The 72,089-nt window shown below is 35.7% G+C and overlaps 8 non-coding genes across 8 annotated transcripts; 2 read left to right on the top strand and 6 right to left on the bottom strand.

Annotated features, from left to right (window-relative positions):
• Positions 1 to 27,654: 27,654 nt before the first annotated feature.
• Positions 27,655 to 27,726, top strand: TRNAE-UUC (transfer RNA glutamic acid (anticodon UUC)). Its single transcript has one exon. It is a non-coding gene; the product is annotated as a tRNA-Glu (tRNA).
• Positions 27,727 to 28,602: 876 nt separating this feature from the next.
• On the bottom strand, positions 28,603 to 28,674 carry TRNAD-GUC (transfer RNA aspartic acid (anticodon GUC)). Its single transcript has one exon. It is a non-coding gene; the product is annotated as a tRNA-Asp (tRNA).
• A 633-nt stretch (positions 28,675 to 29,307) lies between these two features.
• TRNAD-GUC (transfer RNA aspartic acid (anticodon GUC)) lies at positions 29,308 to 29,379 on the bottom strand. Its single transcript has one exon. It is a non-coding gene; the product is annotated as a tRNA-Asp (tRNA).
• Positions 29,380 to 29,550: 171 nt separating this feature from the next.
• TRNAD-GUC (transfer RNA aspartic acid (anticodon GUC)) lies at positions 29,551 to 29,622 on the bottom strand. The gene has a single exon. It is a non-coding gene; the product is annotated as a tRNA-Asp (tRNA).
• A 2,380-nt stretch (positions 29,623 to 32,002) lies between these two features.
• TRNAD-GUC (transfer RNA aspartic acid (anticodon GUC)) lies at positions 32,003 to 32,074 on the bottom strand. Its single transcript has one exon. It is a non-coding gene; the product is annotated as a tRNA-Asp (tRNA).
• A 411-nt stretch (positions 32,075 to 32,485) lies between these two features.
• Positions 32,486 to 32,557, bottom strand: TRNAD-GUC (transfer RNA aspartic acid (anticodon GUC)). The gene has a single exon. It is a non-coding gene; the product is annotated as a tRNA-Asp (tRNA).
• Positions 32,558 to 44,318: 11,761 nt separating this feature from the next.
• On the bottom strand, positions 44,319 to 44,390 carry TRNAD-GUC (transfer RNA aspartic acid (anticodon GUC)). The gene has a single exon. It is a non-coding gene; the product is annotated as a tRNA-Asp (tRNA).
• Positions 44,391 to 58,264: 13,874 nt separating this feature from the next.
• TRNAD-GUC (transfer RNA aspartic acid (anticodon GUC)) lies at positions 58,265 to 58,336 on the top strand. The gene has a single exon. It is a non-coding gene; the product is annotated as a tRNA-Asp (tRNA).
• The last annotated feature ends 13,753 nt before the right edge of the window (positions 58,337 to 72,089 follow it).

The raw sequence follows: 72,089 nt of genomic DNA, 5'->3' as shown, positions 1-72,089 counted from the left end.
TTCGCATTTGAATATCGTAATGGCCTATGACAAACATTGCACGTCTTTGTATAGGTTTTAATATAACGGTAACTCCCTATACACGGTATTTCGAACAGATTAGTATACACCACAGTATGGAGGGTATATAAAGTTTGGCATTCATTTTGTAAAACCTTGAAATACCGAAGATTGCCTATGTAGATACACGTCTTCCTATAGGCCCCATATAACGTTATGTCCCTATATTTGGTATTTTAACGATTTTAGGGACATTGTTTACAGAAATTATATCAAATGTGGTATTTGAAGTTCCTAGGTATTTGTTCCAGGTATTTGTATATCCCTCATATTCTGGTTCCTGGTTTTATACCCTCCACCTTTGTCATTCTGTTTGTAACATCCATAAATATTCGTCGCAGACCCCATAAAGTATATATATTCATGATCAGCATAAAATTGTAAGTCGATGTCCGTCTGTCTGTTTGTCTGTTGAAATCACGATACAGCCCACATTATTTGACGTTGATCATTTTGGTATAGCCGCCATATAACGGTACCTCCCGATATTCGGTATTTCGACTATTTTAGTGACATTATTCACCGGAATTGTTTCAAATTTGGTATTTGAAGTTCGTAACGGATAATACAGCCTAAGACAAAAAATTGTCAGTGGAGGTCCACTTCTTCGTATAGCCCCCATATAAGGGCACCTCTTGATATTCGTTATTTTAATTATTTTTGCGACATTATTCCCCGGAATTGTTTCAAATTTGATATTAGAAGTTCGTAATGAATACTACTGTCAGAAAATTGGCTATGCAGGTCCCCGTCTTCGTATAGTCCCCATATAACAGTACCTCCCGAATTTCGGTATTTTGATGATTTTAGCGACATTATTCACCGGAATTGTTTCAAATTTGGTGTTTGAAGTTTGTAATGAAAACTAGAGTCTATGACTGAAAATTGTCTGTGCAGGTCCACGTTTTGGTATTGCCCCCATATAGTGGTACCTCCCTAAACACGGCAATGTAATTTTTTCATTGGAGAAAAACCCGCTTACCCGGTCATTCGAACCGAAAGTTCAGATACAAAATCCAGGTTTAATCCGGTCCTTTAAAATGGTTATAATTTGAAAGCTTATGGAAATATCTATAACAAGTGGTCGTATGTGGTTTGAACCGGTTTCGAGCAATCCACAAACGTCTGTATTTTTCTACTGGGACATTTTTAAAAACACCTAGAAAATCGAAAATGTGCTAATATCTCTCGTAGTTCCAAAGATATTAGTGATAAAAATCATAAAATTGAGATTTTCTCCACCTATAGCTTTTTAAAGTAGCCAGCCTTTGTTCAAGTCTTAAGATTTCCTCCTCTGGGGTATGTACCAATTTGTGGACCTGAATCGAAGATCTTTCGCAAGGAGAGAACCACAAATGTCAAATTTCATTTAATTTGGTTGGAAATTGTGGCAGAAACCTTAAAAATGCCGAAAATCTGGAGGCCGTACCAATCAGCGGAACTGATGCAAATTGTTTTTTACAAGGGGAGAACTAACCTAAAATATTGAGTTTTAGCTGATTTGGTTGGAAATTGTGGCAGAAACCTTCAAAAGAAAGAACAAACGGAGACCGCTGATTTGGTTAAAAATTGTGGCAGAAACCTTCAAAATACTGAAAATCGGGAGGTACCGTTACATGGGTGGTATTAGTGGACCTGTAGCGAATAATTTTTGCAGGAGGAAAACAGACCAACCAAATACCCTAAATATTGAGTTTTAGCAGATTTGACAGGCAATTGTGGTAGAAGCTTTCAAAATTCTTAAAATCTGGAAGTATAGTTATATGGGGGCTCTGTCTAAACGTGAACCAATATAGCCCATTGTCAACACCAATAATATAAACCTTTGGACCAAATTTCAAAATAAAAAGTCGGCCTGGGCCGACTATATGATACCTACACCCCTATGCGTATTTAGTAGAGCTCTCATAACAAAAAAGTTTATAGTGGGAATTTATGTGAAGTAGATCACACTATCACTACTTCACACACTATATCCAACTCTGAATCGATTTTCAACAAATTTGGCGGAGGGTTTTGTACCTCTAGTACCAAATAACATTAATCGGATAATAAATCCGATTTGCATTTTGGTCAGGAGGACGGACCAGCCCAGTTTTCTTGAAAATAAAATATATATATTTATTAAACAGAGAATTTACGAGGTGCCTTGCACTTCCTTCCAGCAAATACTCCCCCGAAACGTCTTTTCTAAATTCCATTTACAATTCTCCAAGGAGTGTGTCGCAAGAGCCACAATGTAATATATTTGAACAAATTTACATATTATAATGTCAATAAATTTCCATCATTTATCTTGTTTTTTTTTCTTTCTTCTCTGATCTGCTCTGCTGAGGTATGAAGAGAAGACATGATTACATTTTGCCTGCCTTCGCCAACTAACACGCCTGCAATAAACCCATAACTCCATACCCGAAACAAACCAAAAAAAAAACTAAACAAGAAAAACATCCTTCCATTGTGGACGTAGGAAATGTTGTTCATTCGTTCATATGTTCAGCTGTCATTTCGAGATGGGGTTTGACTGCTCTAACCCCAACAACAAAACCAAAATGCCAACACCAACAACACAACAACGTCGTCGTCGTCGTAACAAAACATCAGAAAGAGAGAAAACAAGTTGACATGACATGACATTACAAGCACAAAGTAATCATTTAGCAGAAAAAAATTATATATTTTCGAATGCAAAAACCCGTAGCCAATATAGGAAGCAAGAAACGCATAACACGCATGTATGTGTGTTTGTGTGTGAAAGCATTTCTTTTTTTTTAACACACACATACATACAGCACAAGTCATAGTTCAGTTGAAATTTACACTTTTCAAGAATCAAACGGAGCACGAAATAAGAAGAATAAAAAACGGAAATGAAATCAAGAAACCCTACAAGCGAACAGAAAAAAAACGAGAAGAAGCAAAGCAAAAGCAGAAAACCTAAACAAGAAAATGTTATGCAAAAATTGCACTATCATCATTTATCATTTGCGAATAGCAAACGAAACGTACTAACACCAACAGACGTACGCGATTAGGTGATAAAGGGTTCTGGAATAAGGATACAAAATTGATTTGTATATCCTCCACCATACATAGTATGAAGAGTATATTAAGTTCGCCATATTCTAGAAAGAATATATTCTTAAACAGCATACAATTCTGAGACGAATTAGCATTGTTCCGCCGTTCGTCCCTTGTAACCATGCTAGAGTCAGAACAAATTAAGATAGGAGGCTAAAATTTTGCACAGATCAGTCTTTTTTCCGCACTTAGGTCAAGTACGAAGATAGTCTATATCGGTCCACAATATCGTATAGCCCCCATGTAACGGTACCCCTATATTCGGCATTTTGATGATTTTAGCCACATCTTTCAATGGAATTATCTGAAATTCTACACAAGGAGTTCCTTATGGGTACTTTATTTTCTGGAAGAGAATTGCCTATATGGGACCACGATATTGTATAGCCCCCACACAACTGTACCCCTGGTATTTTGTATGTGGATGATTTTAGCGACACTTTTTAAATGATTTTTTTTACCTGACCTGAATTTATGGCCCGATCATAAAAAAATTTAATATGGGGTTAAGATTATGGTCAGAACATGAGCCTTTTGTTAGAGTTTGCTAGGGGTTAAAATGCACCGACAACTGAAAATTTTCGGAATTTTGCAACTTTTCGACAGCTCAGAAAAAAAACAATTCGAATGGAAATTGGATAATATTTATATGGTTAAATCGACCATAACTTTTGTGTGAAAAATTCCAAAACTTCCATTGATATGCGAATACAGGGTGAGATAAAAAACTGCAACAAAGTCAAGCGCCATAATTTTTATTTTTTTTTTAAATTTTATTGAATGAAATAGCATCAAATTTTAGAATAAGTTTAGATTTGTTCGAATTGATCATCTTTGCCACAAATTATGGCCTTAAAACGACCAATGAAAACGTCACACGCTGCCCGAATGTTGCTCTGCGGTATTTTGGCTCATTCTCGGCGAGGCGCTTGCTTGAGATGATCGACACTTTGATATTTTTAGTGTCAACCTTGATTTCCAAAATACTCCAGACACAATAGTTCAAAGGATTGGTATCCAGAAATTTTGGTGGCCATTGTGCACTGGAAATAAAGGAACCTCATTTTGTAATCATTCTTGGGTGGCGCGTGCTGAGTGCGATGGCGCTGAGTCCTGTTGGAGTGTCCAAGGTCTGCGGCCAACATGTTTGCGTGACCAAGGCTTTAATACACCCTCCAGAATATTTTCGAGATAATATTCGACATTTATTCTGATGCCACGGTCGATTAATACGAGCGGAGAACGAACATCGGCTGTTATGGCGGCCCACACCATCACCATGGCCGGCGCTTGAGTTCTGGTGGCCAACCGAAGGTGCACATTTTCAGCTGACCTCTTTGGCAAGTAATCACGAACATTTTGTTTGTTTACAAACTACTGGACAACGAATGTTTTCTAATCGGAGAAACCCAAATTCGGCAGTTCACCACTTTCGGCCAAGCGAAGCAACTCTTTAGCTCTTTTTAGTCTATTTTTTCTGTTGCGGTGTAAGTTCTTGCACTTTTTGAAATTTCAATGGCTTTACAACGAGCTCATTTTTCAATACTAGCGGAATGGAATATTGCGATATGTTCAGCTCACGAGCCATTTTTCAGGCACTGCGGCGATCAAGTCGCTTCTTTACTATTCGAACCATTTCTTCTGATGTTGCTGTTTTCTTCCGTCCACTTCCTTGACGTCGGGCTACGCGACGTAACGAGCGATGGTACGAGACACAAAAGATTTATTCACATTTAAATGCTGTTGTGCTCTAACGATAGCCACTTCTGGTTTTCCAGCCAAATATAAAGAAATCACACTATCACGCTTGAATTCTATCACGAATAACTTTTTTCTGGCAAATTCTCACCAAAATGCTTTTGTACGCTTGTAAACAATATAATAAGCTGTCACTGGAATAATTTTAACAGCTGTCGGAAGAGTGGCTTAGAAATGACAGAAGTCTGAAGTTGGTTGCTGTTTTTCATCATTTACTGACCCAAAGGGTTTTAAATCTACAGCAACTTTTCCGTAAATTGCCATGGTCGGCCCTGCTCGGCTGTAGTCTTTGCTTGCTTCTTTTATACCCTCCACCAAATTTTAATTTTGTCTTTCCCTTTCTAACACCTCTAAATATTTTTCTTAGACCCCAAAAATTATATGCATTCATGATCAGCATAAACTTCTAAGTCGATTTAGCGATGACCGTCCGTCTGTCCGCCGGTCTGTGCCTCTCTGTTGAAATCACAATACAGCCCACATTATTAGTGTTGATATTGAAAATTACATATCGGCCCACATTTTGTATAGCCCCATATTACGGTGTCTCCTGATAATCGATATTTCTAAATCAATGTATATGCAGGTCCAAGTTTTCCTATAGCTCACTCATAACGGCCATATTTTTTAATTGATTTTTGTAAAATTTGGTATTTCTAGTTCTCAATTGGTTAAACAACCGGTGTCACAGCATTGTCCATATTGCTACACGGTTTCCATATAACGATACGGATTCTGGACACGGATTGTAGTCACATTCGTCAATATAGGTTCCATTTTTGGTGTGGTCCCCCTACAACGGATCCAACCACTTTATTGTTATTTTGAAAACCTTAACTGCATTCTTGAACCGAGCTTACTGGTATTCGCAGATTTGAGTATAACACGTTTGAATCCATGGAGGGTGGTGAATAAATTTCGGCACTGCAGAACCTATTTTTTACTTGTTATGTATTTAAGGCACAAAGAAATATCTGAAAATTCGCACTAGAAAACACGGAATGTGCTGAAAAAGTCAATTCAGGATTTCAAGTTTCAAAGCTCTACAATAAGAATACGGAAAGCATCAAGAATGTGACATTCAGAAATTTGACAACGTTTATATTTTGTTTGAATGGAAAGGAAAATAGCAATATCTCTGTCTAATTTATAGGAAATTCAGTTTGAGATATAGCTCCTTTGTATAAGTCCCATCCGATTACAAATTTTAACGGCTCTAAACTCGTAATACGTAATACAATTATAGTTGGCATATACTACATATGCATTGTAGAGTAGGGTGTCAAGTAGTCGATACCTCCATACGTTTAACCTTTCTAAATTTAAGATCCATAAAACGTTTTCCACCAGAATTGGGTACCGTTGGGTCACTGCCTTATTATTGCCGATCTCAAAGTACTCTTTTAGATACATCACAATTTCAAGTGTCCAAACATAAATTTTCAATGCCTGAGCAACCTATTTATCGTATTACCATTGTTATAACCCTATATCTAACATACATGCAGTTAATATCAGAGTTTTTTATAAGAGGCATGATGGTGTTTTATGTTACTTTTGTTTTGTTTCTTGTTAAAGATAGCTTAGATATTTATAACGTGTGACTACTTTTTTTATAATTTTATTGCAGCCAACTTTATGGGGTCGGTATGGAAGCTACGAGCATAAATCCTAGAAACTATATTGCTATGTAAATATATACAGCAATGCAGAGTCACAGATATAGCCCCCAAAAGTGTTCCATTATCTCAGGAACATTTCTGTTACGATCCTTCACACATTCAGTGGGTATTGTGACAGGAACGGTAAAAATGCTTCCTGAAAAATATTCTTTAAAAGATCCACATTTATTGGGTCCTTAAAAAATCTTTTTTAAATATCCACTCTTGGAAGGTCCTTGAAAAATACCCTTTAAAAGATCCACGTTTATTGGGTCCTTAAAAAATATCCTTTAAAAGATCCACGTTTATTGGGTCCTTTAAAAATATTCTTTAAAAATCCACGTTTATTGCTTGTAAGGTCCTTGAAAAAAATATTCTTTAAAAGATCCACGTTTATTGGGTCCTTAAAAATATTCTTTAAAATATCCAAATTTATTGGGTCCTTAAAAAATATTCTTTAAAAATCTACGTTTATTGCTTTGAAGGTCCTTGAAAAAAATATCCTTTAAAAGTTCCAAATTTATTGGGTCGTTAAAAATATTCTTTTAAAATCCACGTTTATTGCTTGGGAGGTCCTTGAAAAAATATCCTTTAAAAGATCCACATTTATTGGACACATATTCTTTAATAAAAAACCCACACGTTTTTTGCTTAGAAGGTCCTTGGCAAAATATTCCTTAAAAATCCACGTTTATTGCTTGTAAGAACCTTGTGAAAAATATTCTTTAAAAAAAAATTCCACGTTTATTGCTTGAAAGGTCCTTTGGAAAAATATTCTTTAAAAAGTTCCGGAAGTTGCCACTTTTCTTTATCAAATTTTACACCAAATTCAGTGTTAATTTTTAAAAAATAATGGGACAAAAAAAGCAAAGCACATACTATGCCTTTGATGGCTTAGAGAACAGTCTAAACATTATTATCACACATTCAGTGGATATTGTGGCATGAACAGTAAAAAAATGCTTCCTGAAAACTCGAAAGTTGCAGCTTTCGAATATTACAAAAAATTCAGTTTTAATTTTTGAAAAAAAAAAAAACAAAATAAGACAAAAAAATATAAAGAACATACTATGCCTTTGACGACTTAGAAAACAGTCTACACATTATTCTCCAAAGCCACCAAAGGACATGGGGTAAATTTTTAAAATACGATTTTTTTATTTTTTATCGAAAGTAACTTTACAGACCATCTCTTCTACATAGCCGTCATAACAACGATCATTTCTTCAGCTATAACAATGTGTATATAAATATCTCGTACATAGCCCCTTGATAAGAACATTTTCCATTTCCATGGAAAAAAGATTTTCTCAGCCAAAACAAACCGAACTTTGAATACCCCCCACCATTTGTATTGAATTTGAAAATTTTCAAAATTAAAAAAAAAATATAATAAAATTCGTTAAAATCTTAAAAATACCGAATATAGGACACCGTTATATTGGGGTCTATACGAAGACTTGGACCTTCATAAACAACTTTTTCCATATGCCATTATAATATTCAAATAGGAAACTTGAAAAAATCCGGAGTACAATATAATTTTTTGTCATAGGCTGAAGTACCCATTATATAGGGAAGTACCGTTAAATGGGGGATATACGACATCATGGTCCTATATAGACAAAGTACTCAGAAGGAACTCTGACAATTCCATTGAAAAAATTTGACTACAATCATCAACATACCGAATATCGGTGGTACCGTTATATGGTGGCTATATAATATCGTGCCCACATTCGGACTTGACCTGCCTGCAGGCAAAAGGCTGATCTTTGCAAAATTTAGGTTCATATCTTAATTTGTTTTATCTCTTGCGTGATTGCAACAGACGGGAGGGGAGGGCTAAATCGCCTATACGCCGATCAAGAAAATATATACTCTAAAATTATTATTTCGATGAGTTTCAAACGGAATGACGGATTTAATGTAACCTCCACGCATAAAAATATCCTTCGATGTGATCTTCGGGTTCGAAAAATGATCTCCAAACCAAATCAAATTTCTGAATCCGGTCATGCCTTTAATAATCAATATTTCTCTGGAAGACAAAAAATCACTGATCTCACACATACTCCCCCTCGTATAGAGCTCTTCCGTTTCCGTAATTCATGGTACTCTTATTTTTGTCCTTCACCGATGGTTCCATCCATAATCGCAATACAACAAAAACACACAACACCGCACAACAAACCGTATCCAAGAAACATGAAAAAACCCCCCTGATTTCGTTTTCCACTTTTTTTCTTCAACGTTTGCCTTTATTTTATTCCTCTTGATTGTCTGTCGTGTAAATATGAATTTGAATATAGAGTTGGCAGGAATCACACAACAGCAACAACAGCGCAAAAATAAACAACAAGACGCAATACTTAGCGAGAAAAAAATCAACAAGCTTCCCATACAAGCTGTCGGAACTAAACAAGAAACGCAAAAAAAAAACGACACAATAATAACAAACCACTCACAGAAAATTGATGAACTACTGTCGGTCGGCCTGTCTGTCCGCCTGTCTGTCTTCCATGCACCGAAAGTCAAAGAAGTTTTTGAAAATGAAAAATTGCTATGCCCTTTTTTCCACTTTTCCGGATGACAGTGACTTTTTAAAAGGAGTCACTTTGTATGGGGGAGTGGAGTACAGAAGTGGGGGGTTATGGTGCGCATATTAAATTAAAAATGCTATGTATAGTAAACGAGTTTGTTGTCTATTATTTGCAATGGTTGTCCGTTTAATTTTGCGGAAATTAAATATTTATGAAATCGGCCGCATGGGACATTTATAAAAATGTATCCAAATATTGCAAGTCCTATGTAGAATTAAAACATACCGATTCTCTTGTTTGATGCAAAAACCAAATTCAAAAGCTACACCAATATCAGCTTGAAATTTTTGACAGATGCTGACCCTCAAACCCAAAGTGATGCTATTGCCTGCTAAAGACGATGCTTCAAAACGTCGATATATATTACAACGATGCATTTAAAGAAGAAATATTAAAATGACTGCATCTTCAGAATATTCCAAGATATACAATGACTACTTCTTACTTCTATACCCAAAAACTGAAAATACTTGATGGTTGACTGATTATACCTTCCTTCTATTAAATTTCCGTCTATTAAGTTTCCGTTAGCAACACCTCGAAATTTTCGTCAGGGACCACAAAAATTATATATATTCCTGGTCATAATAAAATTATAAGGCGATTTAGCTATGTCCGTCTGTCTTTCTGTTGAAATCACGATGGAGTCCACATTATTTAATCTAGGGCTTTGAAATTTGACACAACATTTTCAATTCCGGTATACAGCTGAAACTTTATATTTGGGGTTCTTATAGGTCTTTTCTCACCTGCAAGAAATATTCGCTAGAGATCCACTAATTGGTATAGCCCATATATAGGGATACCTTCCTATTTTCGATAGTTTCAAGATTTCTATTATAATTTCCCACTAAATCGCATGAAACTTGACATTTGGAGTTCTTGGGAGGTCTATTTTTTTCTTGCAAAAAATATTCGATTCAAGTCCACTAATTGATAAAGCCCCTAAATTATAATGTCCTTGTAAATTTGTTTGTAACACAGAGAAGAAAGCGAGATTGACCCATAGTTCCTTTTGATGATCTGCATAGAATCACATTCTGAGTCAATTTATTAATGTCCGTCCGTCCGTCTCCATCTCCAAGTATTTTTTTTATACCCTCCACCATACTATGGAGGGTATATTTACTTAGTCATTCCGTTTGTAACTCCTCGAAATACTCATATCAGACCCAACAAAGTATATATATTCTTGATCAGCGTAAAATTCTAAGTCGATTTAGCGATGTCCGTCTGTCTGTCCGTCTGTCTGTCTGTCCGTCTGTCTGTTGTAATCACACTATCTTTCGAATGAATTGAGATAAATGGCTAAAATTTTGCACACATGTTTATTTTGCAAGTAGGCAGGTTAAGTTCGTAAATGGGCCATGTAGGTCCACGTTTTCATATAGCCCCCATATAACGGTACCTCCCTATATTCGGTATTTTGATGATTTTAGCGACATTATTCACGGGAATTGTTTCAAATTTGGCATTTGAAGTTCAAAATGGATACTACACCATAAGACGGAAAATTGTCTGTGCAGGTCCACGTCTTCGTATAGCCCCCATATAACGGTACCTCCCGATATTCGGTATTTTGATGATTTTAGCGACATTATTCACGGGAATTGTTTCAAATTTGGTATTTGAAGTTCAAAATGGATACTACACCCTAAGACAGAAAATTGTCTGTGCAGGTCCACGACTTCATATAGCCCCCATATAACGGTACCTCCCTATATTCGGTATTTTGATGATTTTAGCAACATTATTCACCGGAATTGTTTCAAAATTGGTATTTGAAGTTCGTTATGGGAACTACAGTCTGTGACAGAAAATTGTCTGTGCGGGTCCAGGTCTTCGTATAGGCCCCATATATCAGTACCTCCCTATATTCGGTATTTTGACGATTTTAGGTACAATACCCACCGAAATTGTTTGAGATGTGGTATTTGAAGTTCGTAATGGATGCTACAGCCTGTTACAAAAAATTGTCTATGCTGGTCCAGGCCTTCGCACAGCTCCGATATAACGGCACCTCCTTATATACGCGATTTTTTGATGTTAGCTACATTATTCACTGTTTATTTCAAGTTTCGAATTTGAATAAGGTAATGGCTTATGACAAACAATGCCTATGTATGTCCACGTCGTATAGACCCAAATATAACGGCTATATTCGGTATTTTTAAAATTTTAAAAGAATTTTTTAAGGATTTTATTTTTTAAAAATTTCCAAATTCGTTGCAAATGGTGGAGGGTATTAAAAGTTCGGCCCGGCCGAACTTACTGCTTTTTAACTTGTTTTTTTTTTTTTTTTTTTTTTTTTTGTTTAATAAAATACAGGTCTAATATATTGTCTGATCGAGAAGACAAACCGCATTGAATTTGGAAATAATCGATCAATATTTAGATATAGCTTCTACATACCGATTTGTTTTTATTGAGCACCATTTGTATAATATTACTCAAAAATGGATGGAATTGACCCCAGAAACCGTCACACGCTGTCCGAATGTAGGTCTGCGGTATTTTGGCCATTCCCGCGATGCGTTTGCTCAATCATGTGTTATTTTTTAGTGCCAACCTTGCTTTCTAAAATACTCCGGACACAATAGTCCAACGGATTGGTATCCGGAGATTTTGATGACCATGAAGCGAGGAACCTCATTTTGTAACCATTCTTGGATGGCGCATGCTAAGTGCACAGGTGCTGAGTCCTATTGAAATGTCCAAGGTCTGGGGCCAAAATGTTTGCGTGCTCAAGGCTTTAATGCACCCTCCTGAATATTTTCGCGATAATATTCGGCATTTATTCCGATGCCACGGTCGATTAATAAGAGCGGAAAGCGACCATCGGCTGTTATGGCGGCCCACACCTTCACCATGGCCGGCGATTGAGTTCTGGTGGCCAACCGAGTTAACACGATCATTTTGTTTGTTCACAAACTGCTTGACGACGAATGTTTTCTCATCGGAGAAAACCAAATTTGGCAGTTCACCATTTTCGGCCAAGCGAAGCAACTCTTTAGTTTCTGCAATTTCTATGGCTTACCCCGAGCTCATTTTTCAATATTTGCCGAATGGAATATTGCGATATATCCATCTCACGAGCCATTTTTCGGCCACTACGACGCGGGTTTCGATCAGGTCGCTTCTTCAATTTTCGAATCATTTCTGCTTATATTGCTGTTTTCTTCCGTCCACTTCCTTGACGTCGGGCTACGCTATCAGTATCACGTTAACGAGCGATGTTACGAGACACAAAAGATTTATTCACATTTAAATGTTTTGAGTGCTCTAACGATAGCCACTTGTGGTTTTCCAGCCAAATATACAGAAATCATACTATAACGCATGGATTCCATCGCGAACAATTTTTTTCTGGAAAATGCTCACCAAAATGATTTTGTACGCTTGCTATCGGACGAGTGGCTTAGAAATGACAGCAGTCTGAAGTTGGTTGTAGTTTTTTTCGTCTCACTCTGTATATACCAAGAGTCTTACAGATTTAACACATCTGAGTGAAATTTTATCAACCTCCTTCATTCCGTTCGGAAGCTTGAGGGATTTCCACAGACAGACGGATGAACATTGCTAAATCGACATGCTGAAATGATACAAACGGAATCACATTCTGAGTCGACTTATTCATTTCAGTATGTCCGCCATTATGTGTATTATGTGTCATACACTGGTGGCCAAAACTAAAGCAACTGAAATTACAAGGAGAATGAATGCCCTGTAACTTTTTCAAAAATTAAGAAAATGAGAAAGTTTTTCTTGTTTTAAACTAGGTACTTTATTCACTTTTTAAAAACCTAAAACATAAAACCAAAATTCATTTTTATATAAAAAATTATGTTTGGTAAAGTCAAATAACCCGATTTTGGCTTGGACAAAACAAAAGCAACTCTGTTGTACATTCATATAACCGCTGCAATTTCAGTGGTTTTTACTGTGATATTTATCGCTTTTTGCTTCCTTCGACAATTTCGCTTGTCATAAATCCTTTTTGAGAAGTTTTTTACAACAGTATGTGTTTTTCTTTTCGTTTTTTAAGTACTGCCAAAAAAAAATTTAAAATGGCTAGAAGCAAATACTGTACCTGAATAAAACAGCAAATTATCAGTGATTATCAAAACAACATATCACAGAAAATGATTTCCGAGAAATATTTCATAAATATTTATGTGATTTCATAATTATGTCTGTGCACTAAGTCGGTTTTTTGAAACTGGATCAGTAGTAACAGTCCATAACGGATGAAGGCCGTGAAGAACTTCAGCCCATACTGATCCACAAATTGTGAGAGAAATAAAAAACAACTATTTAAGAGAACTAAGCTCGAGATCAGTGCGTAGACGAGTAGTGGCAGCTGGTCTGCGTGCCCGTAAGACATCAAAAAACCATTTATATCTGAAAAAATCAAAAAGGCTTTCGGAAACGATAATATTAGGTGGAATCAAGCTCGATGGAAAAAACATTATTTCTGGGATGAGTCTACGTTTAATATTAAAGGCTCAGACGTGAAAAATTTTACGGTGAGAAGACCAAAAAATGAAGGACTCAAGCCGCAGTGAAGGACTCAAGCCGCAGGTACAGTGAAGCATGGGGGAGGGTCAAAAATGGCGTGGCGCTATTTTTCTTTCTATGGACTTGGGTCTATCCATAAAATAAAGGAAGTTGTGGATCCGTTTGTTTACAAAGATGTGTTGGACATCACGTTGTTCCCTTACGCTGAGTAAAATATTGGGCTGATTTGTGTGTTTCAGCATGACAATGATCCCAAACTTGTATCAAAACTTGTCAAATATTGGTTGCGGGAGTCAAAAATTCATGTTTTGTTATGGCCGGCACAATCACCTGACCTAAACTCCTTAGAAAGCCTTTGGAGTATCGTAGATAGGAAGATCAAGAGAGATTCGGAAATAAATAAGCACAACATTTTCTAAAGAATTCGGGGTGCCTGGGAAAGCACACCCAAGGATCAAATTGAGCGTGTTATAGATTCAATGCCTCGTAGGTGTGCAGCTGCTATCAAAAATAATGGTTATGCTATCGACTACTAGCCAAAATTTAATTATTTTAAAATAAAAAATCAAAAGTTGCTTTAGTTTTGACCAAGCAAAAATTGGGTCATTTTAGTTTTCCACATATTATTTTTCGTTCAAACTTATTTTTGTATTTTTATTTTCTTGAAAGTGAATTAAACCCCTCATTTAAAACTGGAAAAATAATTACGATTTGTTCATTTTTGTAAAAGTTACAGGACATTTATTGTCTTTGCGATTTAAGTTGCTTTAGTTTTGGCCACCAGTGTATATAATATTTGGCCGAATTGGATGGATTTCGGCACATCTCTTACTTACGAAATATAGACTCTACGACAATGATATTTGGTACAAGATATCAGAAACAGCTTAGATACCTCATATTATATCGAGATCGGTTCAGATTTGTATATAACTTCCATCCGATTACACAGTTATTGTGCACCAAATATGAAATATCAGCCCAAATTGGATGGATTTTTGGACATTCAATCGAATTATTCCATTTGGTGAAACTGGGTTCCCATGTATCTATTGCTCCGATATAGTTTTATAAATATTTGAATACATCTGGCTTTCTATGTGTAGATCTTCTGCTTATAGACGAACATTTTCACAGATGAAGCGGAATTTTCCAACAGACATGTCCAAGAATTACTTTTGATCATCATCTAAAGTAAGATCTCTATCTCCTCATTGAAGACCATTTTTTATTGACTTCGTTACCCCCTCATGCTATCGTTTACAGCTACACGTTTAGAGCTTAACCGATTTGTTGAATTAAATCAAATATTCTTAGTTCCACATTATTGCTGAACGCATGTCACAGTCGTTTGACCAAGGTTCTTACCGCATAATCCTTTCAACATTTTCTAAATCTAGCATGTCTTGTTTGGCAATACAATGGCATTGGCTTCAATGGCCGGCATTCATTCCCTACGAAACGAAACACAACAGTTGAACAAATAAAGCTGCTTCTCTATTTAATACTCTTCCTTTTGTCCAACCGCTCTTCCTCCAATAAAAATGAATCAAAGCTAAAACATATCTATTTGAAATCTCTTAATATATCCTGAATCCCGATATGAATCACCCACCACAATGACCCTGACTTGTTATTTTTCCACACACACACAAAAGGTCTTCACAGATTCGCTCTCAAAGCTTCTCCCATGTATGTGTACGTACACACATACTTTCATATCTAACTATTGTTGAGCATTGTTATGGTTGCGGTACTTTCTCCTCTTCCCCACCGTTCTCTCTCTCTCTCTCGTTGGGATTGCGTTTAGTTTTCAAAGGCCAAGCAGTACATTCATGCAATTTTTCTATTATTGTCCTTTTTTTATTCCTTTCACATACATATGACGGCGATTCTTATTTAGCTAAACCAACGGAACGGCTCATTCAAGCTAAACTATGAGTATTGTTAGAAGTTAGTTTGTTTATGTTGTTGTTGTTGTTATTGTTTGTTTGTGTTTTATTTCCTTACTATTTCAAAATGCTCCTACAATATATCACCTAAAACGGAAATGCTTGGCAAAGCTTATTTTATTTGCGCTCTATGGTCAGTTGTTTGCAAAAAACGCCAACAATGGCCATGGAGGATGTGTTATCGTGTGTGTGTGTGTGTGTGTGTGTTTGTTTAAATGTTCATACATGACCCAAGCAATGGGGGTCCAAGAGTTAACTCTTTAACCGGCCAACACTTTCAACTTTCGGTTATATATATTTTCCAGCAAACAACCATATCATTGCTGCGTGTAGAGAACAACAATCACATTTATTATCACAACTTTTCCATGACAAAAGTGAGAGTGGAGGCAAAAAACTATGCGGGTCTTAAATATGGGAGATGTTGGGAACTACTTTCACACACGAGGGGTGTAATGAGAAGTACCTAGGGAGACAAGAAAGATTTGTATATAAAAAAGACCATAGGTGTTTATAAAGCAGATCATAGGTCTTAATAAAGAAGACCATAGATTTTCATAGAGAAGACATCAGGTCTTCATAGAGAGCAACTTCGGTCGTTATAGAGTGGATCTTAGGTCATCATAGAGAAGATCACAGGTCATCACAGAAAAGACCATAGGTTTTCATAGAGAAGACCTCAGGTCTACATAGAGAAGGCCATAGGTCTTCATAGAGGAGACCATAGGTCTTCATAGAGAAGATCTCAGGTCTTCATAGAGAAGACCATAGGTCTTCATAGAGAAGATCTCAGGTCTTCATAGTGAAGATCTCAGGTCTTCATAGCGAAGATCGAAGGTCTTCAAAGTGAAGACCTCAGGTCTTCAAAGTGAAGATCTCAGGTCTTCATAGTGAAGACCTCAGGTCTTCAGGTGAAGACCTCAGGTCTTCATAGTGAAGACCTCAGGTCTTCATAGTGAAGATCTCAGGTCTTCATAGTGAAGATCTCAGGTCTTCATTGTGAAGACCTCAGGTCTTCATAGTGAAGATCTCAAGTCTTCATAGTGAAGAGCATAGGTCCTCATAGAGAAGACAACAGGTCTTCATAGAGAGCAACTTCGGTCGTTATAGAGTGGATCTTAGGTCATCATAGAGAAGATCACAGGTCATCACAGAAAAGACCATAGGTTTTCATAGAGAAGACCTCAGGTCTTCAAAGTGAAGATCTCAGGTCTTCATAGTGAAGACCTCAGGTCTTCAGGTGAAGACCTCAGGTCTTCATAGTGAAGACCTCAGGTATGTCTTCATGGAGAAGACCTTAGGTCTGTCTTCATGGAGAAGACCTCAAGTCTTCATGGAGAAGACCTCAAGTCTTCATGGAGAAGACATCTGGTCTTCATAGTGAAGACCTGAGGTCTACTCCATGAAGACCAGAGGTCTTCTCCATGAAGATCTGAGGTCTTCTCCATGAAGATCTGAGGTCTGTCCTCATGGAGAAGACCTTAGGTCTTCATAGAGAAGACCTCATGTCTGCTTATAGAAGACCTCAGGTCTTCATATATAAGACCTCAGATCTTCATGGAGAAGACCTCAGGTCTTCATAGAGAAGACCTCATGTCTGCTTATAGAAGACCTCAGGTCTTCATATATAAGACCTCACGTCTTCATATACAAGACCTCATGTCTTCATAGAGAACACCTCAGGTCTCCTTAGAGAAGACCTCTAGGTCTCCTTAAAGAAAACCTCTAAGTCTACTAACAGAAAACCTCTAGGTATTCTTATAGAAGACATTTTCTCATAGAAGACCTTTAGGTCTTCTTATGGAATATTTCTAGTTATTTTTATAGAAGACCTCCAGTTCTTCTTATAGAAGATTTCTAGGTCCTCTTATAGATAGACTTCTGGGTGTGCCTATAGAAGACTTCTAAGACTTTTTATAGAAGGCCCCTAGATCTTCTTATGGAAGACCTCTAGGTCTTCTTATAGAAGGCCTCTACGTCTTCTAATAGAAGTCCTCTAGGTCTTCTTTTAAAAGGCTTCTAGGTCTTCTTATTAAGGACCTCTAGGAAACCTCTTATAGAAAACCTGTAGGTCTTCTTATGGAATACATGTAGGTCTTCTTATAGAAGGTCTGTAGATCTTTTTATAGAAGACCTTTAGGCCCTATTGTAGAAGACCTCTAGGTCTTCTTATAGAATACTTCTAGGTCTTCTTATAGAAGACCTCAAGGTCTTCTTATAGAAGACTTCTAGGTCTTCTTATAGAAGACTTCTAGGTCTTCTTATAGAAGACTTCTAGGTCTTCTTATAGAAGACTTCTAGGACTTCTTATTATGGAAGACCTGTAGGTCTTCTCATGGAAGATCTCTAGGTCTTCAAAGACTTCGTATGGAAGACTTCAAGGCCTTCGTATGGAAGACCTCAAGGCCTTCGTATGGAAGACCTCAAAGTTTTGGTATGAAAACTTCTGTTTAGCCCTCCTCTCGTATGTCCATTCTACCTCCTTTCCCAATTACCACCTAATAGTAGAAACTTTAACCATTCATACGGATGTAGTGCCGGAGAAAGTTCTTCATTGGTCAGTTCTTTAGTTTTGGCGTTGTTATTTAGAGTTTTGCTGGTCGTATTTTAACGATTGTGTTACCATTTGTTTTCGTTTGATACGTACGACCGGTTGGTAGGCCGTATATTTTGCGTTACCAACAACCATGATGTCTGAAACTTTGGCTCGCCCGTATGCCACAACCTTGCCAGGCGTGTTGTGTCCTGCAATCACATATTTTGTTTGTTCCGTTGGCTGTTGTCCGTTTCGGTATTGTAAATCAGTATAACAAATTATGAGGGAGATGTTGTGTTTTTGTTGCTGTTTGCTTTAGATGCAGGAAAAAGTTGAAATCCAAATTTATAGTTGCTTGTCTTTTTTTTTTTGTGCGGAAAATTGCACTAAAGCGTATTATGTGAAGAAGTTATATTTGAGTTTTGTGTAGAAAAAATTAAATTAGAGAAGAGCGATATGGGTCTGGAGAAATTGTTTCAGAATGAAACGAAGACCAAAGGCCAAGTATATTTGTGAAAGCATATTAGACCTGTATTAAAAAGAAAACTAATAGAACCTATGACCGTAAATTTTACCAACGAATTTTTAAAGTACTATTGAATAAATAATCTTGGACATCTCAGAGATATGCTTGATTATTCCTTCAAGACCTCAAGATATCCCAAACATGTCATTATTCCTTTATTCATCTCATCAAAAATCTCCCACTTCATTATGACCTTGTAATCCAATACATTCTGTGACAAGACCGGACGTAAAATTCATTTTTACGTCCCTGCTGTCACAAATGTAGCTATAAACTTTTGGTTTGTCAATTTTTATAAATAAGTGGCGTATATTGTTTGCAGGTGTTTGGATTTTATGCTCCAAAAATACCATAAACTGTTTCATCTTAATATATACGATGGTCCTCAAATATCCTCCTATGAACTTATCAAGTTGTTATTGTTATCCCTTCCTATTTTCCCACATTTGATGTAAAGACCACCCAAAACAATTCGCAAATAATTTTTAAGGAATATCTTACGACTTCACCTGTATGCATTTAAGTAAATGTTTTATGACAAACATACATAAGGGTCGTAAACTTTAATGAAAAATTGTTGTCAGTTTAGTGTTCGGTAATATTGCACTCACACACATCAGGTGAATATTTTACTGGATTTGTCATAAACCACAGAAAGGACGAATATTTACTTTACAAGAGGGAGCAAGAGAGAGGGAGAAAGTATGCTAGAGTGCAATGTCTGGTTAGATGTTTTCCCCTAAAAAAACTTCTGTTACTTGATTCTTGTAAATTTTTTTATGATCTCTCTCAAATTTACAGGTATCCATGCAAGCACCTCAACAAGTCAAAAGTGGAGTGGAGTGGGTGGAGGTCGAGCAAAAAAATCTTTCTCTCTCAAAAGTCAAATGGTTACTTGTCATTCATTCATCAACACTCCATATATGGCACATGTGCCAATCTTTAAAATTTATATCCTTGAAAATCCTTTTCGGCACATGCACATATTGTCTATTATGGATGATGTTTGTTGTTCGTCTTTAAGCGGCATTTTATGGCGAAACTTACAAAGTATGTGAATGAAATTGGTTGTTCAGTTTCATAAAAGTAAAGAGAGAGAGAGAGCCGTTAAAACTCAAGTAATGAAACACCAGCGGATTGTAATGTAAAATTGTGATTCTTCCTTTTTGCTGCTGGTGTTAAAATTTGCTGTAAAGTGAGTTTTATTGTCACAAAAGTTGGGGAGCGAGGAAGAGAGGGGTTAAGAGAATTTTGAAATAATTTTACAGTTTTACTAAGTGACAGGTGTTAAATGGTAACTGTCCCATAAACGTGCCCAGCGGATTTTTTAGCACATACATCTTCCATCTGAGACCAATGACAATGTAGGTGCGACCCATCCAAAGCCTGTATACAATTCCTACTTACATTTACACAGCGATGGCCTAGGCCGTCAGACTAGTCCGAAATCTACCGACAATGTAAGCGAATGTTGGATGGGTCCGAAATCGACCGACAACGTAAGCGAATGTTGGATGGATCCGAAATCTATCAACATTGTAAGTGAAGGTTGGATGGGTCCGATTCCATCAAGATTTTAGATTGTGGAACTTAAATTTCAGCTGTTTTTTATTAAAATATTCGTATTATAGAACAGTGTTTTCAACAATAAAATATTCTTATTATAATTGGAAATAATGCTTAAAAAAGAAATTCATAAAACTTATTCAAAAGACGTGGGAAGAAATAAAGCTTAAACTAAAGGAAAAAAATTAAATTTTTCTAGTTTTTTTTATTGTAGGACATTGTTTGGAAGTGTCTGGCCTTAGGGAATTTGAAACAATTTCTAATTTTTTTGGCGTAATCCTGTTCAGTGAATCCTCCACATATCACAGCTTCTGAAATAAGGATAGAAAATATAGAACAATTTTTTAATATTAAACAGTTATACTATAGAATAGACCAATGGACTACATATAAAGGTAATATAATATCTTTTCAATAAATATGTAAGAAAAAAATTAACTCACCGAAAATGGCCATGTTTAAAAGTTTATATTCCTTAAACGCATTTTTGTTTGGGGACCATCATAGTTGTAAGATAATATTATAGAAATGTCAAATGTCTTGCAGAAGTTTGCATGGAATCTGCTCATTTAGTACAATATCATTGTTTTCCAAACAGTCCGTCCTCAATTGTACTTTCTTTTTAAATTGTCTGCTTCCACTTTCTTTAATCGTCTTAAATTTCTCCTACTGAATCCTGACATTTTATTTAACTTATTTAACACACAACACTTACTATTTTCTTATTTTATTAATTTATGTTATTTTATTAACTTTTTTCAATATTCACAACTTGCACTTTCAAAAACACTTCACAGAATAAAATTTTGCTTTTAAAAAGAAAGAAGCATCAACACACAAAAAAAAAACTTACAAAACAATACAAAGGCATCCGATTCAGATGCAAGTGCGATGGACACATTTTATTATATTTTGTTTTGTTCTTTAATTCTAATATGGATTTTGTTCCACAATGTAATAGCAATGCGACTCATCCAAATCGGATGCTAGTTGTATGCTATAAACCACTTTTATTTCATTTTTTCCTATTGACAAAGTAGCATACATTTGGATGGGTATTAAATTGTAATGGCGAGCGGACTGCTGGGTGGTTATGGAACGGCTTGACAGAGTTAGGGAATTATGCTTTTGTGAGTGTAAGCTAATTAAAAGAGAGAGATTCAAATAGGATTTTCAGGATGATAGTAATGATCGTGGGTCTTATTTACTTTGTAATGAGTATTTTGCGACCTACTTTCAAATATTTGCTATAGGATTTTGCAAGGGCTTAAGGCAAAAGGGGCATAATAAAGGTTTGCAGAATCAATTCGCAAATGGTCGATTAAAAAATTCTTCAAATTGAATCTCTATAAAAGTTCAAAAAATCTTGAAATAATTTCTCTAAGAATTCTTCAAAAATTCAACTGTTTCTTTTATCCCTGTCCCAAAGACCCCTAAAATCTGGAGGTGGCAAGCTGAAACTTTCCTTTGTTCCTGCCTTCGCTTAGCATCTCGGACCGCGATTCTTGTCAAATACTCACTACTTGTGAGGGTGGACCAAAAAAACTGAGAGAAACTGAACAATTAATTTATGACAAACACCACAAATGGAATTTTATGAAAGTTTTAGGCAATGAAAGATGTTTCTAATTCTAATAGTCCTTCGAGTACATCCTAGAAAAATTCCTGCTTTTTCTTCAGTCACAACATTGCAAAATCCTACAGCATTGGATAGTTTAGACCTTCCATTGTGGGTTTCCAGTGTATTTATTCTAAGTTCTCTTGAACTAATAATATATTTTTCCAGAGAGTGGAATTTGAAGCTGTTTTAATGCATTATGGTTTTTATACCCTCAGCTATATGGCTAACGGTGCTAGGGCCGTGGGTGCCTTTGGATCAAATCCGCGTCAGGGCATTTGGAGTCGATCTAAGTGGCCCGTCCGTCCGTCTATCTGCCTGGCTGGTGCGAACGATAATTCTCAAAGGGAGTATCTGATTTGGTACAAATTTGGTAAATCGTAATGTTATTATCAAACTTAGATCGAGTTCTGAGAAGGGCAATATAGATCCACTACTTCTGGCATCTCCCCCACAAAAGGTCAAAATGTTCAATAATTTTCAGAAAATAATTTACCTCATAGAGCAAGAGAGGATAATTCAATTTTGTTAAAATTTTGTAGATTCCAAGATCTGTATCAGAATCAGTCAGGTGCGAAAATGGAAAATATCTGTCCACTCCATCATGTACTTCCCACACAAAGGGTCAACATTTTGAATTATTATAACTCTTATAAAAAAACGACTCAATATCTGGTGTGAAGATGGAATATATTTAAGAGGAATTCCAAGTAGAACTACTCGACCTTATATTGTGGTTTTACAGTGGGACTATTGGAAGAAATATTTCAAGTAATAATGGCGGACTTTTCATAATCGTGACTTCTTTGAGAGAGTATTGTGGTGACTTTTGAACCGTTTATTGTGATATTTAGAGGGAAAATTTTAAAGATTTTTTTAATTGACCACTTTTTAATGGATCGTTAAAAGGACCCTAAGAATGTTTAAAGTGAGTCTTTGGGGGATGACTATGCTGTCTTTTTTAACAAGGTAATTAGAAGGACTTTTATACCTGTAGTGGTGGATTATTCAAGGAGGGTTGTGAAGAGTCTCTAATCATGAATTGCTTAGGAAGTGTCTTTGCAGTTGAACAAGTCAAAGGACAGGACAAAGTCTACAGTGGATATTTTAGTGATGTTTTGAAAGAGGGTTTTGAAAGGAATTATATCATAAATTATTTGAGAGAGCATTCGAAGGAATCCTTGTATCGTGATTTTTTATAGGACAATTAAAATATTTCTAAATCAGTAATGGAGGACTTTTCTATAGATCGTTTAACTAAATTTTAGACAGTATTTACGTATTTTCCAGGATTAATTTAAGAATTTTTCAAATCGTTTCTAACTAATCTTCATTGAGTTGTGTTCCCTAAAGGCTGCATATGTCTGTATGCCTTGACATGTATCCTGTCTTAAGTCGGAAGTATCCCAAGGACTTTTAGACAAATCATGGACGATTTTTCAAGGGATCACTCACTCGAGGAACTCTTATAAATACACGGGGAGTTTTTTAGGGCTTAAAAGGACCCATATTCGTAGAGATTAGATTGTGGTGGGATAATTCACATTTTTTATACCCTTCACCATAGTATGGAGGGTATATTAAGTTTGTCATTTCGCTTGTAACACCTCGAAATATACATTTTAGATCCTTGATCAGCATAAAATTCTATGTCAATTTAGCGATGTCCGTCCGTCTGTCCGTTTGTGGAAATCACTCTAGCTTCCGAACCAATTGAAGAAGATTGATAAAATTTTACTCAAGTGTATATTATGTCTGCAGGACTTTTGGTATTGAAAATGGACCATGTTGGTCCACGTTTTGGTATAGCCCCCATATAACAATACCTCCGATATTCGGTATTTTGGTGCTTTTTGCGACAAAATTCATCGGAATTGTTTCAAATTTGGTATTTGAAGTTCGTAATGGATACTATAGCCTATGACAGAAAATTGTCTGTGCAGGTTCACGTCATCGTATAGCCCCCATATGACGATACCTCCCGATATTCGGTATTTTGATGTTTTTAGATTTTTTTTAAGTTTCGCATTTGAATATTGTTATGGCTTATGACAATAGTTACCTATGCAGGTCCCTAATGTAACAGCTACATTTGGTTTTTTTAAGATTTTAACAGAATTTTTAACGGATTTTATTGTTTTTGAGAATAGTCAAATGGGTTCTAAATGGTGGAGGGTATTCAAAAGTTCGCTAGCGGATGGCTGAATATTAAATATACGAACGTATATTTAATAAATGTCATAGAAAATTATCAATTTTGGTTTATATGAAAACTTTTTAATTTCTGATTGCGTCCGAACTGTCTTAAAATTACACTGTAAAACAGCCAATTGGAGGTATGGGAAATTTCGAGAGCATTTGATAGTATTAGGTTTGTAGATCAAACCGCCAAAAGGGTTTTTGCTTTTCAGAAAAAACTTTGTACTGGTCCCTCTATGTATAGCCTTGCACAAAGATATTCCTGAACAAAGGAACCACAATATTTTGAGACACATTTCGCATAATTAAATGTGAAGCTTTGAAATCTTTTGTTCGAAAATTGATCATGTCGATCCGTTTTTGATATGGTCTCTATATAAGAGAAACACCAGATTTCAGGTATTTTTTACTTTTTAAACATTGTCAAATTTCAATTATTTAATTTCGAAAGAGACCCAATATTCTTCACACAATAAAGTTACAAAATTGACTTCTAGAAGTACATACCTTATTTTTTAAACTGAAAGCAAACAATCCAAACCAACTATCTATTGCAACATTTACACAAATATTATTTTACAAAATGTTGTCAATCTGGTTTGTCATTGCAAAAGAAACAGTTGTGTTTCTCCTGATTGCATTTTTTTCTTGTTGTTGTTGTTCTCCTATTTTGCTGGAATATGTAAATATATATATTTAAAAACCAAAAAGTTCAACTAACTTTTAGTTTATCCAAATGGGTGATGTTTTCGAACAAATCTAATTAAAAGAACTTGCATTAAATTTAAATATTTATGTGACACAACAAAAATGTTATGCTGTTGTTATTGTGTGTATAGTAAAGTTAATGTTTTGTGGTTTAGTTTTCTTGTTAAACATTTTCTAGGTAAATGTAAAAAAATGTCCAAATGATTTTTAAATATTAAAAATGTTGTGGTCATGTACGAAATTGAATTACATTTGAAAGTCAAAATGTTAAGGAGAGATTTACATATTGATTTTGTATTGAGAGAAAAAAATTTTGATTACAAAACAAGTAAAAAATATACACAAATTATAAAGGAGTATAATACTCCTTTATATCATACATATAATATATATATATATACTTTCTATTTAAATTTGAGTTTAATTTTCAAGTGTAAAATTATTTTATGTGAATATTTAATATTTTCAATTATTTTGCAATTTTTATTTAGTTTAAAAGATGAGGCTTTTTATGTATCAGTGCAATATTCCGTGTAAGGGAAGAAATTAAGTCAATTTTATTTCAAATTGGTCTAAAGATCGTGCTTTTGCGATGTCATACGATATTTCGTATACACGAAAACTAATATATCCGCAGCGCCATCTACCATGCAATAGCTTCACAATATACGAATATACCAAATCAATAACCCACCACGATCGTGAAAATAGTCTATATCGTACATTTCACCATATGTTGGATAACAAAAAAAATCAGGGTTGGGATTACTTATTGTTTATTGAATTAAAGAAAAATGTTTGTAACAACCTAACGAAAAATTAAAGTGATTAATAGTGGTCTTGAAAAAAATCACTCATGATGGCATTATGAAAGTATTTAAAAGGCATACACACTTTAAAATATACAAAAATATCTATTTTTGTGGATTTTTTATACCCTCCACCATAGTATGGAGGGTATATTAAGTTTGTCATTCCGTTTGTAACACCTCGAAATATACATTTTAGACCCCACAGAGTATATATATTCTTGATCAGCATAAAATTCTATGTCGATTTAACGATGTCTGTCCGTCTATCCGTCTGTGGAAATCACTCTAGCTTCCGAACGAATTGAAGTGGATTGATAAAATTTTACTCAAATGTATATTATGTCTGCAGGACTTTTGGTATTTAAAATGGGCCATGTAGGTCCACGTTTTTGTATAGCCCCCTTATAACGGTACCTCCCGATATTCGTTATTTTGATGATTTTAGCAACATTATTCACCGAAATTGTTTCAAATTTGGTATTTGAAGTTCGTAATGGATACTACAGCCTAAGACAGAAAATTGTCTGTGCAGGTCCACGTCTTCGTATAGCCCCCATATAACGTTACCTCCCGATATTCGGTATTTTAATGATTTTAGCGACTTTATTCACCGGAATTGTTTCAAATGTTAACCGATTTTATTGTTTTTGAGAATTGCCAAATTCGTTTCAAATGGTGGAGGGTATTCAAAGTTCGGCCTGGCCGAACTTACAGCTTTTTTTTTTTTTAAATGTTCTTTTTTCATTTTCTACTAGTTCTACTTTAGTCAATTCCAGCCTGTATGCATTTCAAACCTCAAAATTTTCATCGCAAATTCTTAAATATAATATTGTAATTCGATTTAAGAATATTAGTCTTCTGTCCGTCTGTCTGTCGGTGAAATGAAGATCACATCAACATAATTTCATATAGTGCTCTGAAATTTGGCACGATAGTTGGTATTATGTCTTGGACACCTGAAACTGGATTTTATGGGTCCACGCATAGGTAAAACCTCACATATAACTATACTTCCAGATATTCGGAAGATTTCTGTCACCATTGTCCTGAGAATCAACTTCAATTTGAAATATTGTATACCAGTTTTGTACAAATATTCGATGCAGATCAATTTTTCAAAACTGTTTTGGCTCTAAGGTCTAACTTTTATTTTATTGGCATATTATATAGCTTTACCATACAAATAAGGCCTCAAATATTTTGCTATTTATCTTGAACATTTTATTTAGAGCTTTAATATTTGACACAGGCTTATGGGGTAATAATTGAGTAATGGGTAATAATTTTGTGAATATTTGCAAATTCTTTCCAAATGGTGGCGGTTATTCAAAGTTTTAGCCTGGCCGAATTTTGATTTGGCTATTATTCGGTATCTTCCTCTTCGCAGCAAATCTTCGAGGTAGGTCAATGTTTGAAAATTGCGCTATATAGAGGTACCTTCTGATTTTACCTATTTCGATGGTCTTGACAACATTTTCTAATCGATTAAGCTAAAACTTTGTATTAAGGCTAATTTGGGGGTAAATAACTATCTTACAGAAAATTTCCAACATAGGTATATATTTTGGTATATTCCACACATAACGATACCCTCCAAGTCCACATTCACAGCCAATATTGTTGTTGAGAAACTTTAATTGGAGTTAATGGTAACAATGCAAAATTTGAATACGAGTCTCACTTAAGATATCTAAAAGAAAATTTCCAAAAAATCGTATTAATTTATTTCGGGATTGTTTCATATTTTTGCATTTGAGGCTTATTTATTTATTAGTGCTGCAGAAAGGCTGTTTCTATTTAGTTGCATATTGTATTGTATTTAAATGTTTACCTATACGAGATCCAATAGATTTATATCATCGGTTTCATAATGAAACTTTATAGTCATTTAAAATTACATACAGCGCCACCTGTTGTTAATAATTCGCACTAATATCTTCAGTGATCGTACATCAACACTTCACCTCAACAATTTATAAATTTACCTCATTGATCGAACGGTGGTTAAACTGCTGTCTTGGCACATATATGATATTGAAAATTGATTCAACATGTATCCCATATGGTCTAGTGGCTAGGATATCTGGCTTTCACCCAGAAGGCCCGGGTTCGATTCCCGGTATGGGAAATTATTTTTTGTAGGAATTTTTTTTCTCGCAATTATGTTTTTTATAAAAAAAATGTAAATAATTCTTAATTAATATGTATCATATTTAACAAATTACACTCTCTTGTAAGGCTGTGCGCTGAAACGAACAAGTGAATTGATTTGTTAAATATGAATATAATTTAGTCTTGAAAAAAAGAGTAAAACAAGTTTATTTCTCAAGATTAACAAATAAGTTTTACCGCATTATAAGACCAGATTTTGACTGAAAACAATTTGTCAGTGACCTTATTTGGAACGACTTTTCACTGCCAAATTCGTCGTTTCCCTTTTTCTAGGCCTTAATCAAAGATGAGTCCTTGGTTTCCCCAAAGAAAAACGTTACCAATACCGAGATATAAGTAGAATTTTCAATAAAAAATAAAATAGTCTTTACATCCAAAATTCAAATGGGTTTGCGAACCGATTAAAGAATTTCTGAACAGTTATCTTGAAAAAAAAACATTTTTTTCTGATTTTATTCATTTATTAGGCTAGAAATTCACACAAATTAGAAATGTCGCGTTAACGTTAATGTGATATTCTTGGATTATTATTAAAATTTTCCCAAAAAATGTGATATATACAGTTCCATACACGAGAAAATTATGAAATAAAAAGCACGAAACTATCATAAGGTAAGGAAGTTGAGGCTTCGCTTAAAACGCATACTTTAAGGCATTTATTTCAGAAAATTACGCGTGTGTGGACCCGAACTTTATATTGCTTACAAAAAGATAAGTAGGAAACCAAATATAGTCTGTTTATTAACTTGCAGACCCCTATTAACATGTCTTCTTAATAATTCCACTATTTCCCAAATTTCCGAAAAAAGTAAGTGCACAAAATCACCATATTCTCCCCGACGGGGAATTGAACCCCGGTCTCCCGCGTGACAGGCGGGGATACTAACCACTATACTATCGAGGATAGCTATAGCCAAATATACGATTCTCTCCCAAGAGCTGCAAAAATTTCCAACAAAATGTAAAAAAAACCAACCCTCTAAATTCCAAAAAAAAGCTAATAAAATTCTATTCATTAGACTATGTCTGTCTGAATGTGTGTTCGTTCCTTTGTTTGTATTTATTTGTTAAATGCTGCCTATTTTTAAAATTTCCCAACACAGGTCTTCACTCAACCGTATAGAAGAGGTGTATAGGCGCAGAAACAACCCCTATGAATTCATTGAGGAACACACAATGGGCTTCTTTAAACCACATACATACTAAGCCTATGGCAGCAGCAGAACGCTTGGCGAAAGTAGGTATGTAGAGTAAGGAAGAAAAAGATTATGAAAACATATTCAACATAAATTTCTGCTGCCAGATGGAGGGTAAAATTTGAAACGAATGACAATCTAGAGATTGTGGAAAAGTCTCCTGCGACTTATAAAACATGTAAACAATTACAGTAAAACAGTAATGTTGTGACACAGTGCGTAAAAATTAAATGACATTTAACAATAGTAACTAACGGCTATAGTTATATGTATATTGACTTTCAAACTGCACTTTTGGAGCAAAAAAAGAGCCTGAAGTATAAAAAGGAAAATCTTGATTCCTCCCCGACGGGGAATTGAACCCCGGTCTCCCGCGTGACAGGCGGGGATACTAACCACTATACTATCGAGGATTGTCAAATGCTCCCTTCATAATAAAGGTACTTAAAATGATCACAATTTTAACTATTATATAATTTCCAAAGAAAAAATTATTTATTCCTGTTGGAAAATTCTAAAACATGCTCTAAGTGTCTAAATTCCTAAATATCCTATTGAAAATATTAGTATCAAAATAGAATTGTCTCCCCGACGGGGAATTGAACCCCGGTCTCCCGCGTGACAGGCGGGGATACTAACCACTATACTATCGAGGATGTTAGATAGACTTGAAAATGACTCAAAATGCCGAAATCCAATGTAGTTAAACGTCTGACATTCAAAAAGTAAAACAAAAATTATCATATTGTTTGAAGTACATGTGGGGTAAATATGACGATTTTTCTTATGAAATTCATAGTTCTGCATCAACATAGTTACATATATCACATGTAGGCCAGGCCGATAGTCGCGTACTGCATGCAGCAAAGCATTACTTTAACACGACCCATTCAATTACAAAATAGTTTTAATTATGATAAACAACTCCCCGACGGGGAATTGAACCCCGGTCGCCCGCGTGACAGGCGGGGATACTAACCACTATACTATCGAGGATTAGCGAGAATTCTTAGGTCAAAATGTGAATTTAGAGTCAGCCTGAATGACACCCGTATAAGTAAAATGCCCGCAAGAAAAAAATATTTTACGGGTGAAGATTTTAGTAAAAGCAGTTGCTATTCATAGATGAAATAATAGGATAGATCAATAGGTTATTTGAAGTTGATCTTTGCTTTCGGGTTGTGTTCTAATTGTGTTATCCACTGTTGTTGTTCCTGTGGACATTGTAAACAGACAATTAGAAGAACATTTGTATTGATGGTATTCTAAGCTAAACCTTTTCAATATTGCCAAATTTTATCGCAAGTTGTTTCGCTTAAGAAAACTGACGGTAGGCAATATTCTGATTATATTTATCTGATCATAGGAACAAAGGCCTACTTAAACTTCACATCATCGAATAGGTGTGGGAGTATAATTAGACTAATCCTATTCACCCGATATGAAAGTCTTCACATCCGTATTACGGAGTTGGAGTGAAGAATTTTCCTAAAACGGATCTGTGAAAATTTCATTACTGGATATACGTATTTTCATTTTTTCAGATACTAATTGAAATTGTTTCATATTCGTAGGTAATACCTTTAATCACCAAAAATTGATGAACTCTTAAGAAAAAGTGTTGATTACAACTTATGAGTTATGTGTATGAAATGGGAGGATGTTATACATAAGAACTATATGCAATTTTGTGCCGATTTTCAGAAACTTACAAAGGTGGTTTAGGGTGTATATACATAATGTCTCGTACCAAGGCTTTGAACCAAGAATCAAGACATAATCAGCTAAAACCTATTTATGGACGCTATATCTATATCTGAATTGACTTTTTTAAACTTACAGGCTTTTATAGTGCCTAATAAAAGTCATATATGAGAGCTATAGGTTCCATCATTAAGCCGGGTTTTTCAGCAAGAGAGTGCTAATATTTTTCTTTGAGGAGCTTTTTAATTTACATTTGTTAATGTATACATCAGAAAACTCTTACTGCAATGTGTATTTCTATTAATCTATATAGAGCCTAAATGTATGAAGCTTTAAAGTTTGGCTCAAGAATTTGGTTAGTCTTGAAAAAGAGCAACACCGGTCACGATTAGGTATAGCTCACATTTAAGGGTGCATCATGAGTATGTATTTCTATTGATAATCTGAGTGATTTAAAAACCGACATATGATATAGCCCTCATTTAGTGGGACCTTGCGATTTTTGAATATTTGTTAGGTTTTGATGTAATTTGGAGTATCAGCCGTTCGGAAATTATTCAATATTGATTAAGTATGTAGTGCTGTTCTCATATGTTGGTATTCGGTATTTCGAAGATTTTAGCAAAAATCAATTACTGAATTCGCATTCATTTTGGCTTCCAATCATTTTGTGTTTCTTTGTTGGAGATACTAAACTCAGTACATTTATAGGCTCATAGGACTAAAGAGTTAAATCCAGATGACTTGGTCAATATACTTTCACATTAATGGTACGATATAAGACTAACCGTTTTCAAGAAACAAAATAAGATCTGGAGTCAACTCCGGAGTTGTATTTTTAAACAACTCCCGAATCAAAAGTGGCTCGCCTCCACAACCCTGCAAATTACTTCTTAATATGATCTTTGCCTCACACAGAAGATTCTTCTTTTTTCCTTTCGTGCACGTTTTCGAAAGAATGATTTTTGAGCTTCTGTACCTTTATAGAAAAGAAAAAAAAAATATTAGTCATCTTTATACGAAAATCCTTTTTTGAATTGCAAAATATTTTAAAACAAAAAAATCTGGCTATTAATCTAGAATAAGGTTTTAATAGACACTTTTTTAACATATTCGCGATAGATAGACTTTTTAAACTTTATTTTTTAAGGTAAACTAGAGCTATCCACAAAAACTTAGCTTTATGCGAACTCGTGCAATTTGATAACTATTTTTATGTCTATTCCAAATGGATTTGTCTCAACCTATATTCTTTGTCTTTTTTATCGAAAGAATGATTATTGAGCTTCTGACTCAAACACCTTCATAGTAAACGAGAAAAAAATAACTCTTCTCCCCGACGGGGAATTGAACCCCGGTCTCCCGCGTGACAGGCGGGGATACTAACCACTATACTATCGAGGATGTTAAATGCAATGTTCCATATTAAAGCTGACAATCGTCGTAATCTATAGAACGCATCGGTGGTAAAATTAATGTGGGGCCTGATAATTGGTCAGTATATTAAAAAAGAAAATTTATCCAACTAAAATACTTCATGGGTCGATATGCAATATACGATTTCTCATACACTTTCCTAAGGCAATTGAAGGTATTCAAAATACGACAGCATTGCACATCGTACCACACTTTATTAGCGCGGCAGCTCACATTGGTGATGAAGACGTGGAGGACATAGTCGCCCTAAGACCATCATTACCTGATATCGAGAATTTATAATATGGTATGAATTCTCATATAAGGTTGCATTTCGAATTTTGTAGTACAAAACTGCTGAAGTTCGAAGGTTCAGGTTCTGAAAATATTATTTTATGCCTCCCCGACGGGGAATTGAACCCCGGTCTCCCGCGTGACAGGCGGGGATACTAACCACTATACTATCGAGGATTGATATTTCAGAGTATCGTATTAATCAGGAACTCAGACGCGTTTAATTAGAATTTTGACTTAAAGAAATGCATAAATTTTTAGATAACATTCGCCGGGTATACTAATTTTTGAAGGTCAAGGACGGATCAATCTTAATCTTAGGTTCTTATATTTTTTTAATATTCAGACTAGTTAAAAGACGAAATTTAAAAATAGCTCTGAGCATTGAGATACATCATTTTAGAGCCATACACCGATTTTGCAAGAAATGCCTTTCGAAACCATTTCGGTGTGGGGTCCCAACCGTCAAAATTCCATAGAAATTTGCCATTTAGGATGGAGCCAACCCTATCTACATTGGTGGAGTCATATGTAACGAAAAGTGACTTTTTATACCCTATAGCACATAGTGGTAAGGGTATTATGTCTTTGTGCATTTGTTTGTAACATGGAGAAGGAAGCGAGATAGAACCACAGTTACTTTTGAGGATCTTCTTAGAATCACATTTTCTGTTGATTTATGCATGTCGATCTCTCCATGTATTTTTTGTGAACAAAAAATGCAGGTCGCATTTATTATCCGATTGAGATGAAATTTTCCAAACAATATTTTGGTCCAAAGACGTACCCTATTGAAATTGGTGAGAATAGGTTCAAATTTAGATATAGCTCCCATATATGCCGTCAAACCCATTTCGGAATAGTTGTGCACCAAATTGCCAATATCAGTCCAAGTGACCTGAATTTTGGAACATCCGGTTCAGATTTGGAGAAAATCGGTTCAGATATAGCTATAGCTCCCATATATATGTTTCATCGAATTTGGGGTTTTAAGTCTCTTACATACGTAATATGCACTTCACAGCAATAATCTTTGGTACCAGATCCGATTTAGGTTTAAAGTCGTTATATGCACTCCACAACAATGATATTTGATACCATATATCTGCCAAAATTTATCGAGATCGGTTCAGATTTTTATATGCCTTCGGCCTTCAACCCAAATTGAATAGATTTTTTCATATTCAACCGAATTTTACCATTCGCAATGTTTTTTTGGTTCATAGCTGGTATGATCTACTTCACATAAATTCCCAATATAAACTTTTGTGTTACGGGAGCACTACTAAATACTCAGAGGCGTAGGTTATCATACAGTCGGCCCCGCCAATTTGCCTTAAAATAGTTTTGATGGTACATTGGGAACATTTCTTTGTCAATTCTGTTTTTTATACCTTACAACACTATGTGTTGGGGGTATTATAAGTTTGATTGGGCCAAAAATTATGTAACACCACGAAATATTGATTTCCCACATAGGAAAATATATATGGATCTTCCTATCTCGCCGAGCTGAGTCGATCTAGCTATGTATGTCCGTCTGTCCTTGTTAATTTGTCATCACTCTACAGGTCGGAATTATGGCCCGATCTTCACGAAATTTAAAATGTAGGTGGGGTTAAGGTCAGAATAGAACCCTATTTATTTTGGAGATGACCGCATAATATTTAGGGGTTGAAATGGACCAAATACTGGAAAAATTTGGGATTTTGCAGTAGCTATACAGGTCGCAATTATAGACCAATCGACGCGAAATTTCGCGTGTAGATAGAGTTTAGGGCGGGGAAGAAGCCTACTAATTTGGGTGGTCATCGGATAATATTTAGCGGGTAAGATAGACCATATCTTTTGTGTTGAAAAAAATCAAATTTTTTCATTAAACCGTGAATATTTAAATCCCGGCGAAATCACGAAGCCATCACAAGGTTACTTCTGACCTTTACATTGATGTTATTATCCAACAAATCGGATATATAGCAAAATATGTGCGATATATATGTCTATCAAAGAAGATATGCTTGAAAGATCTCTTTTATGTCGAGAACGGCTGAACTGATTTCGACAGTTCTCATTAATTCAGAATGGCCTCTTGGCAGGAAAGAAACAACGTCTAAAAAATCACATAAAAATATCTCTCTAAAGATGAAAATATTGATTTTGTAACATTTTCTCATATTTTTCAATTTTGTCATATTTTTGGCATATTTTCATTTTGAATTAAACATTTGGTAATATTTCTACAGCTAACAAAACTAAGTAGTTAGGATATGAGGATATCATATACAGATCTCATTTATGGCGCGATCCTTACGAAATTTTGCATGGGGATAAGATGAGGGTCGGAATAGAAGCCTACTCTTTTTGGAGATGATCGCCATATATTTAGGGGTTGAAATCGACCAAAAAACTGCAAAATTGTCGGCAGGTCGTAATTATCGCCCGATCCTCACGCACATTTGAATGGGGGTTACCGCACATTGCAAAAGCCAAGCAGTTTCGGATGGCCATCCAAAAATATTCAATGTGTGAAGGAGTTTGCAACTTTTATAGACAAAATACGAAAATGCCCATTCCAGTGACTTTTTGGAGAATTCACAAATGCAGGAGAGACGCACTTCCGACTATTTCGTTAACGCTGATTTCGTTGAAGAATATAGTCAAATGTCTGTTAATCTTTTGCCACTTCTGAGAGATTATAGGTCTTTGGGAAATATTGGTTCCAGATCTAGGAAGAGCATTTAAATGCAACATCTACCAATAAATTGGAAATGAGCAAATTAGTTTAGGTTGCTATTATTCGAAAATTAGAGAACGAAACCTGATGGTTTTCTTTTATTATTTGTCACAATATCTTGTGGAATTCTGTCGAGTATTTCGCCTATATAAACTGTATGGTTTATTATAGTGTTGTAGGGTATTCAACGGTCGGCCCCGCTCGACTGTAGCCTTTGCTTACTTGTTTTATTTATATATTTTTATTTTTTTTTTCTATTTATTTATTATTTTTTTAATACTTTAGGACAAGTTTTTGTAATTCTTGAATCTGTAGGTTTCCGTTTATGGCGTGTGGAGATCACAACAACAACTAATTTGGGAGAAAATATGAATTTAGATGGTGAATAGATGCGAGAGTTTCATCCCAAGCGGCTATGTATATGAGCTGACTTCTATTGCCATCAGCAGATATTTGGAAAATTTCTCAGGTTTTCTGCATATTTCAATAAAAAGGCAGAGACTCTGGAAAGGAACCTTCAGAAAATCCTTCCAATTTCTAAAGGAATTTTATCGGTTTTTCAGAGATCTCAGTAAAAAAATCATATCTGGGTATAAAAACCCACCTAACTTTCTGTTTTGTGTGATAGTTTCCATAAGAAAAAATCCAAATACTTTTTCCAACAACTCCTTACTCCTACACTCCACATGTAATTTTATTATTGCACCACAAACAATATCAAATTTCTCCGCTGACCTTGCCCTGCTGGGATACGTATACGAATGTGTATGTCCTCATTTAATATTAACACATGACTGATTGTTTTTAACCAAATATTTAAATAATTTATTATCATGTGACATCATATCCGTTACAATACAAAAAAAAAAAAAACACACACGTACACGTGTTTGCAAAGGTTATGGAAATGAAAAAAAAACAACAACAAAATGTTTTCCAATATTTGTGGGAAATGTCATTAAATACTGCATGACCCAATGTGTCTCTGTGTGAGTGTGTGGGTCCCCAGTGTAAAACCGTAAATGAATCCATAATATAATATGCCATATTATATTGTAGATATTCCCTTGGCATGAGCCAGCAGTTTGCTCCAAGGTTGTAGCCTTTTTGTTTATGAATGTATGACATATTACCACCCAAACCGACAGAGTGTGTAAAGTTACCATTTGGAAATTTTATTTTTGCAATGCATAATGTATTCAACTTTTGGGTCACATAAAAACCGCATTCATATCTGCATTAATATTAGGATATTTGCTCATATGTGTATGTTATCTGTTGTGTGCAGGATCTACAGCACTGATGCAGTAAAAACCAGTAAAGAAAGTCTTCAAGTCGGGCGGGGCCGACTTTATGATACCCTACACCACTTTGCTAATTAAGTAGAGCTCCACATAACAATTAAAAGTTTTTATGGGAGAATTCAATCATACACGCTATGATTATAATTATAATTTAAAGTTCAAAGGACTAAATATGCCGAAGCATTTGTATCTTTTATATTCGGAATTGTATTGCCCATTTGGTGCACAATTAATTTGAAATCGGATAAAGATATATATGGGAGCTATATCCAAATCTGAACCGATCTCGATAAAATTTGGCAAAGATATTTCTGAGCTGTATTTGATATATTTCCCTGAATATCATTGTTACGGAGTGCATATTACGGTTGTGGGTAACAAATATAACAAATCGGATGAATAATATATATGGGAGCTATAGCTATATCTGAACCGATCTTCACCAAATTTGACATACTAGCTTCTGGACTCAATTCGGTCGTAAGTGCCAAATTCCATCCCATTTGGACAAATATTAGACGTTTGGTGCACAATAAAAGGTAAATCGGACGAAGTTATATATGAGAACTATATCCAAATCTGAACCGATCTCGATAAAATTTAGCAAAGGTATTTCTGAGCTGCATTTGATATATTTCCCCAAATATTGTTGTTACAGAGTGCATATTACGGGGGCGGTGGACAAAAATAACAAATCGGATGAAAAATATATATGGGAGCTATAGCTATATCTGAACCGATTTCGATCAAATTTGGCACACATATTTTCAGGCCTAATTTGGGTGTATATGCAAAATTCCATACAATTTGGGCTGATATTACACGTTTGGTGCAAAATAAAAGCAAATCGGACGAAGATATATATGGGAGCTATATCTAAATTTTGACCGATTATCTCCAATTTCAATAGGGTTCGTCCTTGGGCCAAACAAAAGATCTTTGCAAAATTACATCTGGATCGGGCAATAAATGCGACCTGTACTTTGTTTACAAAAATACATGGACAGACGGACGGACGGACAGACGGACGGACGGACGGACAGACGGACGGACGGACGGACGGACATGCATAAATCGACTCAGAATGTGATTCTATGCAGATCATCAAAAGGAACTATGGGTCTATCTCGTTTCCTTCTGCCTGTTACAAACAAATGCACAAAGACATAATACCCTAACCACCTTGTGGTGTAGGGTATAAATACTGCATTTCATTAAGGTGGTTGCGTATCAAGAAAAAACAAATCATAAAATATTAAGTGAAAATTTACTTAAAATAGAATAATGAAATAATGCAATTAATGTTTTGGAACACTCTGCAATGTTACATAATTAACGACGAGGTTGGAGAGTAATTAGCAAAAAAAACAACAAATGGGCCAAATATAAAAACTTGAGGTAATTTTATTGCTTTCCCTCTTAGAAAACAAAACAACGCTTACATACAATTAAAATATTGCAATAAATCCGGAAGAAGTCCTTAAAGGTTCAGAAATTATGTGTAAGCTAGATTTAAGAACCCAAATGGTCATATTTCAAAGCTCTTACAGGGGTATGAAATCAATACGAAACTTTATATGGCAGCCACAACGGAACGTACACCTAGCTTAGCACTTTGTTCCAAAGAAGTTCCATGCCCACCTAGAATGATAAAAACAGATTTAAGAAATAAAAAAGCAGCTAATTTTGGCCGGACCGAACTTTCAATATCCTCCAGCATTTGAAAGGAACATGAAAAAAATTAAAAAAAAAATCCGTCGGAAATACCACTTAAATAAAAATTGTTGCAGTAACCCATATACTATACGGGGTAAGATGAAAAAACTGCAACCAACTTCAGACTGCTGTCATTTCTAAGCCATTCGTCCGACAGCTGTTAAAATGATTCCAGAGCAGCTTATTATATTGGTTACATGCGTACAAAAGCATTTTGGTGAGAATTTTCAAGAAAAAAAGTTATTCGTGATGGAATTCAAGCGTGATAGTGTTATTTCTTTATACTTGGCTGGAAAACCACAAGTGGCTATCGTTAGAGCACTCTTATTCTAAAATTTGATGCTATTTCCGATACTTTCTGCTTTTATTCAATAAAATTATGGCGTTTGACTTTGTTGCAGTTTTTTGTCTCAACCTGTATAAAGTATTTTTATGATTTTAACAAATGGTGGAGGGTATTCATAGTTCCACCGGCTGAACGTACTGCTTTTTTACTTGCTTTTTATACCCTACCCGCATAATGGTAACGGTATTATGTCTTGGTGCATTTGTGCGAGTTAGATTTATAGTTACTTTTGAGGATCTTCATAGAATCACTTTCTGAATCGATTTATGCATGTCAGTCCATCCATCCATCGGGCTGTCCATGTATTCTTGTGAACAAAATACAGGTCGCATTTTTTATCCGATTGATATGAAACTTTCCAAACAATATTTGTATGGCCCATGGACGAACCCTTTTGAAATTGGTGAGAATCGGTTCAAATTTAGATACGAGTATAGCTCCCATATATCTCATCAACCAATTTTGGGTTAATTGTGCACTAAATGGCCAATATAAGTCCAAATTACTTGAGTTTTATCACATCCGGCGGAATTCAGTCAAGAAGCAAGTACTTGAAATTTGGTGAAAATTGGTTCAGATATAGCTATAGCATCCATACATATGTTTCATCCTTCACATTCGTAATATACATTCCACAACAATGATATTTGGTATCAGTTATCAGATACAGCCCAGAAATACCTCTGCCAAATTTTATCAAGATCGGTTCAGATTTGGATACAGGTCCCATATATATCTGCAACCGATTTCGGGTTAATTGTGCACTAAATGGCCAATATAAGTCCAAATTACTTGAGTTTTGGCACATCCGACCTAATTCAGTCAAGAAGCAAGTACTTTAAATTTGGTGGAAATCGGTTCAGATATACATAGCTATAGTTCCCATATACAGGGTGGGATAAAAAACTGCAATAAAGTCAAACGCCATAATTTTTATTGAATGAAAGCAAAAAATGTTTTCATTAAATTAAATTTTAGAATAAGTTTAGATTTGTTCGAAATGAGGACCTTTAGCACGAATTATGGCCTTCAAACGGCCAATAAAACCGTCACACGCTGCCCGAATCTTGCTCTGCGGTATTTTAGCCCTTTCCCGTAGAAGCACTTGCTTGAGGTGATCGACACTTTGGTTCTTTTTTAGTTCCAACCTTGCTTTCCAAAATAGACACAATAGTCAAACGAATTGAATCGGGAAATTTTGGTAGCCAGCTGGAAATGAAGCGAGGAACCTCATTTTGTAACCATTATTGGGTGGCGCATGCTGAGTTTGATGGTGCTAAGTCTTGTTGGAATGACCAAGGTCGGCGGCCAAAATGTTTGAGAGCACAAGGCTCTATTACACCCTCCAGAATATTTTCGCGCTAATATTCGGCATTCATTCTGATGCCACGGTCGATTAATACGAGCGGAGAGCGACCAACGGCTGTTATTGCGGCCCACACTATCACCATTGCCGGCGCTTGAGTTCTGGTGGCCAACAGAACGTGCATATTTTCAGCTCCCCTCTTTGGCAAGTAAACACGATAATTTTGTTTGTTTACAAACTGTTGGACAAGGAATATTTTCCCATCGGAAAAAATCAAATTCGACATTTCACCACTTTCGGCCAAGTGAAGCAACTCTTTAGCTGGAATTTCAATGGATTTACCCCGAGCTCATTTTCAATATTTGCCGAATGCAATATTGCGATATGTTCAGCTTACGAGCCATTTTTCGGCCACTGCGACGCGGCTTTCGATTAAGTCGCTCCTTTACTTTTCGAAATATTTCTGCTGATGTTGCTGTTTCGGGCTACGCTACCAGTATCACGGTAACAAACAATGGTACGCGACACAAAATACTTATTCACATTTAAATGCTGGAGTGCTCCAACGATAGCCACTTGTGGATTTCTAGCCAAATATAAAGAAATCCCACTATCACGCTTGAATTCCATCACGAATAACTTTTTTCTGGAAAATTCTCACCAAAATGCTTTTGTACGCTTGTAAACAATATAATGAGCTGTCACTGGAATAATTTTAACAGCTGTCAGACGAATGTCTAAGAAATGGCAGCAGTCTGAAATTGGTAGCAGTTTTTTCATATCCTGTATATGTAAATTACAATTATCGTCCGATCCTCACGAAGATTTTCATAGGGGTAGCTTTAGGCTTATTGTTTTTAAAGATGCCTGCAATATATTTATGTGTTGAAATGGATCAACAACTAAAAATCTTCACAAATAGAAACCAAAGGACGCGAAATCTCGCATGAAGTTAGAGTTTAGGACGGGTAGAATGGAACTCTACTTTTGTGTGAAAAAACACCAACTTTTCTATTCAACCGAAACGCTGAAAATAACTTGCAGGCGAAATCCAAAATACGCAAAAGGTGAACTTCTGGCTTTCTTATGCTGATTTCGTTGACGAATATAGCCAAATATCGTAGACAAACAAATCACATAGATGAGTCTAAATTTGGAGATTCAGATGAGCCTCTTGTATTTGAAGATTATCGAAAAATATTTACGGGTTCAAATAAACAAGAAAATTCCCCTGATTACACAATTGAAACCAATCGACACAGAATTTTGCCTGAGAAGAGAGTTAAGGGCAGCGAAGATGTTTAGCATTTTGTATGACCATTGGATTATTCTTAGCTGTAAAATGGACCACAAAAACTAACAACATGACGGAGTGCGTAAATATTGTCAAATGCCCCTGGTTAAAATGCTAAGGGTAATATCTGGGCAGTGTTCCGTGACATAATTTCCAAAGCGAAATCTTCCAAAATGGTTTTGGACATAAGGGAGCTTCTAACATATTGTAGTGTTGTAGGGTATCACATAGTCGGCCCGGCACGACTATAGTCTTTGCTTACTTCTTTTTTAATATTTTCGTCGCACCCCGAGTCATATATTAATTTTTCTTTGCCAATTGAATTTGCAAATTCCTGTAAGTTCATTAAATATTTTTCAATACCTCATATAAATAATTAGCTTTGCAAATAATAATTCTTCACAGTATGAATACTAATTTCCATGATTTCATTACCATAACCTCAAAAAACATAAATGCCATGGGGTTGGAAATTAGTTTAAAAAAAATATAACAAATTTAAAAATAAAATTTTGACATCGTTACAATGTGCGTTTTCTCTATCTCGCTCTCTCTCTCTCTTTGCATCACCATCATATAATTATAATCATCTGTTCAAAATATTGAAATAATGGCTAATTTGTTTGGCCATTACAAATGGAACTAACCAAACAAATTGGCTTTAAATGGGATGCACAGCTGTGTAAATTTTTCGTTACATCAGAAGTGTTGATTTTTTGGCAAACCGAAAAAAAGGAACAGCGAAGAAGAATTTTTTTCAAATGCACATGTTGTAAAAAAAATCAAACAGTAGCAAAAAAGTAACATTAGAGAAAATAAATTTATTGATCTCACAATAAACGACAATATTGTGACATTATTGAACCAACCCCATTTATCATGGCAGGGAAAGCCGTGTACACGGCCAATGTTTGAATTGAGAATTTCAACCGCATAAATGAGGAAGGGTTGGTCACACTCTTTACATTTACGGCTATTTATTTTATTTTGCCTGGCTTGGTCTGTTTCGAAAAGCAAAAAAAACCTTAACGTGAATGGTAAAAGATTTCGCCTATAAAATAAAAATGCACCAACCACATCATATTGCCAGGTCTGGGCTAATTTATGCCTAAATATCCACCCAGAAACTATGAGTTTTTTTTACGATTGTGGAGTGGGTATTAGTTTCGTATTTTTTTTCCTTTGCCCTTCAAATAATATGGTGTTCGGCAGCTCTTGTTTCGTCAAGAAAATTAGAGTTGGGTATTACGAACATTTATGTCGTTTTATTTGCAGTTTAGGGAGTTACGCAAAATTTATGTGTCTGGTATCTTAACAAGTACATGCGACCAACCCCTTGGGTGTTTTCCAGCCCTTTTCAAACTCGATGGCATGAAAATCGACAAAAAAAAGGGGAAATACACACTTTGTATGTGACAAACAAACGCTAACAACAACAATGATATACAAATGAAGATTTCTTACCACAAACTTCTGGGAAGTTTGTCTTTTTTAGTAAGGTATTGACTTTATACTGAGCCCAAGTAATGTGCCAAAAAGAACAACTTAAGTAACACTTCTGGGGCACTAAAAAAGGGGAGGATAACTGTCTACAAATATAGAAAAAAAGAAATGAATCGTAACAATTAAAACACACAGAGTGCCAACTAATGGGAAAAGGATAACAATCAAATGAGCTTAAGAGCGGAAAAAATGTCTTGTGGTTAGGCAGGACAATGGAGGTTTTTTTATAGAAAAAGTCTTGGGCAATTCTAAATCTAAAAAAAAAACAAATCTAAAAACAAGCAAAAAAGCAGTAAGTTCGGCCGGGTCGAACTTAGAATACCCTCCGCCATTTGGTGCGAATTTGGAAATTTTCAAATAGATAACATCCGCTAAAAATTCTGTTAAAATCTTGAAAATACCGAATATAGCCATTATATTGGGATCTATACGAAGAAGTGGACCTGAATAGGCAACTTTTATCAGGCATTGCAAAATTCAAATACGAAAATTGAAAAAAAAAAATAGGTGAATAATGTAGCTAAAATCATAAAAATACCGAATATAGACAGGTACTGATATATGGGGCCTATACGAAGACCTGGACCTGCATACACAATTTTTAGTCATAGACTACAGTTCCCATTACAAACTCTAAATAAGAAATTTGAAACAACTTCGCTGAATAATACCGAATATTGGGAGGTACCGTAATATGGAGGCTTTACGAAGTCGTGGGCCTGCATACGCAATTTTCTGTCATGGGCTGTAGTACCCAATACGAAATTTAAAAAAAAAACTCCGGTTTATAAATTCCCTTAAATCTCAAAAATATCGAATATCGGGTGGTATCGTTGTGTGTGGGCTATATGATATCGTGGACCTATATAGACATTTGTATTCCAGGGAGTAAAGAGCTTGGAAAAAACTTCTAGTATGGATTTTTAACAGTTCCATTGAAAAATGTAGCTAAAATCATCAAAATACTGAATATTGGGAGGTTCCGTTATATGGGGAATATACGATATCGTGGACTTATATATACTATAATATTCCAGGGGGTAAAGTACTCAGAAAGCATTCCGTGTGTAGAATTTCAGACAGTTCCATTGAACAATTTGGCTACAATCAACAAAATACCGAAAATCGGGAGGGGGTTTTGTATGGGGGCTATATGATATCTTAGACCTATAGACGATATTCTTTCAGGTGGTAAAGTACTCAGAAAGAACTCCTTGTATAAAATTTCAGTCAATTCCATTGAAAAATGTGGCTAAAATCATCGAAATACCGAATATCGGGGGTACCGTTGTATGGGGGCTATACGATATCGTAGACCTATATAGACAATTTTCTTTCAGGTGGTAGAATTTCAGACAATTCCATTGAAAATGTGGCTAAAATAATCCAAATACGGAGTATTTGGGGGTAACGTAGAATGAGGGCTATACGATATCGTGGACCGATATAGCCCATCTTCGAACTTAACCTGCCTGCAGACAAAAGACTGATCTGTGCAAAATGTTAGCTTCCTATCTTTATTCGTTTTGACTCTAGCGTGATTGCAAAAAACGGACGGACGGCGGACAGGGCTAAATCGTCTTATAATTTTACGCTGATCAAGAATATATATACTTTGTTGGGTCTAAAATGATTATATCGATGAGTTACAAAAGGAATGACGAACTTAATATATCCTATGTATGATGGAGGGTATAAAAAATGTGTACATTTAGGGTATTACTATTGTATCTTACTCCCCGACGGGGAATTGAACCCCGGTCTCCCGCGTGACAGGCGGGGATACTGACCACTATACTATCGAGGATGTTGAATTCGTAACAAAATCCAAGTAAACTTAAGTCGAACTTTAAGTGAAATCCCACTCAATTCAATCCCACTCTGATCATACGAAAATGGGCATAAATTAGAATGACCAATTTGTTGCAAGGTAGATCAAATTTCAACAACAACACATTAGAGAACGGACAACAATTGTGTGTGTGTAGTTTTGTAGAGGTGAGACCACTTATCTTAAAAATGCTTGCTATGATTATGCTATGGAACCAGGAATTTTGAGATAAGAAGTTTTAATTAGATTAAGTATGTGGCAAACCACAATGTCTAATTTAAATGCATTTTGTTTTCAAGGTCTCTTATATTTAGACAAAACTTGCAAATTATAAATTTTCTCGGTAGATTAAATCCTCGTCATAGGTATGCACCCATTGAATAATAGAAAGAATCCGGTTCGAAGGACCAAATGTTTCTCTCCGCGTGAGAAGTTAATGTTCTCCTAGGTATAGAAATCGTGTCCGTAAAGAAAATAGAAAAATAAATGAAGCAAGAGGTGTTAGTTTCAAATATTATTTAAAAAAATCAGATTTTTAAAGTGTTGTTAGTGTTGTTAATACAAGTTTGGAGATTACTATTGCATAAGCTCGAAGGTTGGTACAATAGTCTTAATATGCAAACATGTAATGTGTCTGAGGCACAGATACCTACAGCAACACGGGCTGAAAGAAAACCCAAAGAGAGAGAGAGAGAGAGAGAGTTGTAGAGAAATGACTAGGAAAACCGCACTTTCTGGTTGCACACTTTCGGTATTTTGAAGGGTTCTGCCCGATTCCTCACCATATCATTTGTAATTTGAAATGTAAAGGTCTTCGCTCTTCTGCTCAAAAAAATCGATGTAGCAGTGACGTATGCAAGTTGAGGACACAGGTACATTTGTTTCAAATCCATGCAGTTAGTGAAAAGAAAGTTCTATAAGTGTCGAGAATTCTCAATTGAATGAGACCACACGCACTTTTTCCTTTTCCCAAAAAATCTTCATACCAAAATATTAAAAAGCTTCCAACATTTTATCCTTCTTCATGTGAGTTTATGCAAAATCCTCCCACAAAACAACATTGTATAAAGATGACGTCTAAGACTAAAACATTTTTCATCAATTTCCACAATAAGTCACCAAGTGGGGGAGGTGTCACAAGAAATGGTCCGATCTCTACTATCTTTATAGCAGATCTTGTGTTGATGAAACTATTGAGATTTACTAAGTCTTAATGGAATCGGATGTTAATTTCGCGTGTTATGGATATTCAAAATTTTGATCCTTTGTGGGGGACCGATATATTCCATCTTCAAAGCAGATCTTTTGTTAAAGAAATTATTGAATTTGTGAAATACGAAGAGAATCGGTTGCTTATTACGGATTTTGTAACCGTTTTGGTTATTCAGAACTTTGACCCTTTGTGGTTGAGGTACCAGATGGAATGGTCCGATCTCTGCCATCTTTACAACAGATATTGTGTTGATAGAAATATTGAGGTGTGAATTGAATCGGATGTTAATTTCGCGTTTTATGACGTTCGTGAATATTTAAAATGTTGACGCTTTGTGGGGGAGGTACCAGAAGGAGTGGACCAATACATCCCATCTTCAACATAGATTTTGTGTTAATAGAAATAATGGGATTTGTGAAATACGGAGAGAACCGGTTGCTTATTACGGATTTTGTGATCGTTTCGGTTATTCAAAACTTTAACCCTTTGTGGTTGAGGTTCAAGGAGGAATGATCCGATATCTGCCATCTTTATAACAGATATTGTGTTGATAGAAATATTGAGGTGTGACAAGCCTGAATTTTGTGGAGATACCAGAAGGAGTGTACCGATATACTCTGTTTTCACACAAGATCTTGGGTTAATACGGTGATGTGTATAATTTAAAGACAATCGGACTCTTACATCACATTTTATAAGAGTTACAATTATTTTGAACCTTTGTGCGGGAGGTACTTGATGGAGTGAGTCGATATTGTCCATACTAATGGAAATATTTGGATTTGCCAAGGTGGGCAGTAAAATATTTTTTTGGAAATTTCTGCCTTTTGTGGGAGTGGTACCAGAAGGAGTGCGCCGTTATTATCTATTTCCGAACTCGATCTAAGTTTGATAATAATACAGGGTGAGATGAAAAACCCGCAACCAATTTCAGACAGCTGTCATTTCAAAGCCACTCGTCCGACTGCTGTTAAAATGAATTCAGTGACAGCTCAGTGTCTCGTACCATCGCTCGTTACTGTGATACTGGTAGCGTAGCCCGATGTCAAGGAAGTTGACGGAAGAAAACAGCAACATCAGCAGAAATGGTTCTTAAAGTAAAGAAGCGACTTGAACGAAACCCGCCTCGCAGTGGCCGAAAAATGGTTCGTGAGCTGAACATATCGCAATATTCCATTCGCAAATATTTTAAAAATGAGCTCGGGGTAAAGCCTTTGTAATTCCAAAAAGTGTAAGAACTTACACCGCAACGGAAAGAAAATAGACTCAAAAGAGCTAAAGATTTGCTTCGCTGGGCCGAAAGTGGTGAACTGCCGAATTTGGTTTTCTCCGATGAGAAAACATTCGTTGTCCAGCAGTTTGTAAACAAAAAAAAAGTCAGCTGAAAATGTGCACCTTCGGTTGGCCACCAGAACTCAAGCGCCGGCCATAGTGATGGTGTGGGCCGCCATAACAGCCGATGGTCACTCTGCGCTCATATTAATCGACCGTGGCATCAGAATAAATGCCGAATATTATCGCGAAAATATTCTGGAGGGTGTATTAAAGCCTTGGACATTCCAACAGGACTCAGCACCATCGCACTCAGCACGCGCCACCCAAAAATGGTTACAAAATGAGATTCCTCGCTTCAATTCCAGCGCACAATGGCCACCAAAATCTCCGGATACCAATCCGTTGGACTATTGTGTCTGGAGTATTTTGGGAAGCAAGGTTGCATAGCAAGGCCGACCATATGATACCCTACAACACTACAATATTTTAGAAGCCCCTTTATATCAAAAATTGTTTTGGAAAATTTTGCTTTTGAAATTATGTCCCGGAGCACTGCCCAGATATTACCCTTAGCCTTTTGAACAGGGACATTTGCCATATATTTACCCACTGCGTCGTGCTGTAGTTGTTGTGGACCATTTTACAGCTTGATATAATCCAATGGTCATCAAAAATGCTAGATCTCTTCCCTGTCCTTAACTCTCTTCTCATGGGTGTCGATTGGCTTCAATTATGTGATCAGGAATTTTTTTTGTGTTTGGTCCATTTTAACCCTAAATATATTGCGGACATCTTTAAAACCAATAGGCCTAGCCCTTTTGAGCCTAACCCTGCACTTATAAAAATTTTCTTGAGGATTGGACGATAATTGCAATCTGTATATAATAACCCCAACCTGTGTTGTAAAATGAAAAAATATTACAAAATGTACAATTCATTATTATAAGTCAAATTGAAAAAATCGCATGCGATAAAAAATATAAAAAAATAAAAATATGTCACAAAATTCTACAAAATCTATATTTACATCATTATAGGCATCTTTTTATGCGATTTTTTCAGATTTTATACTTTTATGGTAAGAAGGCATTCTGAATTGACGAAATTTGCCGAATTCGGTCTAGCTATTCTCTAGATATAAGCATTCTAGCTAACATCCCCCTCCTTCTATATATACATTGTATATATTTCTCTATATATAACCGACATATTTACTATCGGCATCTACGTAACGGTTAGAATTGACCTGTTCGTCTGTTTGTGATTTCGCCGGGATTAAGAATATTCGCGGTTTATTGCTAAATTTGACTTTTATTTAACACATTTCACCCACGAAATATTACCCGATGACCATCAAAATTGGAAGGCTTCTGCCCATCCCTAAGCTCTAGCCCTATGCTTACTTCAGTGTCGATTGGTCTATAATTGCGACCTGTAGAGCAACTTCAAAATCAGGATTTTTTTCAGTTTTTGGTCCATTTCAACCCCTAAATATTATGCAATCATCTTCAAAAGAAATAGGGTTCTATTCTGACCCTAGCTAAATTTTGTGAAGATCGGACCATAATTGCGACCTGTAGAGTGATTACAAATTAACATGGACAGACGGAGGACGGACATACATAGCTAGATCGACTCAGCTCGGCGAGCTAGGAAGATCCATATATACTTTCCTATGTGGGAAACCAATATTTCGTGGTGTTACATAATTTTTGGCCCAATCAAACTTATAATGCCCCCAACACATAGTGTTGTAGGGTATAAAAAATTTAATAATTATGAAATTTGACTTTGTTGCAGTTTTTTTATCTCACCATGTATAGGTCTTCTATAAATATAAGACCTGATATTTGTTTCTAATATCCTAAAATTTTTTAGGGCTTTTATGGGCCTAATTTACAAATTTAACACCATTTCGAGTTACACTGCTTCCTTTTTAACTCCCTGCTCTCAATGCAAATGGTTTCTGTTAAACTAATTGTAACTCTTCCATAGTTTATGGCTTATTACAACTTTATCATAAAATTATTGCAACTTTTACACCAGTAATTTGTTACTTGTTTTTTTTTATTATTTTTTTCAATTCGTGGGCCGTATCATGTGTCGGGTTTATGGCCAAGTAACAAAATACCGATAAACTGGGAAAATATGTAAATTGTGTAGACAAATAAATGCGTGGTTGTTATAAGTGAAACAAAATTCCCTAGTTTTATATTTCATAATAAAATAACAGGCAAAAAAGAACTACAACAATTTACTGTAACGCCTGTAACAATTTGTCAAAAACACTTTGACATAGAAATACGAAATAGCTTTGCTGCAGGCGGCTTAGGAGTATTTTTAATTTATTGGATAATTTTGAAATATGAATAGCATTGGCTGGTTGGTTATTGATTTGAATGGCTTGGAATTAATTAGATTAAGTACTGCTGTCTAGTCAAGGCGAAAGAGAAAGTACCAGTTTTAATGGCCTTAGACGAATAAGTCAGATTACCCGATTAAGGGTTGATTGCATAAAAATGTCCTGTGCCTTAGCTGTGAAATTCAAAATGTTCCCCCAGCGTTGAATCACTTCCCAATACCGTGTTAATTCAATGGCATTGCGTATAATCGAATTTTCCACCATTCAGGCTATGCGATTGGGAAATGATGTACAAAGCAACCAGGAGCTCGTTTCTTCTCTTCTCGGTAGGGCAATAAATATTTTATACAATTTATTAAATTATGACTGTAAATGCAATCATTTCAATGTGTGCGTGGCGATGTCTGAATGTGGTTTCAAGTGTTTGGGGTGGTGGTAGTGGTGGCGAAAATTCAAGTGTACTTCAGTCATTGGAAATTCGCCCTCGACCTAGAACCCAACCCAAAAAGGCAAATTTTGTGGTTTACTCACACAAGAATTTTTTGAAGAGATTTCCTCTTAAAAGGGATAGATGCTTGTTTATGGTACATTTTATCCCGAGGATGATATAAAGGGGGATGATTTACGATATGACTATCTGTTCATAACTACCAGACACACACATACGTGCGTGCACGTAACAAGTGCATTTCATATATATATAATATATGAAATTTTTTGCAATATTGCAAATATGGGAACATCCGACCATAACAGATGTCGTAAATGGCCTTTTTGTGTAGTTTCGTTTCGCTTGGTTCCATGATGCGCCGCTTGTCTAATCTTTAAAACTTTTCACAGTAATTTTCACTAATGTCCTGGAACAAAACATTTATTAGCCAGATATTACACATGTCAGGGAACTGTCAATGGAATTTATATGAGTTTTTATGAATGATCGATCCATTGAGATGCAGGATAACATCTGTAATGTATTTTAAGAAATAGATTTTTTACAGTAAGCCAACAAATATATTTTGAAAAATTTTTAATACAAAATGGAATAGTCATGTTTTGTGTATTGAATTAAAACCATATTAACAGAGTGGTTGCACCCTAAATAAAATACAACTTCTATAGCGAAGAAATCGTCAAAATGGATAGATATACTTCTGAAGGTCTTCTACAGACCGAGGGTCTTTTGTAGGCTTTCAGTTCTCCGAATACTTTTAGATACCTTTTATAGTCTTAGGACATTTTGGACGTCTTCTGAAGATACTAGACATTTTAAAGGTCTGTATTCCATTCATAGAAGAGCTGTATTATGTTTTTCAAAGGCCCTTTTTAAGTATTTCTCCATTCAGAAGAATTTTTGATAGTTATCTCCCGACAGAAGACACACAGTAAAGGTTTTGAATTGTTTGTTTTAACCGATGATTTTCTTTCGAAAAACTTTTAAAGGCTTCGTATAAACAGAATAGTTATACCCTACAACACTATGTGTTGGGGGTATTATAAGTTTGATTGGGCCAAAAATTATGCAACACCTCGAAATATTGGTTTCCCACATAAGAAGGTATATATGGATCTTCCTATCTCGCCGAGCTGAGTCGATCTAGCTATGTATGTCCGTCCGTCTGTCCATGTTAATTTGTAATCACTTTACAGGTCGCAATTATGGTTCGATCCTCACGAAATTGAAAATGGAGGTGGGGTTATGGTCAGAATAGAATTGCTTTTGGAGATGATCGCATAATATTTAGGGGTTGAAATGGACCAAAAACTGAAAAATTTCCTGATTTTGCAGTTGCTCTACAGGTCGCAATTATGGACCAATCGAAGCGGAAGTTAGCACCGGGCTAGAGCTTAGGGGTGGCTAGAAGTCTTCCAATTTTGATGGTCAATGGGTAATATTTAGTGGGTGAAATAGACCATAATATTTGTGTTTCATAAAAGTCAAATTTTCCATTAAACCGCGAATATTTTTAATCCCGACGAAATCACAAATAGACGAACGGGTCAATTCTGACCGTTACGTCGATGCCGATAGTAAATATATCGGATATATATAGCGAAATATTCGCAATGTGTATATACAAAGGAAGGGAATGTTAGCTAGAATGCTTATATCTCAATAATGGCTGGACCGATTTTGACAACTTTTGTCAATTCAGAATGCCCTCTTGGTATAAAACTATAAAATCTAAAAATAAACAAAATCGGATAAAAAGATGTCAATAATGATGTTAATATAGGTTTTGTAGTATTTTGTGACATTTTTTATATTTTGTCTTTGTTATCGCATGCGATTTTTTAAATTTAAATTATAATATTGAAGTGTAAATTTTGTAATATTCTTTCACCTTACAACAAAGGTTGGGGTTACATACAGATTGCAATTATTATCCGATCCTCACGAAAATTTTCAGAAGGGTAGGGTAAGGCTCAGAATGGTTTTAAAGATGTCCGCAATATATTTGGGGTTGAAATGGACCAAAAACTAAAAATGTCCCTGATTTTGCAGCCGTTATAAAGATCACAAATAGAAACCAAAGCACACGACATCTCGTATGAAGTTAGAGTTTAGGACAGCGAATAGAAAAAATTGTGTGAAAAAATACCAGCATTTCTTACAGGCGATATCCGAAATACACAAAAGCTGAACTTTCTGGGTTTTTTATGCTGACGTTGACGAATATAAAATCCTGATCACACAATTGAAGCCAATCGACAGGCCTGAGAAGAGAGTTAAGGACAGGGAAGGATTCTAGCAATTTAATTGGAAAATGGACCACAACTAACAGCATGGCAGAGTGCTTATATATTGGGGAAATTTCTCTGGTAAGGTCGGTGGTCCGTGACATAATTTCAAAAGCGAAATCTTCCAAAATCGATCTTGATATGAGGGGGCTTCTAACATATTGTAGTGTTGTAGGGTATCACATGGTCGACCTCGCACGACTATAGCCTTTGCTTACTTGTTTTAAAATATTTTTTGTAGATTAAAGTGTCTTTTTTATGCAAAGGCCCTTTGTCATTTTAAAGGATTTCCCAGTAAAAATTACCTTATGATCGGACTGTTCTCTCCTTGTGAAAAGTGACCTGTGTCTAAATCAGTTATAATAGAAACTCCTAAAATTTGAAAATTCCATCATAGAGGAGAGGACTTAATCTAACCACAAAGGATACTTAATTACAATTGCGTTGGTTTGAAGTTAGGGTGGAAACCTTAAAAATACAGGAGGATTAAATATCACCACAGAGAACTCGGTCTTTCAAATCACGGTAGATTTTTTAGGTGAACCTCTCAACATCCAAAACACCGAAAATCAGGATGTTCCGAGATATAGGAACCTACATTGAATATATTTTGATACCCACCCGAAATGCCAAATTATTGAAGACTAGGTTGGAATTCTGTGCAAAAACCTCCAATATACAGAAAATCTGGCACAATGTACCATGGACAACCCGAAATTTCATCTTAAAGTCGATTTGATTGCAAATTGGGGATACATAGAGCTTATACATACACCCGTACCGATGATTTTCATTTTCAATTCCAAATATCCTCGAATCTTGTAAAATGGCTGCATAAAATTTTAAATCTCTAACTTTTAAAGTACGACCTCTATCGTGATTCCAATACACGGAAATGAATTTCACTCTGATCATGAATACTTGGAAGTTGCATAAGCCGAATAGCCCATTGAAAGCCCATTGAATGTATAAGTGTAAATTCGACATAAATGTGTATTAGGTGAAGTATGAAAATGGAATACTTCGGTCGACTATCTGAAGGTATCTGAAGCACAATTTAACATTTTCTAAAAATTATCGCATATCTCATATAAAGTGAAGGAAGTAACCTAGCACGTCGCAATATTTATATCATATTTATTTAGGTCCGATGCGAAATGGACAATATTGGCCCATTCCTTCAGAACCTACTCCATACAAGGTCAACAATATGAATAATCATAACAAAAGTCAAAATATATTTAAATAATCGAACATACGCTGAGGGTATACATATGTCGGCAAAACCGACTGATACTTTTTAACTTGTTTATAGCATAGTTTACTGAGCTCATAATAATTTTTAACTCAAAAAAAAACGCTATACTGTAAAAGCCATATTCCAGAACAACACAGCACAAACTATATTTATATTATACTTTTCCATTTTAATCGTCACTTTGTCATTAGAGTTATTTTAAAATAACTCCTGGGGAGAATACCGGCAGACAAAACCCTAGGCAAATTATGAGAATTGGTGGCTATTTCTTGGTACCTCCTGCTTTACCCCATGCTAAAAAACGCCATCTTCCACCACTATTTAAATAACCTTCGTTTTATAAAACAGCAAAAATGCAATTACTGAAAAACTATGGTATTCCGAACAAAAGTACCAACACTGTTCCATATATATTAATTTATGGTATACTGTCTAAAAGAAATGCTACAGATAAAGCTGGAAAAGGTTATTTTTCATATGACTCTAACATAAGGTGTAATCTGATGCAACCTTTGAAATACATTTTTTTCAAAACAGGCGTATTGCAGTTCTTAAAGGCAGTTTTATTGAAAGTAACCTCTTCCTCATTTCCTTCATATTTTTACAAACCTTACCATTTCACTAGTCTATTTTAAGTATTCCGCCAATTCTTCTGCCTTTAAATGAACTACATTCCATGTCCTTAATTGATGACAATTAAGTCCACTGATAATAATAATAATAATAGTATTGTGCAAAACTTGGTACGATTAATTTCCCTCCATAATGACGCACAACGTCATATGCAAGTCCTTTTTAAGTCTCATTATTTACACTTAAGTATTTTACATTGCTTTGCTGTTTTTTTTTTCTGTAATTCATGTCAACGAATTCATTAAAATATTCCACTCATTAATCAATTCGTGTAGTTTTCAAGCGGCATATTATCCGTCTGTGGAAGCAAACAACAAACACCAACACAAAATGCATTCCACAAAAATTAATTACAAACCCTTAAAAATGCATTACCGAATCAACGACGGAGCGAAAGGACGAACAACTCCCCAAAAGATAAACAACAATCAGGCATGTCATTATTTATGGCCATTACAGTGGTAGTTAATATTAAATGCAACTTATTAATCATCCGCGCGTGTGTGTATGTGTGCATTTTTATGATATGGGTTTGTTTATGCAGCAAAAGGAGGCAACTTATTCAAACGGGACAACCAAAAAAAGAACTAACTCCAATTTCATCACTATGACTCCCCCTTCTCACCTAAAACAGTTTTTTACCTAGGATTGCTTATCATTTCTCGTGTTTGGCGACTATTTTGTAAAACACATTAACAGGATTAAGTTGGTTGTCCTGTCATGTTGTTGTGCTCTAAGTTCTCGATTTGACAACAAACCAACCAGACAAACAAAAGTAAAAAACGTCAAAGACAGCCGAGTAAATAACTTTTCACTCTTCGCTGACAATGCCATAAATTCTGGACGAAAGAAAAAAACGACAATGGAAATTCAAATAAATGCTTTACATGAAATGTAAACTGCACATTTCTGTGTTATTATCCTTTTGTAAGGATATTAACCTCAGCTTTGTCAGAAAAAAAGGAAGCATTTAATTTATATTAAGTGTTCAATCTTTTGGTTTGATTTAACGTAGGATTTATGTGACACGCAAGGGAATGACTCATTATAACTTTGAAGGAGATTTTGAACAGAAGTCGGGTTAAATTAAATCCACTTTGAGAATGAAGTATGTGTAAGACCCATTTACATTCGCTAAGCAGAACACATTATATTGTCCCTTTTTCATAAAAAAATCTTTTTTAGGTCCTTCGGTATGTCCTCCTATAGGACTTTAGAGTTGGTACTGGTTCTGAAGGTCTTCTTTATTAAAACGTCACTGATCCTAAATATGGTAATAAGTTGAGCCTAAAAGTAGGCTTCGTTTTTGTAGTCATATTATATTTTCAATGAGAATTTATATTTGCTGCATTCATTGTATTGACACAGAAAATATCTAAAACCTATTTAAGGCTGCTGTTAAATAGTGTCTACTTTATAATAATAGTAGCTAACTTTATAGGTGTGTATCGCCTAAAAGTATGCTATAAAATGTTAAGAAGACACTATATATCACACAATATAAACGTTCAATAGTGATAATTTATCCGCGGTTTTTCTTTACATGTAGTAGAATACAGAAATGGGTTAACATTTTCATTTTTGAATATAGCGGCACCTACAGATGTTCGGAATTTTGACGATCCTAGGCACATTTTTCAATGGCATTATATGAAATGTGGATCATGTAAAATTCTGATATATTTTCTTGTTCCTATAACGTTCTATACTAGGAATACTTAATTCAACTACAACAACTACTTTTCATTTTTCGATTATCTCCCACCAATATCAAAAACAAGTAAAAACAAGAAAGCAAAGGCTATAGTCGCGCGGGGCCGACCATGTGATACCCTACATCACTACAATATGTAAGAAGCCCCCTCATGTCCGAATCCATTTTGGAAGATTTCGCTTTTGAAATGATGTCACGGAGCACTGTCCAGATATTACCCTTAGCATTTTGACCAGGGACATTTTCCCAATATTTATGCACTTCGTCTGGCTGTTAGTTTTTGTGGTCCATTTTACGGCTAAATATAATCCAATGGTCATCCAAAATGCCAGAATTCTTCGCTGTGCTCAGGAGTGTCGATTGGCTTCAATTGTGTGATCAGGATTTTTTTATACCCTCCACCATACTATGGAGGGTATATTAACTTTGTCATTCCGTTTGTAACTCCTCGAAATACTCATATCAGACCCAACAAAGTATATATATTCTTGATCAGCGTAAAATTCTAAGTCGATTTAGCGATGTCCGTCCGTCTGTCTGTCTGTCTGTCCGTCTGTCTGTCCGTCTGTCTGTTGTAATCACGCTATCTTTCGAATGAATTGAGATAGGTGGCTAAAATTTTGCTCACATGTTTATTTTTCCAGTAGGCAGGTTAAGCTCGTAAATGGGCCATGAAGGTCCACGTTTTCATATAGCCCCCATATAACGGTACCTACCTATATTCGGTATTTTGATGATTTTAGCGACATTATTCACCGGAATTGTTTTAAAATTGGTATTTGAAGTTCGTTATGGGAACTACAGTCTGTGGCAGAAAATTGTCTGTGCGGGTCCACGTCTTCGTACAGCCCCCATATAACGGTACCTCCCTATATTCGGTATTTTGATGATTTTAGCTACATTATTCACCGTTTATTTCAAGTTTCGAATTTGAATATGGTAGTGGCTTATGACAAACAATACCTATGTATGTCCACGTCGTATAGACCCCAAAATAACGGCTTTATTCGGTATTTTTAAAAATTTAACAGAATTTTTTAAGGATTTTATTTTTTGAAAATTTCCAAATTCGTTGCAAATGGTGGAGGGTATTAAAAGTTCGGCCCGGCCGAACTTACTGCTTTTTAACTTGTTTTTTCTGCTTTTGGTTCATTTTAACCCCTAAATATTTTGCGATCATCTCCCTCTGCGTCTCCAAATTTAGACTCATCTATATGATTTGCTTGTCTACGATATTTGGCTATATTGGTCAACGAAATCAGTATAAAATGCCAGAAATTCGCCTATTGTGTATTTCGGATATCGCCTGTAAGTAATGTTGGTATTTTTTCACACAAAAGTAGTGGTCCATTCTACCTGCTGTCTTAAGTTCTAACTTCATGCAAGATTTCGTGTCCTTTGGTTTCTATTTGTGACCTTTATAACGGCTGCAAAATCAGGAATATTTTGAGTCACTGGTCCATTTTAACCCCTAAATATGTTGCGGACATCTTTGAAAACAATAGACTTAGCCCTTCTGAGCCTAACCCTACCTTTGTCAAAAATTCCGTGAGGATCGAACGATAATTGCAATCTGTATATAAATAATAACCCCAACCTGTGTTGTAAAGTGCAAAAATATTACAAAATATACGCTTCAATGTTATAAGTCAAATTGAAAAAATTGCATGCGATAAAAATTATGAAAATATAAAAAATGTCACAAAATACTACTAAATCTATATTAACATCATTTTTGGCATCTTTTTATGCGATTTTTTTAGATTTTATACTTTTATGCCAAAGGAGCATTCTAAATTTACAAAATTTGTCAAAATCGCTCCAGCCATTCTGGAGATATAAACATTCTAGCTAACATCCCCTTCCTCTGATGTAACCGTCAGAATTGCCCTGTTCTTCTATTTGTGATTTCGCCGGCATTAATAATATCCGCGGTTTAATGGAAAATTTGACTTTTATTTGTGACAAATGCTATAGTCTATTTCAACCACTAAATATTATCCGATGACCATAAAAATTGGGAGGCTTCTGCCAAGCCCAAAGCTCTAGCCCCATGCTAACTTTCGCTTCGATTGGTTTATAATTGTGCGAAGACCTGGACCAGCATAGACAATTTTGGCATCCATTACGAACTTCAAATACGACATTTCAAACTATTTCAGTGAGTATTGTACCTAAACTCGTCAAAATACCGAATATAGGAAGTTACTGATATATGGGGCATATATGAAGACTTGGACCTGCATAGACAATTTTCTGTCACAGATAGAAGTCCCCATTAACACCTATAAATGTTAAAAAAACCAACAGATTTTGAACGGGATGATAACAACCCAATACCTAGTCAAATGAAAAATTCTACCGTAGAGTTTGTCAAATATTAGGAATCTCAAAATGTAAAATTGCAAACAAAGCTGATGTGCTCTATAGACATGTTCGATTTGTCATGCACAATAACTTTAGTTGCTTGTTTTCTGCAACATGTTTCTAACGTATCCGAAGCATAGAACGTGTTGTGTGAAATGTTGCAAAACATCGATGGCTAACGAGTTGAGTCTATGTGTATAAAAAAGTTGATTAGAATTTCTGCCAATCCAAACACTCCTACAAGTTGCATGTAGCATAAGAAACTTTGTAAACACCAGCATTGTCAGCATCCTCGATAGTATAGTGGTTAGTATCCCCGCCTGTCACGCGGGAGACCGGGGTTCAATTCCCCGTCGGGGAGATGCAAAAGTATTTTTTTTTTTCATTTTCAATCTTTTGTTTAAATATCTATTTTCTTATGTCCAGAAATATATATATAAGAATGTTAAAAGTATGTAGAAGTACTAATAATATTAATATCTAATGAGCGTTCTATGATTTTTCTGGTTAAGTTTAAAAATTGGAAAAATCTCCCACGTTCTTGAAATAGAGAGATTTATTACATGTGAACCTAATTTACGGCAAAAAGCAAAGAGAGCAAATTTGTATTTATATTCGCTTGGAAATTCCAAACATAAGACTCTACCACTAATGCCATCTGCTATACGATTTCAAAAGGGAGGAAATGTCTCGTTTATAATACCACTTGTTACAAAAAATTGACTTATATAACCGAAATTTTTGAAATGGAGAACTTTCCCGAGGAATCAAATTTCTATTGGTTCAAAATACTTCATATTGGCCCTTCCGTAAAACTGAAAATATATCAAAGTATATTTACATTCTACGATCGTGGACCAGGGCTAGGATCATGAAATTTGTCATTACACAAATGCCATACAGACGTGGCTTATAAAGTTCAATAAATAGGAGGACTCATGCCGGTCGATCAACAACAATGTCGTATCTTCGTTGAGTGGATCCTTGAAACGAATGAAAATAATACGGAATTACATTGAAAAATCATCTTGAACCATTGAAACACATTTCCTCCTCCAAAAAGCAAAATATGTTGCAGATATAAAAGAGTAGTGAAATAACTGACTGACCTAGAATCAGACGAAACGGCTGAAGCTGGAAACTTAAAATTTTTCACGAGGGTCAGTCTTGGTACGTAGGCCTGTGAAATTGAAATTGTATTGTACAAACGGAATGAGCTAAAAATTTAGAATGAGGACACTGATGGAGTGAGGGTATATGTACCAAAAGGCTTTTTGGGAATTCGGATTCTAAAGTTACGAACAGTTATATAATAATACTTATCTGCTAAAATCGTACCATTTGGCGTTATGTAAAGGTTGTTTCGGCGATGTGTATTGTAATTGTACAAAAGTACTTTGGCATTGGATGAAGGAATAAAGAAAAAATTCTGAAATTTGTTTTTTAGATCACTGATGGTGTTTGTGTTTGAGATTTGGCGGTGGTTTGGAAATCTGTCTTATTTTTGTATGAAAAGTACCAGATTATACTAAATTAAGTATTAAGTGAAAAGATGGAGCTGAATTCCCCAAAATTAGATATTTTGATGTCTCTATTGGTATCTGCAATTTATATATGGAGGTTTGGGAAATGTGTACAATAATTGTATGAAAAGTACTAAATGGTACAATATTTGGTATTGGGTGAAGGAATAGAGATACAATTCCGAAATTTGATGTGGATGTCTTTGTTGGTGTCTGTGTTTGAGAGAAGGAATTGGTTTTGGATATGCGTACTAAAATTGTACTAAATCGTATTAAATTTGGTAATGGAGGTAATTAAAGAGCCAAACACCTGGAATATGATATTAAGGGCACTTTTGGTATCTGAAGTTGAAAATATGTACTTTAACTGTACGAAAAGAAGTATATGGTACTAAATTTGGTATTGGGTGAAGGGATAGAGCTGAAATCCTGGAGTTTGATATGGATGTTACTCTTGGTGTCTGGGATTGATATATGTAGATGGTTTTGGAAATGCCAACTATTAACGTACGACAAGTGTATAATGCCTCAATATATGCCATTGGTTGTTGGGATAGAGCTGGAACTCTGAAATTTGGTAATGAGGTTACTGTTGGTGTCTAGGTTGGAGAGAAGGAGGTGGTTTGGGATATGCATAGAAGAGTGGGAGTTTTCTACGGAGCCTACTCTTGTTTTGTGTGGCAGCGCTCCCGAGTCACTTCTGTTTGGGAAACAATGGTAGAATTTTAAGAAAACAATTTTTTAGAATTTTATGGCTTGCTATGATCCCTTTAAAAATATACTTTTATCATATTTTGAAAAAGGGAATAAAAATTTGCTGATTTGCTTGAGGGTTAAAAATGTCGACAAAAATATGCCTTTTATTATCAGCATATACAGGGTGAGATGAAAAAACTGCAATCAACTACAGACTGGTGTCATTTCTAAACCACTCGTCCGAAAGCTGTTAAAACTATTCCAGTGATAGCTCATTATATTGTTTACAAGCGTACAAAAGCATTTTGGTGAGAATTTTCCAGAAAAATGTTATTCGTGATGGAATTCAAGCGTGATAATGTGATTTCTTTATATTTGGCTGGAAAACACAAGTGGCTTTCGTTAGAGCACTCCAGCATTTAAATGCAAATAAATCTTTTGTGTCTCGTACCATCCCTCGTTACCGTGTTACTGGTATCGTCAAGGAAGTGGACCGAAGAAAACAGCAACATCAGCAGAAATGGTTCGAAAGTAAAGAAGCGACTTCATTGAAACCCACGTCGCAGTGGCCGAAAAATGGCTCGTGAGCTGAACATATCGCAATATTCCATTCGGCAAATATTGAAAAATGAGCTCGGGGTAAAGCCATTCCAAAAAGTGCAAGAACTAGAATAAAGACTCAAAAGAGCTAAAGAGTTGCTTAGATTGGCCGAAAGTGATGATCTGCCGAATTTAGTTTTCTCCGATGAAAAAATATTCGTTTTCCAGCCGCTTGTAAGCAAAAAATGATCGTGTTTACTTGCCAAAGAGGTCAGCTGGAAATGTGCCCTTTGGTTGGCCACTAGAACTCATGCGCCGGCCATGTTGATAGTGTGGGCCGCTCGTATTCATCGACCGTGATATCAGAATAAATGCCGAATATTATCGCGAAAATATTCTGGAGGGTGTATGAAGCCTTGTGCACGCAAACATTTTGACTGCAGACCTTGAACATTCCAACAGGACTCAGCACCATCGCACTCAGCACCCGCCATCCAAGAATGTTACAAACTGAGGTTCTTCGTTTCATTTCCAATAGCCACCAAAATCGCGGATACCATTGGGTCGACCTACATTGGAAGTATGCTTCCAGTTAAAATAATTTTTTGAGAGCATTACTGCTAGGTACAGATCAGGCTTTTTTACAGTGTCCCAAAATTTTTCCTTATATTTTTCTATATTTCCGTTTAAATTTCTTGGTCTTACCCAGTTATAAGAAATTTAAGGAATCAAAATAACTTTTGTATAGGTGGTATAATCTTATACTTATACCTTTAAAAAAATTGTCCAGGTTTGGACCATATTGAACTATTTGCCTTTGGTATTAGATGTGTGGGTCCTATGATTGAAAATTAAAAAATAATACCTATCACCTCTGACCCAAATTTTTCATTCAACAATGGAAAATATTCGTTAGATCTACAATGCTTGCCCTATTGAAATATTAATGAGCTAAATAATTGCTTTCCCCTTCCTCTCAGTGGATTCTGAATACTTGTTTTTGGAAATTCCCCTTCATGCCATTGAACCTCATCGCCACGATCCACTTATGTATGCAAACAAATATGTGCAGCGACAAATCAACCGCAACAGATGAATAATGAGCAAGTGGTGGAGGACGGACACCAGGAGGCTATTTTTAGATACGCTAAGTGATCGTGGGCGCATAGCGAGTTCATGCACAGGCAAACTGGAAACTGGCTACAAATGAATGCAGAAAATTATTGACTTGCATTTTTTGTCGTCTGAAATGCGCGACCGTAATATCCTCGATAGTATAGTGGCTAGTATGCCCGCCCAAAAAGGCGGGAGGCTGGGGTTCAATTCCCTGTCGAGGAGTTCTTCAAAACCCGTACTTCGATTGAAACATTTTTGAGCGAACTTTAATTAAACAGCCATATGCACGGCAAATTAATCCGCTTAATGGTGGAAAACAAATGGAAACCAGTAAGGAAAGCTCAAAAGTCGGGCGGGGCCGACTATATGATACCCTACACCACTATGCATATTTAGTAGAGCTCTCGTAAAAAGGTTTATACAGTGCATTTCAGAGCTCTATGAGATATTTGGTACAAAATCAAAATCTATCTAATTCTATCTAATTCTATAGCTATCTCTGAACCGGGGTTCTCCAAATTTTACGTATTAGCTTCTAGACTGAATTCGGTCTTATGTACGAAAATTCAGGTGATTTGGGCTGATATTGACCATTTAGTGCACATTTAACCCTAAATCGGATGAAGATATATGGGAGCTATATTCAAATCTGAACCGATTTCGATAAAATTTAAAACAGCTATTCCTGTGCTCCATCTAATACCTGGTACCAAATATCACGGTTGTGGAGTGAATATTACGAATGTATGGGACTAAAACACTAAATCGGATGAAACATATATATGGTTGCTATATCTATATCAGAACCGATTTTCACTAAATTTGATATACTTGCTTCTAGGCTGAATTTGGTCCGATGTACTAAAATTCAGTCCATTTGGACTTATATAGGCCATTTGGTGCCCAATTAACCCGAAATCGGATGAAGATATATATGGGAGCTATATCCAAATCTGAACCGATTTCGATAAAATTACAAACAGCTATTTCTGGGCTGTATCTTATATCTGGTACCAAATATCATTCTTGTGGAGTGCATATTACGAATGTGAGAGGCTTAAACACCAAATCGGATAAAACATATATATGGGAGCTATAGCTGTTCCTGAACCGATTTTCTCCAAATTTGTTGTATTTGCTTTAAGGCTAATCTCGGTCACATGTGCCAAAATTCGGGCCATTTGGGCTGATATTGGCCATTTGGTGGTCAATTAACCCGAAATCGGATGAAGATATATATGGGAGCTATATCCAAATCTGAACCGATTTCGATAAAATTTAAAACAGCTATTTCTGTGCTCCATCTAATACCTGGTACCAAATATCACGGTTGTGGAGTGCATAGTAGGAATGTTAGGGACTTAAAGATCAAATCGGATGAGAGATATATATGGGAGCTATAGCTATATCTGAACCGATTTTCTCCAAATTTGATATACTTGCTTCTAGGCCGAACTCGGTTGGGTGTGCCAAAATTCAGGTAATTTGGACTGATAGTGGACATTTGGTGCACATTTAACCCGAAATCGGATGAAGATATATATGGGAGCTATATCTAAATTTGATCCGATTCTCACCAATTTCAATAGGGTTCGTCCTTGGGCCAAAAAAATATTGTTTGGAAAATTTCATCTCAATCGGATAATAAATGCGACCTGCATTTTGTTCACAAGAATACATGGACAGACGGACGGACGGACGGACGGACGGACGGACGGACGGACGGACAGACGGACGGACATGCATAAATCGACTCAGAAAGTGATTCTATGAAGGTTCTCAAAAGTAACTATGGGTCTAACTCGTTTCCTTCTCCATGTTACAAACAAATGCACAAAGACATAATACCCTTACCACTATGTGGTGTAGGGTATAAAAAGGAAGGGCAAAGGAAGAGGAGGAATGAATGCTGGCAACTCGTATCAAAACACAGGAAAAATCATCATCATGTGAACACAATGTGAATGTGGTACCAAAAATAAATGCCATTACCATGGATAGCCTGCCTAGCCTGGCATTCTCTCTTCATACAATTAAGAGGTATATATGGTTTGTAGGCGAGCCCGAACTGTTGTCAATATGTCCGACAAAAATACCCACTACAAGCAGCAGCATATTACAACAAAAACACAAACTACAATTTATATCACAGGACCATCCAAGCATTTTGCACAAATGAATGCATTCATCACACAAAAGGATTGTGTCCCTGTGAATGAATGGCTGCCTAGCTGGATGGATGCTGTATGGATCTGTCTGACAGAGAGCGACAGACAGGCATGCAGAAAGACAGACAGACAACAGCTGGACAGCCATACAGATAGGGACTCAACGAAAATACTTGAGTCCCTGCGTTTCATGGGATAACAAAAGGAAACCCAGCAGCAGGGTGAATAGGGGGGAAGAGTATGCAGAGATTCATAGGAAAACAACTTTGTGTGCTTCGTTAAGCAAAGTGGATGTTAAGTGTAATGCGATTTTTATGTAAATTTTTCCCCGAGTATTAAAACTGTTTGGCAATGTGTAGTACCACTACCACCACCACTACAACTACAGAAAATTACAACTATACTACCATTACTCCTACTACAATGATTACTCATCATCCTCGTCATCATCATCATCATCGTCGTTGGAATCAACATCAGCATCCTAGTCATGGTCTGCCATGAATAATGCCAAAGCTATGATGATGTTTTTCGGTTGCCACGGTCACGGCCACCAGAAGATGATATTCACACAGTCATCAACATCATACTGAAATTTTAACTTTTCTCCATATCAACAAACACACCAACACACATCCTCACATACACCCATACATACCCACACACACACTTATTACATTACATTTGGCAAAAAGTTATGGAGAGAAAATAGATGTATTTTAAATGAACATTTTATACCTTTATCATGTGCTATTTGAGAATCAAGGTCGGTGTCCGGAGGATCAAATTTTTTGGGCCTTTTTGCGATAAAAGGGAAATGTTTATTTTTCAAAAATTACAGGAAAAATCCAGTAGATTCTAAAAGTGGAGTAAAAAAATACGAGAGATATATATCGGAATTTTTGAAGTGCCCCTCACAAAGTAGCCAAAATGGGGGGGGGGGGGTTGGTGAACATTTTTCAATTATATTAAGTTTGTCATTCCGTTTGTTATACCTCGAAATATACATTTTAGAAATAAAAGAATATATTCTTGATCTGCATAAAATTATATATATATCGATTTACCGATGTCCGTCCATCTGTCGATGTGTGAAAATCATTCTAGCTTCCGAACGAATTGAAGTAGATTGATAGCATTTAGCTCAAATATATGTTATGTCGGCAGGACTTCTGGTATTGAAAATGGGACATGTAGGTCCACGTTTTGGTATAGCCCCCATATAACGGTGCCTCCCGATATTCGGTATTTTGATGATTTTAGCGACATTATTCACCGGAATTGTTTCAAATTTGGTATTTGAAGTTCGAAATGGATACTACACCCTAAGACAGAAAATTGTCCATGCTGGTCCACGTCTTTGTATTGCCCACATATACCGGTACCTCCCCATATTCGGTATTTTGATGATTTTAGCGACATTTTTCACCAGAATTGTTTCAAATTTGGTATTTGAAGTTTGTAATAGGAGCTACAGACTAAGACAGAAAATTGTCCCTGCAGGTCCAAGTTTTGGTATAGCCCCCATATAACGGTACCTACCGATATTCAGTATTTTGATGATTTCAGCTACATTATTCACCGGAATTGTTTAAAATTTAGTATTTGAAGTTCGTAATGGATACTACAGCCTGTGACAGAAAATTGTCTGTGCAGGTCCACTTTCTGTATAGCCCCCATATAATGGTACCTCGCTATATTTTTGATGCTTTTAGCTTTATTATTAACCGGAATCGCTTCAAATTCATTATGAATACTACAGAAAATTGTCTGTGCAGGTCCATGTCTTCGTATATCCCACATGTAACGGTACCTCCCGATATTCGGAATTTTCATAATTTTAGCGAAGTTATTATTATTTTTTAAATCAAAGAAAAAAATAAAACTTTGGCGGTTGGAAATGTTAATCATTTAATTTGTTCCAAGTAGATTTGTTTACATCAATTTTTGAATATGATATCTCTTAAATGGCCGCCTCTGGCGTTGATGGCGCATTGTGCCCTTTTTGCTGCATTTTCCATCGTTTTTGCCAACATTTCGGCCGGAATAGCGGCTATTTCTTCACGAATGTTGTCCTTGAGCTCTTCTACGGTCCTTGGATTGTTAACGCAAACCTTTGACTTCAAATAAATTCGACGAATAATTGGCATCACAAAATTGGTCATCATGTCGTGATAACGCTCCTGATTGATGGTAACAGCATGGCCATTTTCATTTTGGAAGAAAAACGGCCCAATGACAATTTTCGCACTAACGCCGCACCAAACTGTGACTTTTTCGTCATGAAGAGGCACTTCTTGAATCTCCTGAGGATTTTCAGTGGCGTAAAAACAGCAATTTTGCTTATTTACGGTCCCATTCAATGTGAAATGGGCTTCATCGGACATGATAATTTTGTTCCAAAATTGCTCATCTTCGGCCATTTCGATGACTCTTTGGGCCCATTCCAATCGACGAGGCTTGTCCGCAGGCAACATTCTTTGCGTCAATTGAATTTTGTACGGGAACAAATGCAAATCAATGCGAATAATCCGTTGTAAATTGGACCGAGCCATGCCCAACTGCTGAGAACGGCTTTTGTGATGTTCTTGGGGACCTCTCAACACTGGCTCGTACGGCAGCGATATTCTCGGCCGATCGCCTTGGTCGACTTTTATATGGCCTCTTCGGATTAGAAAGAGTCTTACCAGTCGAAAATTTTTCGTATTAACGCTTAATGGTGTTCTTAGAAGGCGCACTTCTCACATTTTTTAATGTTTTAAAAGCACGTTGAGTTTTCACAATTGACTTCTTCTGTTGAATGTAAATTTAAACTATTTCAGAGCGCTCGCGTGGCGTGTATTGGTTCATGGTAAAAATCTGCTTGGACTGACGCTTCAAACGCGGTATGTCATTAAGCGATGTGACATCTCTGTCAAAAGTTATGGCGTTGCCAGATGGGTCCGTCGAATATGGGCAACCCTGTATAACCTCCATGGTACCTCCCTTTATTAGATATTTTGATGATTTTAGCTACATTATAAACAGATTCAAGTTTCGCATTTGAATATTGTAATAGCTTATGACAAAAGTTGCCTATGCAGGTCCACGTCGTCATATAGATCCTAATATACGGCTACATTCGGTATTTTTAAGATTTTAACAGATTTTTTTTTTTTTTTTTTTTTTTTTTGAAGATTGCCAAATTTGTACCAAATGGTGGGGGGTATTCAAAATTCGGCCCGGCCGACCTTACAGATTTTTAACTTGTTTAATATAATCCTTATCGAAGCCATGTCATGCACTATACAGCAATGTTATTTGGTTCATAGGTAGTATGATCTATTTCACATAAATTCCCAATATACTCTACTAAATACGCATAGAGGTGTAGGGTATCATATAGTCGGTCCCGCCCTAACTTTGATCTTTCCTTACTGTTTTTTTAATTTTCTGAGTGGAGTTTTTTTTTTCTGAGTTGGTGCATGAAACTAACATAAAATTTAGTTTTATGCAGAAAGTATCAGAACAGGAAATATTCTACACAAAATTTCATTATAAATCTCAGAACAAACAATACCTCTAGGTTTTACAGTTTTCAAGAAAATTACATTTGAAATTTATATATCAAAATCGAAAATTTTGTTGTGCAAAATTCCAAGTTTTGATATATTTCGCAAAATTTGATAGAGATCTTTGGATTGCATCCAGAATTGTTGACCAAAATCATTAGCGAAACAGTGTTATACGCCCACATAAATCAAGTTTTTTTGGAATTACGATGTCTTTGGTTGATAGAATACTTTTTAAGCCCTTGAAGACTTCTGTTCATAAAATATCTTCTGCTATCTAAAGTCGGCCCCTACTCCACATAGAAGCCGTTGTTCTTTTTAATAGGAAATTTTTAAAGGTTTTCTGTCAATAGAAGACTTTTCATAAGTTTTCGGTTTATAGATACCTCTGAAAGTTAATTTATCAATGATAAGTCGCTGCGATCCACAGAAAATTCTTGAAAGATCTTCAGTTCATAAAAATAACTTAAAAAATCTCAAAGGTACATAGAAGAGCTTGAGAATGTCGGTCTCTTCTATCAATATCTTAAAGGTCATTGAAAGATCTTCTTCCGTTCTTTCTTTATGGTATAGGGTGAACGCCGATTTGGGCCCTACAAACATTTCGCCTCAATTTTCTTTCCCGCAATAGTGTGGGTGTCCTTTCTCCCCCCAATCCCTTACACCCATCTATCTGTTGTGCGAGTGTCTTTGTGTGCTCGCACCAGTGTTGCCAAATAGTACCCGCTACACTTCACTTATTTGCATGCCATATGCATATGGATGTGTGTTCATGATAGGAGTATGATTTTTATTTAAGTGTATGTTTGCTGTTCATTTTTCCGTTTTCCAAAAGAGCTGATGCCATACAGATTGGGTGGAAATATAATGCCAGCCAACCAACCAAGCAAGCAAGCAGTCATCCAGGCAGGCAGCCAAACAGCCAAAATCGAAATGAAAGGCTTAATATCAGTAGTGGCAGCAGCAGCAACAACAACAACAACGGAATAATATCAATGCCGATTTCCATGAGCACAGAGCAAAAAAAAGCAAGACATGCTCAATGTTTATGGAAAATTTGCCATTGTTCAAATAAAAGTTTTCGTAATTTTTAAACCGTTTAAATGTTTGCCAACAAATCGTGATTGAAATAGGAGGGAGGGTATGAAAAATGTTGGTTAATAAACGATTGGGAAAATATTTGAAAACCCTACTATGAAAATTCGATATGCGATGTTAGGGAAAGTCTTCTCTCAGCAGATGGTATCAATCTGGAAAATTTCAAAAAGGCTCTAGTTTCTTTAAGACTCCAAATCAGAAAGAAGTGTGCTTAACAAGTGCTCGAATTTTATCTACAGATTGACCTAAAGATATAACATTTATCTATTGGAGATCCCCTGAAACTGTATGAATATAAAAGACTATTTACAAGTATTCCGTCTTCAAGGCTAGTTAGACTTCATCATAGAATCATATATAAAGTCAGTTTTTATGCCCTTCACAATATATTAAGTTCAGAGTATATTAAGTTCATCATTTCGTCTGTAACTCATCGAAAGAATAAGAATAATAATAAATAAAAATAATAATTTATACCTAACGAAGTATATAAATTCTTAATCAGCGTAAAATTCTAAGATGATTTAGTCCTGCGCGTCTGTTGTAATCATTTAGAGTTCAACTGAATTAAGATAGAAAGCTACAACTTTGCACAGATCAGTCTTTTGACTGCAGGAAAGTGCGAAGATGGGGTATATAGGTCTACGATATCCCCCATAAAACGGTTCCTCCCGATACTCGGTATTTTAATGATTGTAACAAAATTTTTCAATTGAATTGTCTAAAAATCCACACAAGGAGTTCCTTCTGAGTATTTTACCCCCCTGGAAGAGAATTGTCTACATAGGTCGACCCAAATAACGGTACCCCCAGATATTCGGCATTATTCACCGGAATTGTTTTCAATTTCGTATTTGGTGTTCGTAATAGGTACTTTAACCTATGACGGAAAATTGTTTATACAGGTCCACGTCCTCATATAGCGCCCATATAATGTATTTACTTAAGCGGTATTTTTCGGATTTTTTGAAATTTGTTAAGTTGGTTCCAAATGGTGGAGGGTATTAAAAGAGGTATTAAAGTTATAAATACTCAATATGTTGACTCTTTGTGGGAGAGGTGCCAGAAGGTGTGCTCCGATACCTGTCATATATCACACCAGATCTTGCGTTAGTAGAAATATTTGTATGTGCGAAATTTGAAAAGAATAGAATAGAAAATATTCAAAATGTTGGCCCGTGGTGGGGGAGGTACCAGAAGGTGTAGACCGATATAGTCCATCTTCATACCTTACCAAGCACTGATGCAAATATTAGAATTGGCAAAGTTGGGGTCAAATCGGATTATATTTTCTCTTTCTGTGTAGGGATTATCGACTCCAAATATCCTGAAACAGATTTGGCCCAAACAGATCTAAGGTCTAAAACCGTTATTTCGATGAGGTAATATCAAATTATATATACCCTCTCTAACCATATGACTGAGGGTATAAAAAGTCAAATCCCTGTGTATACTTAGCTATTTCCGATTTCTGACTTTATACGTCAACGAAATCAGCATCAGTCTAAAGGGCAGAATATTATCCGATGACGGTTAAAAATAAGCGTCTACCTTATCCTAAAATCTATTGATATATAATTCTGAATTGAAGAGCGATAACGAAATTTTTTTTCGAGTTATTTTTAAGCTGTATCTCACACCTGGTACCAAATATCGATGTTATGGAGTGTATATTACTGCTGTGGGGAAATATCAAATCGGGCGAAGATACATGCGACCTATTTCTATATTTGGGCCTGTTATCTTTATTTGGGAAAAATCGTATAACGAGCATGCGTAAATCGACTTATAATATGATTCGATACAAATACAACAAGAGGAACTGTTTAAAATGTGCGTTAAATGCCTAAAATATGCTATAAAAATATTTTTATAAAATTTCTGTATGACTTGTGAGATATGCCACCTAAGTTTCGGTACATTTGAAATTCTCTACAATTTCCAAGAAAATTAACTTCAATTTGATATTTTGGACACTTTGTGAGCATATTTTATATATACAAAAAAAGATTTTAATGTAGGTCCACTTTTTGCTATAGCTGTCATATTACTATTGATAAAGGTCTCGGCCCCTATTTCCAACCAAATGTTAGATTTTGGTTCCTCCAAACAAAAATATTTAGTGTACGTACACCTTTTGGTATAATTCCCACGCAAACACCCCCTCCCCTATTCTGTCTCTCTCTCTCTCTCTATGTGGGTAGATCAAAAACTAATGCAGGTCCACGCTTAAGTATTGTAGAGATTCGGCCAATTTCAAATTAAATCATTTATAATTTAACATTTAGGCTTCTCTTTCCGTTTTTTGGATTTATTGATCGGGTACTTCTTCATTTTCGGTTTACAGAAGGTTCCCGCATCGATTTCCAACCAAATCAGGAGTAAGTTGTAATTTCGGCTTTTCAATAGGTACTTCAATTCCTCGCCACTTTTTGGTAAAACCCTTATACAACTATACATCCTGATTTTCGGTACTTCGGTAGTGTGTGTCCCAAATGACCAACAAAATCAGCTGTTATTGCACATTTCCGATATTTTCAGGCAAAAAAAAAACAAAAAAAAAAAAAAGGGTGTATGATATAGCCCATATAACAGTAACTCTTCATTTTTGAAGGCTTCGATCCGAATTTCCAACAAAATCAGTTTAATTTTACATTTCCATCTCTCAGCAGATAGTTAACCTCTTCTTCCTTTGTATTTGCTAAACAAATCAGCTTTAATTTCGTCTTATGTGTGGATACTTTAACTACTCACAACAAAATAGTCAAAATAGGTGCAGTTTTTGGTATAGCCACTCACATAACATTACCTCGGATTTTCAGAATATTGAAGGTGTCAACTTAAATTTCCAACTAAATCAGTTTTAATTTGACATTTTGGTCTCTCAGTGGGTAGTTCAACTCTTCGCAAAAAATATTGAATGTAAGCCCATTGTTTGGTACATTCACCATATAACGGTATATTTTGATTTTCAACATTTTAAATGTTTCGGCCCCACTTTAACATTTCGGGTTCTTAGTGGGTAGCCCAACTCCAGAAATATTCCGTAAAGGTCCATTTTTATTAAAGCCACCAAAGTTTCAGCCCCAATTTAGAACAAAATCATATATAATTTCAATTTTCTAGTTTCTCAGGTAATTCAACTCCTCACAAAAATTCAATGTTGGTTAACTTTTGATACAGCCATTAAATTTCGGTGCTTTGAAGCTTTCGATCCTCGTAGATAATTTGGTAGTTCTATGGTAATTTGATATATCGATATTTCTCAAAATATAGTTCGATTCCTCCCAAAAATTTTTTGGAAATTAAGGAATGGCCGATTTAACCATTGGTCAAAATTTCACATGGTGGACAGTAAGGACCCAGTTAAACCTAACGTATTCTGTAATTTTGTTTAATTTTATACAAATATATTTTTGCGA

This window comes from Musca domestica, unplaced genomic scaffold (assembly GCF_030504385.1).
Source record: "Musca domestica strain aabys unplaced genomic scaffold, Musca_domestica.polishedcontigs.V.1.1 46, whole genome shotgun sequence".
NCBI classification, from domain to species: domain Eukaryota; kingdom Metazoa; phylum Arthropoda; class Insecta; order Diptera; family Muscidae; genus Musca; species Musca domestica.
The sequence above is the reverse complement of the archived record's forward strand: the minus strand, read 5'-3'. Positions and strand labels throughout refer to the sequence as shown.